Source organism: Panthera uncia, chromosome B4, assembly GCF_023721935.1.
Source record: "Panthera uncia isolate 11264 chromosome B4, Puncia_PCG_1.0, whole genome shotgun sequence".
NCBI classification, from domain to species: Eukaryota; Metazoa; Chordata; class Mammalia; order Carnivora; family Felidae; genus Panthera; species Panthera uncia.
In genome coordinates, this window is record NC_064809.1 from 102,360,606 (window position 1) to 102,432,694 (window position 72,089).

The following is a 72,089-nucleotide window of genomic DNA, read 5'->3' on the forward strand; positions in this document are numbered from 1 at the left end:
GAGGGGCAGAGCAAGAGGGGGACAGAGGATCTGAAGGGGGCACTGAACTGACAGCAGGGATCCCTGTGAGGGGCTCAAACTCACAAACCTTGAGATCATGACCTGAGCCAAAGTCAGACACTTAACCATCTGAGCCATCTAGGTGCCCTAAAAGCAACCTTAATTTAAAAATCCTTCCAAATTAAACTTCAGTGTATATTAAGCCTAAACTAGGTCACTACAGATGTACTTTGTCTATTTCAGTGATTAATGGCCCAAAATTATGGTGAAAATTTCCTAAAAATGATATGATGGTGAAATCTGTAAGTCATGTAGCATTCAAATATGTGTTTAGAACTTCCTTGTCATCTACTAATCTGTTTTAAATACTAATTTTTCTGCTGTTCATATAGGTTTTATTACTTTTTGTATATACCTATATATCTTTAACATAAGGTATGTCTAGATGTGAGTAATATACATTGGATTGAGTTGATAGAATTATTCCAGAATGGCATCAACAATACTTTTCTTTTCTGTTGGATCCCCCCCCCCCCGCCCCACACATACCTACTGTATTTAATCCAATATAACTCAACAAACAAGATCTGTTTGTGAGATCATTTTTCTTTGCATTCTTCATTAACAATGTATATTGCATGGTCACAACATCAAAATTGATCAAATGAGCACAAGCAAACTAAAAGTTCAATTAGTGATATTATAACCAGTTACAATTTCCAGAAATAATAAAAAAGCATACAGTGTGGAACAAGTGTCAGATGAAAACATTCTGAATGTGGAGGCTTTCAGTTTTCAGAACTCAATTGCAATTAGGAAAGCAGAAAGAGCTAAAGCACACCCTCCCTCACTCTTTGAACATACTCCCCTTTTACAGGTGCTTCACTGCATAGCCCATCAATGTTTTCACAGGTTTGATGGTGAGGCTCAACAGAAACAAATCTCCATTCCAGATAAATGAAACCTAAAAGCAATGATCATTACAATAATCGAAAGCATAGGGGCCACTGCCATTGTTTCAGGATTTCTATGTAAGGAAAGGAGTAAGGGATTTTTTTTAAAAGCTTTATTTTTCATGGGCGCCTGGGTGGCTCAGTCAGTTAAGCGGCGGACTTCGGCTCAGGTCATGATCTCGCAGTCCGTGAGTTCGAGCCCCGGGTCAGGCTCCGTGCTGACAGCTCAGAGCCTGGAGCCTGTTTCAGATTCTGTGTCTCCCTGTCTCTGACCCTCCCCCGTTCATGCTCTGTCTCTCTCTGTCTCAAAAATAAATAAACGTTAAAAAAAAAGCTTTATTTTTCTTTTTTTTTTAATTTTTTTTTCAACATTTTTTATTTATTTTTGGGACAGAGAGAGACAGAGCATGAACGGGGGAGGGGCAGAGAGAGAGGGAGACACAGAATCGGAAACAGGCTCCAGGCTCCGAGCCATCAGCCCAGAGCCTGACGCGGGGCTCGAACTCACGGACCGCGAGATCGTGACCTGGCTGAAGTCGGACGCTTAACCGACTGCGCCACCCAGGCGCCCCAAGCTTTATTTTTCAAAAGATGCTTTAAAAGTAGTAGACGGAGAAATGCTGCGCATATTAGTCATGAGCAAAGAATGTATAGCTGCTGTCCAGCCATGCATTCGTCAGATGCAACTTATCGGTTGTCCTGTTTTCCTTAAAGAAGGAAACAAAGTAGTCTCTATTATCAACAATAAAGTGTCCATTAGCATGATGTTATTTAGCATATTCATGTTGAATCTTTGTAATACTTTAAAGGAAATCATGACATCCTGTGATGAGGACAGTTTTCTACTTACTATTGAAGATGACACCATCTTCATGGGTAACTAAGGCAACAGTGGAAATTATCAGAGTCCTGATTTTATGTCAGAAGATCATACTGACAGCTGTCCTCCTAATGCAGTCATTTGTTAAGATGAGCAATATGGCTGACATTTTAAGATACCAGTTATGTGTCCTTACATACTAATGACTTTTTAAATACCAAAAAAAAAAAAGTACACATTTTCAGTATTTTAACCCCACATTCAAATAAGATTATTTAGACTTTCTTTTATTCTCCTTCAAAATATGCTAAACCTCTGCAGAGATCTTTCTAGCTTTTAGCTACCAAGGAATTAATACATTTTTCTTGAACAGTAGTTGTTATTTTCAGATAAAATGTGCCAGAGTCTGAGGGTTTTATGTATGTATAAAAGAGTAATCTTAGCCCTCAAAGATTTTCCAAGGAAAACTACAATGGGAATAAATCTCAACATATTTTTTATTAATATGAATTAGAGAGTCTTACAGATGAATTAAATATCCAACATATTTCTGCTTGTTATACAATGCATATAACTTAAGATTAAATGAAAAACAAGCATTTTTCTATAGGCTTCAAAATATTTGAGTTATGCTTTCTGTAATCTTTTAAGCCTCTGAGAGTGCTATTTTTAAATTTAAATAAATGAAAAACTAGAAATAACCATAAGGAAATTAACTCCTATAAATTCACTTTTTAGGCTTTCTAGTGGAAAGTTTCTAAAACTGATTTTTCTCAGAATCTTCAAGGCCTCTACACCCTTAGGGCAGATAAGAAAAACCTGGGACTCCTATAAAGATATTGGCAAGCTTTTAGACAAGAGCATCACCATTACAATCAATTAGTTTTTTTTAATAAAGTCAACTGAGCTCTACTAAAATTTACTAAGTACCTACTGTGTGTAGACACTAAGGTAAATACTGGTTTCCTTCAACCCAGAAGTTCCATTCTTTGAAAAGAGAGAGAGAAAGAAAGAAAGAAAGAAAGAAGAGAGGAGAGGAGAGGAGAGGAGAGGAGAGGAGAGGAAGGAAGGAAGGAAGGAAGGAAGGAAGGAAAGAGAGGGGGAAGGGAGGGATGGAGTGAAGGAAAGAGGGAGGGAAGGAGGGAGGGAGGGAAGAAGGAAGGAAGGAAGGAAGGAAGGAAGGAAGGAAGGAAGGAAGAAAAATGGTCAGGAGACAAAATCTCTATGTTCTCCTGATTATCAGCCAGGGTAAATCAGAGCCAGAACAACCATTTCTAAAATTAATTTTTTAAATCATGATAGAGTCAGAATCATGAAAAACTAAAAAAACTTTTCTTCTGTTCATAGGCTCATTAATTATTCATTTATCTCTTAACAAATATGTATTAAGTATATTTCTGTGCCAGATAATCTTCTAAGCACTTTATATAACTTACTACAGTAATGTTTTTAAAAGTCTTATGAGAAAGGCATTAAGCTATATACTTTACATTTAAGGAAATACAAACTTCAGTTAAAATCTTTCCATGATTAACTAATCTTTCATGTTTTTGGCAATCAAGTTCCAATTCACTCATCCTTCAAAAATGAATTAAGTGTTTGGTACAGGGAAACCATGAGCAAAACAGACCCATTCCTGCCCTCTTGGAACTCATAATAGAGACCAAGAACTCCCTCAGATCCAGGCTCTGCTCTTCAAGAGGCCCTACACATTCATGGGCTTTCCTCAAAATTGTTAAAATTCCCCCTCTGTGCCTGGGGCCAGTTGATGCCAGAAATTATGTCAGGGCAGAGTCTTAGGCTCAGAGGAGGAGCCAAGTGGGGTTTCCCTGGTCTCTGTGTTTCCCTTTCAGATACTTCCCACATTTCAATCCTGTGCACAAGATCAACCAGAAGCCCCAAGGTGCTCCATGACTCATGCCTGGGAGGTCATCCCAAGGCCCCTGGGCTAGGCCTTATTTCCTGGAGGGTGGCCTAGAGGGTGGCCTTGCTCTCTGCAAGCCAGTGTATTATTTCTTTCACAGGATTACATAAGATTGGCTTCCAGAATACCCCTGACAAGTGATTGTGTATGATGCTCACTAACATTGGGCATAGAATGAGTTCAGAACTTTGAGATACCAGCAGCGCACTGCTGACCCTTTGACTTGAACTCATGTGTTGGATCTTATGTTAAAATCATGTGTCAGATCTCATATATGTGCTTTCTGACCACTGTGCTGCAGTATCTGAAGATGGTGACAGGTATATTTTCTTTTTTATTGTTTTTGTGTGTGTCCTTTTTTCTTTCTTTCTTTCTTTCTTTTTTTTTTTTTTTTTTTTTTGAGAGGTATATTTTCCCCTGTGTATCCCCCGCTACTAGCACCCAGGGCATCACCACCCCTCCGTAGGCTCTATGCCTTATGTAAGGGAGTCCCCTGGGGCTGTTGCACCTAACCCATACAAAGGCTTCTGAGACTATTTTTCCACAAAACCTTCTGATCAATGCCCTCTTTTGCCTCCCATAGATGTAGTGATGGGTGTAATACTTTCCCAGGTCAGTCCCAACCATACAGGACAAAGACAAGAAACAGCCATTCTTTGCTCAAATAAGACCACTCTTCTCATTCCACCCATGGGGAAAATTTTGTAGTATTCCACTGTGATTCACTACAATCTATCGCCTTTGAAGGGGCCAGCTTAGTAAACTATATTGATATATAATGAGGGTCATTGATCTTTGTAGTCACTGATCTTTGAGGGTGGCACTAAACTCTGTCATTTATGCATCTCAGATGCACTATAGTTTCTGATTTATTAATCTGGCCAAGATAATATAGTTTTAGAGATCTGGCTTTTCCTTACATGGAAACAGTATGATGGTTCTTCCATATGCTAAATACATACATATCAGAAATTCGGGAAATTTTCAAATAACCACACAGGTTAGCCCTGGACTCCTCAAAATTACAGTAAGAGATGCTTGAGCCCCAATCTAATACAGGCTCCTTGATGGCATTTTAAAAATTTTTCAAAACATTTATTTATTTGTGAGAGAGAGAGACAGAAATGGAGATAGAGCACGAGTGGGGGAGGGGCAGAGAGAGAGGGAGACACAGAATCTGAAGCAGGCTCCAGGCTCTGAGCTGTCAGCATAGAGCCCTATGCGGGTTGCAAACTCACAAACCTTGAGATCATGACCTGAGCCAAAGTCGGATGCTTAACTGACTGAGCCACCCAGGTGTCCCTTTGATGGCATTTTTGAACTCCCAATATCAGTGTAAGCTTGAACCCTATATCCAACAGCTTTCAAAAGTTTTGGAAATTTCTCTTCCTCAGAATGCAGTTACTCTGAGAAATGACAGTAGTATTCGGGGGGTTAATGACTGAGGGAATCACTACTGTATATCTTTGGGTTGTTGTGGGATTCTTCTAGAGAACATGGCCTATTCATCAATTGATGGGCTCTAGGTCTGAGAAATGGATCGCATTTCAAACCTGAATAATGATGGTCATTTTCCATGGCAGTAGGTGGCATCAGCCACTTGCTTATCCAGTTCTAATCCACCTAGTTGCCCAAGAACACTGCCCAAGAACTGCTGATCCCTGCAGTTGATAACTCCTTGGAGCAATTTGGTCTGCTGCCCATTATGTTAATATCATCTACCTTGCCTCAAATGTTTAGGTGCTATCCCTAGCTCCTCTTCTGGGAAGCTATTATTTTAATGACACTCGAGAACCTGTTTTCACCAGAATTTCCTACAACCAACCCTGCTCAACACAGGATAGGCAACACTGAGCTTCTCAGTATTGCTGATAGCCCCCTTTATAGTACATTCCTTGATCTGTTGTTAAGAAGATACCCTATTAGCACCCTAGGGCACATGTTATCTGTTGGGTACTGAGATCTTGCAGTACCTACCTCTCTGAGCTTTCCTCGACACTCTAGTAACGCATACCTCGCATCTTCACCTCATTTCAAATGCACCATTATCTTTTCCAAGTTTCCAAGATCCCCTGAGCATGCTAATAAGACAGATTACAGGTTCTTTTCCTAAGAACTTGAATGTGAGGTAATAAAATAGTGCCCTTTCCCTCAACAAATCTTCTCTTATCCAGTCTTACAATATAATCTATAATATAATCTATGTAAAATAGTATAATCTAGCCTTATATGCACGTATATATACAAAAATAAATTATATAATCCACATTTCCAAGGGAGATGGTGACTTTTTAGAATAGTTTTAGATTTACAGAAAAATTGCCAAAATAGTACAGAGTTCCCACATACCTCCAACCTAGTTTCTCCAATTGTGAACATTAGTGCAGTTGGTTCATTTGTTACCATTAACAAATATTGAAACATTATTAATAACTAAAGTCAATACTTTATTTAGATTTCTTTAGCTATTACCTAATGCCCTCCTTCTGTTTCAAAGTCTTAACCAGTACACTACATTCCCTTTAGTCATAACGTCTCCTTATGTTCCTCTTGACTATGACAGTTTCTCAGACTCTCCTTGTTTTTCATGACCATGACAGGTTTGAAGATTGCTGGTCAGGTATTTTGTAAAATGGCCCTCCACCAGGATTTGTCTCTATATTTTTCTTAAAATTAGACTGTGGATTTGGTGTGATGGGAAGAAGACCACAGGGATAAAGTGTCATTTTCATCACATCATACCAAAGGTACAAACTATAAACATGACTTACCACTATTGGTATTGACCTTGGCCACTTGGCTAAGATAGTATTTGTCAGGTTTCTCCACTGTAAAGTTATTCTCCCTGCACCTCTTTCCATACTGTACTCTTTGGAATGAAGTCACTGTGTACAACCCATATATTTTCTTTAATATATGAAATTTATTGTCAAATTGGTTTCCATACAACACCCAGTGCTTATCCCAAAAGGTGCCCTCCTGTACAACCCATATTTAAGGAGAAAGTAGTTATGCTCCACCACCTAAGGTCAGAGTATTGACATATATTATTTTGAATTTTTTGCATAGGACATTTCTCTTATTCTTCATTTATGTGTTATTTAATCATCTATTTATATCAGTATAGACTCACATCGATTTATTTTATATTTTATGTTATAACCCATTACTACTTTATTTTGTTGCTTAAATTTTCCACTGGGAGAACTTTCAGTTGGTTCTTGTACCCTTTGACATACCTCCTTCAAAGCAATTTGCACTTTCCTCATTCTCACACAATATGATGCTACAGGCTCATCTCTTTCCTTTCCCAGTCCTAGAATCAGCCAAGTTTCCCAAGAAGCCCTGGTTGTTCCCTGGTTGATTCCCAGTCCTAGAATCAGCCAAGTTTCCCAAGAAGCCCTGGTTGTTGTTTTTTTGTTTGTTTGTTTGTTTGTTTGTTTGTTTTTTTTACTGGTAAATGTCATTAGAAAATAAGATCTGGGAGGCAACTGAGTGGCTCAGTCAGCTAAGCATCTGACTCTGGATTTCAGCTCAGGTCATGATCTCATGGTTTATGAGTTCAATCCCCGTGTTGGGCCATGAGCTGACAGTATGGAGTCTGCTTGGGATCCACTCCCTCCCTCTCTCTCTGCACCTCATGCTCTCTCTCTCAAAAATAAATAAACTTTTTAAAAAAGGGGGGGGCACCTGGGTGGTCGGTTAAGTGCCCAACTCTCAAAAAAAAAGATCTGGGTTTTGAGTATGATCATTGCTACTAAATGCCATTGCTTCTAGACTCTCTAGCTGAGAAAAGAAGGAAATATATGCATGTATATTAACCCACACACATGCATGTGTGTATATATACACACATATTGTATACACTCACGCATATACATATATACTTTTGTTTGTGACCATACTTTTGTATCTATATTAAGCTAAAATGAGTTCATATTGATAATCTCCACTCTAATCCATGCCACATGGAATATTCTGATCACTTTCCCATGCTTATCTGTAAACTTACCCTCCCAACAGTGAGAAACCTGGTTTCCAGAGATGGTGCTTTTTACTTAATCTCTGTGAGGGCAAATAACTAACACAGCTCCAAATTCTGCATTTTTAACTATATATACCTACATTGTACAAAATACCATGCAACACAGCTCTCAGCTCCAAGCTCTTCATTCCATACATTTTTCTGTGATGCTGGTGTGGAGTCTATGAAAATTACACTTTCCAGACTCCTTTGTCAGCTGTTAGGTTCTACCTTGGGGGGCAATAAAAAGAAATGGGAAAGTGTGTGAGGGAAGGGCCTTGAATCACATTTTATTCAGTTTCCATCAGCACTGATCCAACAGCAGCAAATTGTTGGCTGTAGCCTACGGTTTCTTCTTTCACATCAAACAGTAGCCTCACCACACCCACTCAGGTTTGGATATAAACCTGAACCTGGTCCTATGCCTCACTTACTTATCCTTTGAGCTAAATGCTCCTTTATGTTGGGGCAGCTGGGTAGCCTCAGTTAAGCGTCCAAGTCATGATCTCATGGTTCCTGTGTTTGAGCCCCACGTCGGGTTCTGTGCTGCCAGCAGAGAGTCTGCTCTCTCTCTCTCTCTCCCTCTCTCTGCCCCTCCTTTCCCCTGCCCTCTCTCTCAAAATAAACAAACAAACAAACAAATAAATAAATAAATAAATAAGCTTTTTTACATAATAAAGTTTAAATGATCCTTAGGCTATCCAAGTATCCAACAGTATCCTTGGTGGTCTGTGTACCTTGCAGATTATGACACTTTCACAGAGATCTGACACCAGTTGAGAAGAGCTTTCCCAAAGAATTCCAGGCCTGAGCCCTGGTGAGCAGAGCTTCCCCAAAGAAGTCCAAACTTGAACCCTGTAGGCTGTCTTCTCTAATCTCCTATGATCTGATAATATATCTCTTCTCTTTTGTTTCCTAGCTCCAGGAATGATGGCTGCTACCAACCATTTTTACCTTTAATGCGGGTTTGTTTTGTTTTTGTTTTTGTTTTTGTTTTTGAGAGAGAGAGATACAGAGACCAAGAGAGCAGGAGACGGACAGAGAGAGAGGGAGACACAAAATCTGAAATGGGCTTCAGGCTCTGAGCTGTCCGCACAGAACCTGAAAATGGGGCTTGAACTCACCAGCCATGAGATCGTGACTTGAGCTGAAGTCAAACTACTGAACCACCCAGTGGCCCCAACCATTATTACCTTTAGATGTTGTTGGCACCCCCTTTTTGCTCTCTTCCATCATTATTTTATTTGACTTTCATCATTATTTTATCCTCCATATTAAATGTACTCTGAAATACTTGGTATTTTGCTTTCCTCAATGAATTCTAACACTCTGTCTTCCTCATTTTTTCTGCAAGGTACATATTTTAATGGTGCTACCTCAATATGTTTTTGTGAAGATTAGCTTAGTTTTTGCATGAAAATTATTTAACACAATGCCTCACAATTAAGAAATGCTCAATCAATATTTATTATTATTTTTCTTACCAACTACACTAGTGGAATGGGATTTAAGGGCAATCTTCCCATCAGAAGAACAATGTTCCAATATAAAATCTTGAGCCTGGCTAGTTTTAGTTTTGTAGACACTAGTTTCTCTCATCACTGTCTTTTTTTTTTTTTCATATGCTCAGGACTATATCAAAGTAGTACATACTATGTGACTATACTATTTTTTTATGATAAGAATGCTCATACATTAACTGGCTAATAGCACCAGCACTTTGTCCTCTGAGTTCCTTCTCACTGCCCAAATAATTTCATCTTTTTCTAGGACCCATGGGACCTCCCCCTATTTGGCAATGAAAAGCTAAATGCTTCCAGGATCCTGTTCCAGTGCTAGGGTCAGTATCTGTTCTAATTGGTTTACATGTATGCCAAACATAAAGATTTTGTGTATCACCTACATATGTGTATTGTCCCTCTCTCCATCAAGAATATTTCTGAAGTTAACATTTTGGAAGTTCTTACTATGTGCCATATGGAGGTATTGACTATTATTATTTTCCCTTTTGCTTTTTAGCTAAAAAACTCAGACACAGAGAGATTTTATAGCTTGCCTGAGGTCACACAGCTGTTGAGTGGTGAAGCCAGGATTCATGTCAGGTTGTTTGACTCCAAAACCTGGGCTTTTGACTGAGGAACATGAGTTGAGTTTAGTTGGTGCAGAGCAGAGAGGGACATAAGAAATTAAAGTTTTACTTGGATGTGGATTCAGAAGAAGAGACTACATGAGGGATAAAAATTCATCACAGTAGATGAAGGATTGAAACCAAGGTTATAAAGTAGATTTTTTAAAATCAACTTGTTTCATTCATTGAAGATAGGTAAGTTCTTTATTTCATTCTGAAGCTATTCTGTGACTCCTTGTCAAAATTTACTAGAAGAACATGGTATCTTCAAGTCTATCTGAGTCACATGATTCTGTGCTCTCCTCATGGTGTAGTGTTACAAAACACTGTGCTCTTAGGATGACCTTTGGAGCCAGACCTGGATTCAAATGCCAGTTCTTTTTATTAATTGTATGATGTTGGGCCACCTAAACTTCACAGTCTCCATTCTCTAAATCAGTAAAACATTGACTCCATTTCCCCTACAACTACTTGTAGGATTTCATTTACAGTACCTGGTCTGTATAGTGGTCTTTGTGACTGTTAAATTCTTCATTCTCTACATTTCATGTTTCCTTCCATTCTTCTTTTAGGTTTCATAATTTAGATTTTTCATTATGTGTCTGCTCTCTAACTTTCATGTTCACTTGGGTAGTTCTCTTGATGTGCTGATACCATCAGTTACCATATGACTTTCTAAATAAGCCTAGTAATTGAGAATTGAGAGCTGTTAGCTTAAATTATACCAATAATAGTCCTAAGTGTCTCAAAATTATAGTTATCCCTTCTTTAATTTTCTACCTATCTAAAGAGCTAGTCATCTAGAATCCATTTTGCATGATATGAACAAGCTCCCAGATTGTATGAATTGATGCCATACGCCCTTTCCCAATAATTGTAAAGAGGGACAGAGGGAGGGAGAGAGATGGGCTGGGTATAATCTATCTGCCAGTATCTGATTGTATGACTGTCTATAACTCATCTGTCTGGTTCTCAATGAAGCTACACTGCATTCCATAATTAAGCCCCACTTTTCTGCATAAACTACCTTCTGTTTTATATTCACATTTAAAAAATTACTGAATTCCTAACAAATGAAAATTTGATTCCTGCCTAGAATCTTGATAGAAATAATAACAAAAAGTCTCCTCCTAAGAATTTGCAAAGTCCTGCCATCATATAAGGTTAGAGTGTGAATTTTGACTTTATAATTTTATATATAATAAATCCCATAGGTGCCTGACAGAAGAAAATATATTTAATTGAGGCCCCATAAGATTCCCACAGATAAATCTCTCATGAAAATAAGCATATTATACAAATTTCCATAATATGGGAGGGAAAAAAAAAACATTGTGAGAGTCAGTAAAAGCAACACATACAATAATTAGACCCCTGAGAATTACAGTTAAAAAATGATCAAATGGATATTTAAAATAATTATACAAATAAAAATTGAAGATATGAGAAAGAAATCTATAAAACAACAAGACCAGGAAAGTTGGAAAAGAAGCCAAAGAACTTATAGAAATTGAAAATGTCGTCATTGAAATAAAAATAAACCTCAATGGTTTGGTACAGACCAGACATCGTTCAAGAGATAATTAATAAAATGCTGGTTAGAGCTGAAGAAATTATCTGAAATGTAGCAGGCAGAGATAAAGAGAGAAAAGTTTTATAAATGGAGATTAAAGGACTCTCGAGAGTGTAAAGGTATAAATTTTACCAAGTGGAAAGCATAGGGGAGAGGCAAAATTTCAAAGAAAAAAATCACTAAAAAATTTATAGAATTAGTAAAGGAAAATCAAGTAACAGCAATCAAGAAGTATAAGAACAGGGGCACCTGGGTGGCTCAGTTGGTTAAAGGTCAGACTCTTGGTTTCGGCTTAGGTCATGTTCTTGCAGCTTTATGGGTTTGAGCCCCACATAGGGTTCTGTGCTGGCACTGTAGAGCCTGCTTGGGATTCTCTCTCTCTTTCCTTCTCTCTCTACCCCTCCCCTACTTTCTCTGTCTCTGTCTCTCTCAAAATAAACTTTTTTAAAAAGTATAAAAACAATCAGGGAAAATGAAACAAAACCAAATCTGTACTCTGACACATCAAAATGAAACTGTAGAATGCTAAAGACAAGGAAAAGCAACCAATGAGAAAAAAACAGATCACCAAGAAAATAATAACAATTAGTAGATAACAGAACTCAACAGCAACAGCAACAACAAAAAAACTGTAAAACAAAAGAAATATACTTTTCATATCTAAAATAAAGTAACAATTAACCTAGGATTTTATGCCTACCTAAACTATCATCTAACAGTGAGTGTGAAAGAGATATTTTCAGACACATAAGAATTAAGGCAGTTTACCATCAACATATCCTCAGTGGAGGAAACTATCTTCAGGAATACATTACAGAAAGAAAATTAATCTCATAAACAGGCAAAGATGCAAGAAAGAATGCAATTTTGTCTAGAGCCAGCTCTGACCTATTACAGGCATTCAAAAATCACTTGTTAGAAAAATGAATACATTATTTTTATTTACATTTTAAAATAAAAAGTGGTCATAAAACCCTTTTTGTTCAGGACAAGAGGAACATGGCCCAATTTTATTTATTTATTTATTTTTTTTTTTATTTTTTTTTATTTTTTTTTATTTTTTAATATATGAAATTTACTGTCAAATTGGTTTCCATACAACACCCAGTGCTCATCCCAAAAGGTGCCCTCCTCAATACCCATCACCCACCCTGCCCTCCCTCCCACCCCCCATCAACCCTCAATTTGTTCTCAGTTTTTAACAGTCTCTTATGCTTTGGCTCTCTCCCACTCTAACCTCTTTTTTTTTTTTTTTTTCCTTCCCCTCCCCCATGGGTTTCTGTTATGTTTCTCAGGATCCACATAAGAGTGAAACCATATGGTATCTGTCTTTCTCTGTATGGCTTATTTCACTTAGCATCACACTCTCCAGTTCCATCCATGTTGCTACAAAGGGCCATATTTCATTCTTTCTCATTGCCACGTAGTACTCCATTGTGTATATACACCACAATTTCTTTATCCATTCATCAGTTGATGGACATTTAGGCTCTTTCCATAATTTGGCTAACATGGCCCAATTTTAAAAGAATTACCAAATTCTGAAATAAAGACTATAAGTCAGACAACAGAAAATTTATTTTTTTCCATACTGGTTATGGGTTTTGAGTTTCTTAACATAGAAAAACTAGAGGTTGATATCAGAACTTATATGTCTTTGTATTTTTGTTTATCTCAAAACAAGAATAGTCTTCAGTCACTGTAAATTCTCTTTTATCTTTTGAAGAATATTATTTGGTCACTATTTGTGTCAACATCAATTAATGACATCTGAATAAGTATCCATGGTTAGTAGCCATTGATAAACATTGAAATCAGAACTTTGAAAAGTTTAAATGTGCCTTAACTCTCCTTTTCTTTTTAACTCTCCTTCTTGATTAAAGAGCAGGATACTTTTTTTATTTTTTTAAGAAGGCTTTGAGCCCAACAAGGAGCTTAATGCATGGATCCTGAACCCATCACCATGATATCAAGACCTGAGCTGAAATCAAGAATTGGAGGCTTAACTGACAGAGCCACCCAGGTGCCCCCAGAACAAGATATTTCTGAGCAACCCTTTCTATGTCTCCATGTAAGTCTGTGTCTAAACTACTAAATAGAACAAAACAATGTCAATGCCTTTACTTTGTGTTTCTTGAATCTCTCCCATTTAATAGGATTCCTTAAAAATCATGTTTGGTACTTTCTTCCTTAAATCCTCTCACTGCTCTAACATATAATTCAGCTAAAGTAGGCCAAGACACAGCTCATTTGAGCATCTAAAACAATTAGTTCTCACATTTCTTGAGTGAATTTTTTTCCACCAAGATTATTTATCTTAAGGGCAAAGTTCCATTATCTCCTGGATATTCATTAATACTCTTCTTTCAGCCAGCCCCAGGACTAAAACCTTATCTCTTTATAGAAAATATAAATGTAAAGGCTCTCTCAGTATTTTTTAAAACATTTTTAATGTATCAGTTCATTTAGGATATTAGTCTTCCTGACACTATTCTTAAAATTTAAGTATTTAAAAAACTTTTTATAAGTACTCTTTTAAAATGTGAGCTCAAGGTAATTTAATCTGCCTTTTTCATACCTTACTTTTATCCTTTGTATAGTTCAAATCTTAAGAAAATCCTTACTGTGGTATGCAAATGACCCTCCAAAGATACCTATGCACTAATCTCTGCCTTTTAACATGAAAAAAAAATACAGGGGGGCTTTGAAGACATAATTAAAGTTACAGGCCTTAGGAAAGGTCAAGGATTCTGGATGACCCATGTGTACCCAATCTAATTATAAGAATCCTTTTTTTTTTTAAACATTTACTTATTTATTTTTGAGAGAGAGAGAGAGAGCATACAAGCAGGGGAGAGGCAGAAAGAAAGAGAGGAAGACAAAGAATCTAAAGCAGCCTACAGGCTCTGAGCTGTCAACACAGAGCCTGATGCTGGGCTTGAACCCACAAACCTTGAGTTCATGACCTGAGTCAAAGTTGGATGCTTAACCAACTGAGCCACCCAGGTGCCCTTCACAAGAGTCTTAAAGGCAGAGAATTTTTTACATATGGAGTCAGATAGATGCAGGAGGAAGAGAAGTCAGAGATATTCAAAATGTGAGGAGGACTTGATGTGCTGTTACTGAAAATAGTGACATAAAAAGCATGAAAGAGGAACATAGGCAACCTAAGAATAAAGATTAGCCCCAGTTGACAGCCAGCAAGGAAATAGGGATGTTAGTACTACATTTCCTCAAGGAAATGAATTTGATGAACAACCTGAATGAACTTAGAAGTGAAATTTTCCCAGGGCACCTGATGTCTCAGTCCATTGAGCATCTGACTTTTGATTTCAGCTCAGGTCATGATCTCACAGTTCCTGAGATAGAGCCCCACACCACGGGCTCTGTGCTGACAGTGTGGAACCTACTTGGGATTCTCTCTCTCTCCCTCTCTCTCTGCCCCTGTCCTGCTTGCACACACACTCTCTCTCTCTAAATAAATAAATAAACATTAAAAAAAAGTGTAATTTTCCCCAGAGCCTCCAGTAGGACTCTAGTCCAAACAAGATATTAAGTTTGGGCACATGATGTCTTAAGCCAAGAATCTGGCTTAGCCTCACTGTGTCCAGACTTCTGAGCCACAAACCTGTGATAACAAATTGGTGCTGTTTTAAGTCATGAATTATGTAATAATTTGTTATAGCAGCAATAGAAAACTAATACACTCACAACTCTTCCCTTGTGGAGTTCTAGCTCATGGAAGTGAGCCTATAAATCCATGCATTTATAAAGCTGACCTTCACCATATGTAGACTATTTGTCAATACACACCCAGCCTTTCTTTCATGGCTTTACTAACTTCCAAAACAGCATTGTTTCTTTTCCTCAAGGCTTTCCATCTCTTTTAGTCTACCAATTATTTTGAGAAGAGGGTCAAAATTAGGAGAGCAATTTCTGTTCTTACTTTTTCTGCCTTTTGGGAGATGAAGTCATCAGCAAGGCAAATCAAGAACTTGTCGGATGCTGTGATTTTAGCCAACTGAGACTTCCAGCAGATGTCCAGAAAGTCCCTCACTTTGCCTCTGTGCCAGTTCTGTAATTTGTGTCAGAAACACATCATCCATTCCCTCCATCTGTTAGTCTGTCACCTTCAAATGTAAGAATTTTGAAGAAGTAGCATTTATGTATTTGGCTCTGAGATGATATTACTTGAGCACTTTTCTCCTTTACTTTTCACAAATGCTCTCCAGTTTGATGTCATTTTAACATTAAGTCACAGACTTAGACTTTGCTAGTTCATTAATTTCTCATGTCTGGCTGTAGGCTCTTAGTCCATCTTTAGTTCAAGTAATAGCTAGTGCCCTCCTCCAAAGGGCTCAGTTCTCAATCAGGATTACACAAAACATCTTACCCAGCACCAAGCCTTACTACTAACTCACAAAGGACACAATCATGAAAGGAGACATAATCAGTGCCAAATCAAAATCTGGGATGTCCTAACTCCACCAGATTCCCTTTCCTAGAATTACTTCCACTCTGAAGTGTGTTGTAAGTTAGAATGACCAGCACTAACAGTGTCTGCTGTAAACTTTACAGGGAAGCTGCTTAATTTGAGGTTCTCTTATATTTCACACCTTACAATTCAGGTAGCTACACAAATTATGTGACTAATTTCTATTTTTCAGTTTGGCTATATCTCATCAATCCATAAATTATAGGTTTATTTATAATAAACAGACCTCTCAAACCAGTTCTCTGCTAAAACAATAGGTGGTCAGTATACAGGAGCTCCTGGAAGATCTTTATCTGTCTTCCAGCCTGAAAATTTCACCAGAATATTCATTCATAAGGAGGTATAGTCCAGTCAAAATTGCCTGCCCAGAGGAAAAGGTGAGGAACTCAGTTATAAACTCACTTTTCTTCCAACTCCCCATTATAGTCAAGGCCATTGCACTCCTGTGATGCTCAAAATTTTTCTTTCCTTTAAAAGAATTATTTCTCAGGTGCCAAAGAGTCCACCCCAACCCTCAGCCCATTATAATTTGGCCTCTGATGCCTCCCATAGTCTCAATTTACCAGTAATGCCTATCTAGCCTAGATCTATACCCTAAGTACTGAACAAGTGAAAGTTTATTTTGTTTGATTTGTTTCATTTTTGTTTTGTTCACATTGTTTTCTCCAAGAGGTTCCTAACTCCATGAAGATGAGTGCACATAAAATATATGTATACTGGCATTAGGAGGAGAGTATATTCACATCTGTTATCAGTTACAGCTCCAGTGAATTTGGGAGTTCAGCATATATTATCATATTTCTTCCTGATGCTGGCTACTGCCAGTCCTCCTCTCCTGACTTTTATGTGTATTTTTACAAGTTCCAATTGCTTATTTCCTTTGTGAATCCATTCCAAGAACTCTTCAGGACATTAATGTGGTTAAACTTTACCACCTTATGTAATAATCTCACATTTAGTTTATTTAGTAGCCATACCCTGGAAATTGGTATATGATACATCTGAGACCATAAATTTATTTTATTTTATTTTATTTTATTTTATTTTATTTTAGAGAGAGAGACAGACAGAGTGTGAGTGGGGGAGGGGCAGAGAAAGAGGGAGACACAGAATCCAAAGCAGATTCCAGGCTCTGAGCTGTCAGCACAGAGCCTGATGTGGGGCTTGAACCCACGAGCTGTGAGATCATGACCTGAGCTGAAGTCAGATGCTTAACCAACTGAGCCATCCAGGTGCCCCATAAATTTTATTTTTTAATGTGTCTTAAATAAATTGTATTTATTAATAGTTAGTAATCCATGGAACGTGGATGGTTCAGTTGGTTAAGCATCTGACTCTTGATTTTGGCTCAGGTCATGGTCTCACAGTCATGAGATTGAGCCCTGTGTTGGGCTCTGTGCTGAGTGTGGAACCTGCTTGAGATTCTCTTTCTTTCTCTCTCTCTCTGTCCCTCTCCTACTCACACTCTCTCTCAAAAGTAAATAAATAAACATTTTAAAAAATATAATAATAATCTTAAAATTTGTATAGAACTACAAAAGACCCTGAATAGTCAAAGCAATCTTGAAAAAGAACTAAACTGGAGATATTGCAATTCCATATTTCAAGTTATATAACAAAATGGTAGTAAACAGTATGGTACTAGCATAAAAATAGACACATAAATAAAAAATAATAGAGAGCCCAGAAATAAAACCATGATTATATGTCAATTATTCTCTGACAAAGAAGATAAGAATATGCAATGGGAAAAAAACCATCTCTTCAAAGAATGGTTTTGGGAAAACTGAACAGCTACATGCAAAGGAATGAAACTGGACCACTTTCTCACACCATACACAAAAATAAACTCAAAATGTATTAAAGACCTAAATGAGAGACCTGAAACCACAAAAATCCTAGAAGTGAGCACAGACAGTAATTTCTCTGATCACAGAGAAAAGGTCACAGCATTGGTCACAGCAACATGTTTCTAGATATGTCTCCTGAGGCAAGGGAAACAAAAGGAAAAATAAACTATTGGCACTGCTACACAATAAAAACCATTTTGCACAGCTAAGGAAATCAACAAAACTAAAAGGCTACCTACTGAATGGGAGAAGATATTTGCAAATGACATATCTCATAAAGGGTTAGTATCTAAAATATACAAAGAATTTATAAAGCTCAACACCCAAAAAACAAATAATCCGATTAAAAAATGGGCAGAAGACATGAACAGACATGTCTCCGAAGAAGGCATAAGCATGGCCAACAAAACACATGAAATGATGCTCAACATCACTTCTTGCAGAGAAATGCAAATCATAACTACAATAAGATATCACCTCATATCTGTCAGAATGGCTAAAATCAAAAGCTCAAGAAACAAGAGTCAGCAAAAATGTGGATAAAAAGGATCCCTCATGCACTGTTGGTGGGAATGCAAACTGGTGTAGCCACTGTGGAAAACAATACAGAGTTTCCTCAAAAAGTTAAAAACAGAATTACCAAATGATCCAGTAATTCCACTACTGGGTATTTGGCCAAGGAATACAAAAACACTAATTCAAAAAGATATATGTACCTTTATGTTCATTGCAGCATTATTTATAATAGTCAAATTATGAAAACAACCCCAGTGTCCATCAAAAGATAAATAGAAAAGAAGTGGTATATATATGTGTGTATATGAAATATTACTCAGCCATAAAAAAAAAGAATGAAATCCTGCCATAACACAGATGGACCTAGAGGGTAAAATGCAAAGTGAAATAAGTCAGTCAGAAAAAGACAAAAACCATATGATCTCACTCATATACGGAATTTAAGAAACAAAACAAAGAAAGAAAAAAAAGAGACAAACCAAAAACAGACACTTAACTATAGAAAACAAACTGATGGTTACCAAAGAAGAGGTGGAAGGAGATGGGTGAAATAGGTAAAGGGGTTAAGAGTACACTTATCATGATGAGCACTGAGGAATGCATAGAATTGTTGAATGAGTATATTGTATACCTGAAACTAATATAACACTATATGTTTATTTTACTGGAATTAAAATAAAATAAAGTAAAATAAAATAAAATAAAATACAGTACATTTTTAAAAAACAAACATTCTTCTTGGTTTGTGTGACAACTAATTTCTTAGTCAAGGACTCAAGCTTCTGGTGTTAGGATTCAGATTTTAGATGCCTTTTTTTTTACCACTTGTAATGTCTGAATTCACTTGAAAACATCACTATTCCTTGAAGTACTTCCAGTTGCTGTTCAAAACCACATTACACAGTTCTCTAAGATTTTAGGGAGCTTTGTTCTGGAAATATCATTTACCTCCTTATTATAACTCAGCAGCAACAATTAGCATCCAGCAGATTAGACTGAGTAGAGGCAGGATGTCTGTTACAATTCCTTACTTAAAGAGCACATCTTCCAGTGGATCCCCTTCTTTCTACAACCCTCAGCAGGGAGTCAACAACAAATCATCAGTTCTTTCCAGGAACAAAACTGGATTATTGGAATCACTGAAACTCAGGGGATTTATTACACTGCTAAATTGTTTTTTTCCCAGAAATCTATGTTTCCTATAATAGAACATGCTTACTGATTTTGGAGCTCCAGTAGATCAGTTTATCCCTCTACTCTCCTAGTTATATCACTTTTCTAAACTCTGTGTGACTTTGTCTTGATTTCCAAATATTTTCTCATCTTTCTTTCACAGAACCCATGTTCCTCCCAAGTGTGACCCTTGATGCCACAAGTCTCATATGTATTAGTTAGAAAGCTACAGAATTGTTGTCTCCATTCATGAGACATCAGTCTCCATTTCTCTGACTGCTTGATACAGATTTTTTAGATGTTCAGTTTTCTTAAGACTCTTGCGCTATTTCTTCTTTCTCTAGTGGTTACTCCATCATAACAGAGGAGCCGTGTTTGGCAAAATAAACACTTACCATAGGATCAAAACTACATGGATATTTTTTACAACGTGACCCTGGGCAATTAAAAACTATTTCAAGCATCTATTTCTCCTCTAAAAATGGGAACAATGATTACTACCTCAGAGCTGTTGTGAGGTAAAATAAGACAATATATGTGATTGTCTACACTATAGAAATCCTTGGTATTTAGAAATTAGTGACCCTTCATTCATTTATTCATTTATCCATTCATGTTTTCAAAAATATATATTAAACTTTATGTGATTTTCTTTTCATTCCAGCCCAAACAGTTATTCAGGACCATGATGCTTCTTTATCTTAAAGATTTTTGCTCACCAAAACAGAAACTATTGGAGACAGTATTTTTTCCTATTTTAATTAGTAGCCTATTTCATTAAAATATGTTTTCAAAGATCATAAAAATGAAAGAAGATGTTTCCACAGACTAAAATAAATTTGGAGAATGGGGTGGGGGGGGATAGTTTCACCCCTATGTACTTTAGGACAGTAGCTGGGAGGCTGGTAAAACTCAGAAAGGCTTGTGTTACATACCTAAAAAATTGGCATCCAAACAGTACTCGCCAAGGAGTACTGCAATGGTTAATTTTATATGTCAACTTTACTAGTTAAGGGATGCCCAGAAAGATGGTAAGACATTATTTCCTGCTGTATTTGTGCAGACATTTCTGAAAGAGATTAGCATTTATTTCAGTAAAGGGAGATTTACTTTCACCAATATGAGTGACATCATCCAATCCATTGGAGGCCTGAATGGGGAAAAAAGGTAAAGGAAGGGCAAATTCTGTCTCTTCATGAGCCTGGGCATCCATCTTCTCTGCCCTCAGACATTGGAGCTCCTGGTTCCCGGGGCCTTTGGACTCAGACTGAATTATACCGCTGTTTTTCCTGGTTCTCCAGCTTGCAGACGGTGGATTGTGGGACTTAGCTTCCATAATCATGTGTGCCAATTCCTGTAATAATATCCTCTTATGTATATCTCTATAGATGCTCTTGGTTTTGCTTCTCCTGAAAACTCTAATACAAGTCCCAACCTTTAAGGTAATTTTTAAGCATTAGAACAGTACCTGTAGGCTAGGTCAGTGAGCATTATACCCCAATTAGCATTTACAGGTAGAAAATATCTTGATGCTGCACTGAACTATGGATACATCGCATACCTGGGAGAAGGAGGAGACCTATGACTGAATTTACCCATAAACCAGGGAGATAAATCTAGGTTAGACTCAGATTTAGTTATTAAGAAAGAAAGAAAGGTTTGCCTATTGAAAACAAATAGATATGAGAGAAATATCTCCCCCACACACACATCAGAAAAAAAAGAAGAAATACTCATTTCCTTATATCTAGGTTTTTACTCATTAATATAAGCAATAAAAACATAGCATAGTGTCCAACAACACTGGGCTTGTTTCTATGGCTGCCTAGGCCTTTATTAGGCTCTGGTTAGCAAGTGAAATTACATTATCTGACTGCTTTTGAGAATTACTCCTCCTGTATTCAACAATAAATTTCAGGATAAATTGCCAGTTTGATGGACTTTTTTGCTCCTGGTTATTTCTTAAACCAATATACTCCACAACCGTATGAAAGAATATTGTAGTGCCAAAAAAATAACCTTTCTGAAAACTAAAGAGGGGGAATGCTGAGGATATATCTTTAAGTAGAAAAAAGTACAATCCAGAGCTGAATAAATAGTATGATGCAACATTTTTGTTACTAGAAGTGGTGGTGGTTATTTGTATGTATTTATCAAGACATATAAAGATAGATGATAGGTGGAGCTGAAACTCACTAAATTATGCAAGTGATTTCCTCTGAGTAGAAGAGTCATGTTAAACTCTTACTGTTTTCTTTATATTTTCCATATTTTTTAAACTTTCAACAAGAAGAATGTACCATTTTTATAATCAAGCAAAAGCAATAAATGTTATTTTTGCAATTCCCTCTGACACTTCTGTTATCTCCTTCCAGTTGTCAAGGAACAATTGGTTGCCAAATACCAGGAAATTAACAGCAATTATCACCAGCTGGCTAGCTGCTAGGAGTAGTTGCTGGACTGTAATCCACTCAGCATGAGATAGAAAACCTTGAAGGAATAAAGTCAATGATAAATTAAACTTGAAAAATTAACTTCCCAGGATATCACACATCAAGATGGTTCATTTACTGAGCACTGGACATCATTCTTTTTTTTTAAATGTATATTTATTTTCAAAGAGAGAGAGAGAAAGAGTGCAAGCAGAGGAGGGGCAGAGAGAGAGAGAGAGAGAGAGAGAGAGAGAGAATCCCAAGCAGGCTCCATGCTCAGTGTGGAACCCAATGCAGGGCTTGATCTCACAAATTGTGAGGTGAAGACCTGAGCTGAAGTCAAGGGTTGGACACTTTACCCAGGTGCCCTGGACACTCTTGAAAGTCCCATTTAATGATTTCAGCAGCATCAGATCTTCAAAACAGATTGCTGAATTTCATGTGTTTCATATTTCATGTTTGAACTCATATGTTTGAGGTAACTTTTAAAATTCCAACTAACATTGAAATATCTCCTTGTCCAGGATGCAACAATAACATTTATATATAAGCTACATTTTATTTAATAAGCACTGAGTTCAAGTACACAGTGAACAGCAGTGGACTGCATCCTGGCTTTACAAGGTAGACAAGATATAGACCTCTAAATTCCCTTCAATCTAGGCAGGTCGACTGACTGCATGAAAACATGTGCTCATTTTGAGATTTTCAGAAGTCGCACGCAGTAAGAGCTCCCTTCTTCCCCACTCAACTTCTGATCATGTTAAAATACACATGAAATATTAAGACAGAGAATGAAAACTGGGTAAGGCATTTCTATTTATTGCAAAGTAGGCTTACTTATATTGAACCAGAATTGGACAGACTTACCAATCTTGTTAGACGTGACTGTAGTGCTGGCCTTACCAGGGAGGCACAAGCTGCCACTGAAGAACTGTTAACATGGCAGAGCAGAGCAGAATGCATGCTCTTTTTTGCCAGGGAGTTACTACAGAGTGGTGCTCCAAGTGCGGTTCCTGGATGAGCAGCCTCAACATCACTTGAGAAACTATTAAAAATGTAACGTCATGGGTCCACCCTAGACCTGCTAAATCAAATCTCTGGAGAGAGGGCTCAGAAAAATTCTTAAAGAGTATCTCTAGTATATTTAGTATCACACTAAAGTTTAAAAATCACCTGTGTTAGAGAAAGAGAGAAAGATTGAGAAAGTAAACTCTCCAATAACATAACTAACTCCTCATTTGTGGGGAGAAGTGGGGGTAGAGGGATAAGAGAGAGGCAAGGAGGGCTATACTATGGAAACTCCCTCCAGGGATAAGGAAATATCAAGAATAGGAAGAAGCATTCCCCTACTAACCTTCCTTAGCTATTGGTTCTCTTAACCCATTGACTTTAAACATTAAGTGTATGGTTACATGGGGGTTTGTTTGTCCCCATTGCTGGAGATTACAAGAGAATCATGACAGTTTGGTTTTTCTTTCATGAAGCCACTACTCCCCTTAACAATCTTTGCTTCTTATAGTACCTTCCTGGGACCAGTAGACAGTGAAGATTTTATTTCTCAAAGCTTCCAAAATAATTAAAAATTCCAATTAATTAAATGCTGAGGAAGATATTCTGACTAACCCCTCCAGAAGGAAAAGTTTAGGGCTACTGTTACGAAATGCATAGGGCTATTTATAGACTGTTTTTGATGACAAGGAAGAAAAATCTTTATTCTTAGCTCCAGAAATTTTTAAAAACTTAACTCAGAGGATTTATCTAAAAGTTTCACAGCCAAACTCTGCAAGTCAAGCTCAAAGAACCTACTTCCAGAGTTTCATCTAATTACCTACTTAACCAGGCAAATTTTCTTTCTCTTTATTTAATCAGAGAAATGAAAAAGTGCAAAATACTTTTAACAGTCTGATAATTCATGTGAAGAGTAAATTTGAAAATCCTAGAATTGTTTATATAACTGCATAAAATTACACACTGTTGAAATTAAAGGCACAGGGCCATCGCAAGTTGAACCTGATGATTTTTTTCCTTGTGTACAAACTAATTACCATGGAGGACTGATCATTTCCTGTTCCACTAGGAATTAACTCCAAGTCCATTCTGTACCTAAAGTCACGGCATACTCTCACTTCTATTTTCCATCTCAAATTATATCCACCCACACTATCCAATATAAGCAAAGATTTTGCACATAGGTTCAAATGTTAAATTAGGATAGTCCAATAATAATAGTAAAAGTTTACAAATCTAAAATAAATTTCTTGTCATTTTTTATATTCCAACGAAGAAATTAAAATGCAAAGACTAAATCCTGATATAAATTAAAAACATCAAGATTCAAATGAGCTAAAGCTTCAGTTGGACCATCTTGTTCTTTAAGTACAGCCTAAAGAAATAAAATTCTTCTCCAACTTCTTATCATGCTGGATCTCAGTCAATGTTCTTAATGCTCCTTATGAACTTGGGGTTTCTTCACAACCACAGATTGGAGGTCTTCCAAAGAATTTAGTATAGCTTCTTTAGGACCTCATAAATTGACCTTGTCTCTCCTAGAAACCATTTTAAAATTTCTGAAGAAATAACAGATGGAAATTGTGCAATAAGGCAGATAGATATCTAAGAGATTCTCTACTAAAAAAAAAGACACTTTTAGATAAAAGATACTTTTTAAGCCATTGTTAAATTTAAAGTAACCAAGAGAAATGTCCAAAACAACAATTTTATGTCCAGAATAAGAAAAAAACAATAGCCCATGAGCTGAAACTTAAATAGGAGTGATTAATGGTCAGTGAAGGTGAAAGGTAGGGCTGCCCATGTAATTGTTCAGATCAGAATACTAAACTTTGAGGTCTCTGGTGAGATACGGAGCTAAAATTAAGTCACTTGCATTAAATTTGGGACCTGGTTCCAGCAGAACAAAATAGAATTTCCCTTTCCTTCCAGGAGAATATCTTAAAAGCAATCAGATATGATTGCTAACTAAAACCAGAATAATTCATCAGGAATAGTAACAGCAAATGTAAATTGACAAAGACATGGTATTTGGGCTTGTTTTCTGTTTTCAAACAGTGATCGATTTTAATTCTGAATTGTTGTATAACAAACCATCCCAAAAATGTTTGGCTTAAAATTATTATTATTATTTTGTTCACAACTTTTGTGTGCCAGGACTTTGGGAAAGTCCAAGCTGGTCGGCTCATACCTGATCCACTTGGAATCAGTGGGAATCACTAGAGCTGGAGGAGCTATTTCCAAGATGTCTTCTTTAATCATATGGCTGGTGCCTTGATGCTCCTTGGCTTGTCTCTCTCTCCACATGGTGACTCACACTACAAGGCCTGGTCACTCAGCTTGAGCTTCTCAAGAATGGTTGTTTCAGGTTAATCACACTTCTGGTATGTTTGTTGGCTCTCAAGTAGGATTGTTGTGTTCAGCAAATACAAATTCAGGACATGGGGTGCTGGTGGCTCAGTTGGTTAAGCATCTGATTTCCACTTAGGTCATGATCTCACAGCTTGTGAGTTAGAGTACCACGTTAGGCTCTGTGCTGACAGCTCAGAGCCTGGAGCCTGCTTCAGATTCTGTGTCTCCCCCTCTCTCTGCCTCGCTTCTGCTCACTGTCTGTCTCTCTCTCCTTCAAAAATAAATAAACATTAAAAGAATTTTTTTAAAAATTCAGGACACCCACTTCAATCTGAATTTCAGATAAACAAACAAATTTTCTTAGTGTAAAATATCTTAAGTATTTCCTGGGACACATTTACACTAAAAAAATTATTAACAATCTTAATTCTTAGAAGCAACAAGCGGAAGTCTTCCAGGCCATGTAAGGACCTTGCTCAGAATTGCACCAGTGTCATTTCTACCATTTCTATTTGACTGTATTGGTCAAAAGAGTCACAGTGCCCACCCGGATCTCAAGGGTAGAGAGAGAGACTCATTTCTTGATGATGAAATGGCAAATTCAAGTTGCACAAGGGCATGTGAGATGGTATATATTGTGATGGCTGTTTTTGGAAAATATAGTCTGCTGAAAGAATAAAAATGAAAGAAAAATTTCAGAAAATAAATTATGGTAATACTGGTCTTATAAAATGAGTTTGGAAATGTTGCCTCCTCTTCAATTTTTTGGAAGAATTTGAGAAGGATTGGTATTAACTCTTCTTTAAATGTTTGGTTCATGGGTGAAGCCATCTGGTCCTGGATATTTCCTTATTGGAAGGTTTTTGATTATTTATTGAATCTCCTTATACTCATTATTAATCTGTTAAGATTCTTTTCTTCATGATTCAGTCTTGGTAGGTTGTATGTTTATAGGAATTTATCCATTTCTTCTAGTTTATCCAATTTGTTGACATATAATTTTTTTATACTAGTCTCTTATGATTCTTTGTATTTCTGTGTTATCAGTTGTAATGTCTTGTTTTTTATTTCTGATTTTATCTATTTGAGTCTTCTTTCTTAGTCTAGCTAAGGGTTTGTCAATTTTGTTTATATTTTCCAATAACCAACTCTCAATTTCATTGACTGTTTTTTTTCTATTTTCTACCTCATTTATTTCTGCTCTGATCTTCAGTACTTCCTTCCTTCCACTAACTTTAGGATTAGTTTGTTCTTCTTTCTCTAATTCCTCAAGGTGTGAAGTTAGATTATTTCCTTGAGATCTAACTTTTTTTAAATTTTTCACTATAAATTTCCCTTGTAGAACTACTTTTGTTGCATTCCATGGTATTGGTATGCTATCTTTTCATTTTCATTTGTTTCTAGATATCATTTTGTCTTTTGACTTCTTCTTTGACCCATTGGTTGTCCAAGGATATGTTGTTTAATTTCTAACAAACTCAAAACTGGATCAAGATATAATTTGATTTTTTTAAGTATTATTTAAAATTTTTTTTAATGTTTATTTATTTTTGAGAGAGACAGAGACAGAATGCAAGTGGGTTAGGGGCAGAGGACACAGTATCCAAAGCAGGCTCCAGGCTCCAAACTGTCAGCATAGCCCATTTCAGATTCTGTGTCTCCCTCTCTCTCTGCCTCTTCCCTGTTCATGCTCTGTCTCTCTCTGTCTCAAAAATAAATAAACGTCAAACTGTCAGTACAGAGCCTGATGCAGGGCTCGAACTCACAAGCTGTGAGATCATGACCTGAGCTGAAGTTGGACATTCAACTGACTGAGCCACCCAGGCGCCCCTAAGTATTACTTTAAAAACTATATCACAGTATCACTGAAAAAAGTAAGTGAGAAAAAATAAAGGTTTTAGAAAAGGCAAGTGATAAGAAAAAAAAGCACAAAAACATGACAAAATAGAAAAAAAAGTAAAATGATGAAGACAAGTCCAAAATTACCAACAATCACAATAAAATTAAATGGACTAAACTTGCCAAAGATTCTCAGATTTGAAGGGGGGAAATATCTAACTACATGGTCTTTATAAGAGACATACCCAAAATATGATAAAATGCAAAGTTTGATAGAAGAGGCTGGAAAAGGATATACCAACAAAATACTAAAAAAGAAACCTGAGTGATTCTTTTACTTTCAGACCAAGTCGATTTCAGCCAATGAACTTGGTTGGGGTACAGCCTGAGCCGCAGTAACAAATTAGACTCCAAACACACCTGTTCTATCATATGACAATCCAGAAGCAAGAGGTCAGCCAGTTGTGGGAAAGTAGCAGCAATGGACCAGAAGATCATTAAGAGACTCATAGTCCTTCAACCTTGATGGTCCACCACCACTTTGAGTATTGCTCTCTTTTTAGTTTGCTTTTTTTAATGCATAAATCTGGGTCAACAACATGTCTCAGCCAACAGAAAGAGGAAAAGGAGAGAGAGAGCAATTACCTTCCTTCTAATGCACATAATGAGAGGTTATTTCACTTTGCTCCCACTACATTAATTAGAATTTAGAACACCTCATTAGTTAGGTATATGGATACAGCTTGTTGCAAAAGAGACCAGAAAAGGAATTTTCTAGCTAGGAAGCTATGTGCCATCTAATCCAATTGAACAGAAAGATGTAACAATTACAAAATTGAAAGCCCTTAATAAATAGCTTTAACATACATATAAGGCAATTAGAGTTATAGAATGAATATGACAAATTGACTATTACAGTGAAATATTTCAATATGCCTTTCTCAATGATTGATGAGCCATGAAGGAAAAAAGTTAATAAAGATGTAGTAAGTTTATAAAGCATAACTAATAATCTTTATTTAATGGATACATATAAAGCTCTGTACCCACACATTAGAGGTGCACATTTCTCTCAAGCACACATAATTTCTTTACACAAGCCACCACACACCAAGCTATAAAACCACTCTCAACCAATTTCAAAATCCACAATCTGAATTATACATTTTGTGACTACAATGATATTAAATTACAAGTTAATATCAAAAAGGCACATTTAGAATATTAAAAATACACCTTCCAATACTACATGAGTCAAAGAATTTATAACAAAAATTCCTAGGGGACTAGTTTATTTGATACCTAAGCAAATCTAGACAAGAGAGATTGAAAATGTATGAAAATACTTTCTCACAGGAGATTTTTCATGCGATTACACTAGACTATTCTCAGTTTTTATTGAATACCAGGGAGCCTGATGTATGGCACTCAGAGAGGAGACAGAAATTAAGATATATTTAGTATAGGGGTGCCTGAGTGGCTCAGTTGGTTAAGCGTTGGACTCTTCATTGCAGCTCTGGTTATAATCTCATGGTTAGTGAGATTGAACCCCAGGTAGGGTTGGTGCTAACAGCGTGGATCCTGCCTGGGATTCTTTCTCTTAGTCCCTCCCCCACTCATGTGTGCTTGTGCTCTCTCAAAATAAATAAATAAACCTTTAAAAAAGAGATATATTTAATGAACGAGGCAATTGGATGACCCACTTTATAAAAATCTAAACTTAGCAAGAAGGAAATAGTAACTCCTAATAACTTGTATTGTTCTCACATATTTACTCCCATTTCCTGTAAGCAAATTCTGAGTGTCATTGCTGTCATAAGGCATGGGGTACCTCCAGTGGAGGAGTATACATATCTGTCACACTAATGTTGAGTTTGACCACATCCCTTGCTCTGACCAATTTTATATGAACAAATATGGCATTCACCATGTCCACAGAACAGCTTTAATAGCCACTGAATATTTTTTTGCCCTCTCTCTCTTTTCTCTCTGCTATGAGAACAGCATGCTCCAAATAAACAAAGATTCTTCAGCCTGAATCCTGGAATAAAATGAGATGTGGGACAGATCTTTTGGGTCACACAGGTGACCTAAAGTGACCAGAAGCTAGCATGTTAATTTTTTTAACCACTGACATCATATTATAGTTTGTTATAGCAGCAGATTAATCCAGACACTGTGCCTGACATCTCTCATCGTGCATGAACAGGAAGCATGAGAGTATTTCCCACAGGTATGATAGTGATATAATGCCAAATTCATCTTTTTTTTAAGTTTATTACTTATTTTAAGAAAGAGAGAAGGGGGAGAGAGTACACCTGCCTGTGCACAAATGGGAGAGGGGCAGACAGAAAGAGAGAGAGAGAGAGAGAGAGAGAGGATCCCAAGCAGGCTCCACATTGTCATTGTAGAGCCAGACACCGGGCTCAATCTCACAAACTGTGAGACCACAACCTGAGCCAAAATCATGACTCAGATGTTTGACTGAGCCACACTGGCACCCCTAAAATTCACCTTCTAATGTGGGAACTATACTTCCTGCATTTAGATTCGCAGACATGATGTATTTCAGACATTTGGTATAAACTCACTGCCATCCTAGAGACCAAACCTTGAGAGCAGGAGCTGTCCCTATTTTCCTCTCTCCTTCACTGAAATAACTCAGTCTTTCCTAATAGCTTTTGGCAATAAAATTTGGCCAGGAATAACTTCTGTTAAATGGGGAATGGTTAGTTTTCTAAATTTAATAGACTTGGGATTAGAGTTATACTTATCATGCATGCTCTACAAAGTATTTGGAGTCTTAAAAAGTGAGCCACTTAAAAGCTTGGCATTCAATTAATTAACTTCTGAGTTCCCGCAGGGTAAGACTGCTGAAGAAGTCCTAAATCACCCCAAACACAGGAAATCCCTCCAGGTGAGATGGAAAAAAAAAAAGAAAAGGATAAACTTTAATTTTTTTGAAATTTAATAGCCAGGGACAAGAGCATTTGATATTAACTTCATTTTTTTTTGCATTTTTTTTGATACCTTGACCTTCAAGAGGACTAAATTTCCTTGAATGTTGATTTCTCCCCAAAGATCAATAATAGGAAGGGGTTCATTGTGCAGATTTGGGGGATCCTGATATTGACACTTCATTATTTGCATCTTGATGTTGTCATATAATGTAATTATAAACTATTGATAGGCTACTTTGGAACGAAATGGCAAGAGAAATAGACATGTAAATAAATGTTTCAGTGTTTATACAAGTGAGACCTAAATGTTAATTTAATATTGAATTTTTTGGTCCAATTTCAGAGCCTTGTGGCAACAAAATTATATTGTCCATCACTGGTCCCAGAAAAATCCCAAAAGAACAGTTGTTTATATAAAGGATGTGGCCTCATGAACGTAGGAGGGAGATTGTCTTTATAAGCTGATGATGTCTTTCCCCCAAAAGAAAAGCCACAACACTGGAAATCCAGGGGTTATTAAAATTAAATCCAGTGGGCTAAGAGAACAGGAACAGCTAGAATGTTAGAGGAGTTGAACTTTTCTTCACACTCTTGATGTTTATTTGTATGTGGCAAGAACTCCACTATCATTGTATCTTTTTACTTGTTCCACCACCACACATGATCCATGAGTTGGTAAAAAGAAATTGGGTACATTTAGCCCAGCTACTTGCTGTCTTTTCTCTTTTGGGAGAGAGAATGTGCTCCCTACAGAGAGAATGTACTCCACTCTGCTGTCCCATTCTCTGCAGGAGGAAATTCTGCCACCACCAAAGGACTAGGTAAGAATGTGTTTTAGGTATGTTGAATTAGGCAATGCTGAGATATCAAAATTTCAGTGGCTTCACATACCGAAATCAGCTTAGATCAGTAGCTCTATAGGGCTACTCATTTCTGCACAATGACTCAGGGATCCAGTTGGCTTACACCTTGCCATGATACTATTTGAACATGTAAACTTCTGGCAGTGTTGCTAAGATGAAGAAAAATCGATTGTATAGTGAATTTAAACACTTTAACCTGGAATTAACATCTGGCATATGTCTAGAACTAGTGACATTATTCAGCTTAACTGCAAAGGGTTCAGGTAATATTGGAGAGAGGATGTGGAGATTTGGTAAGCAGTTGTTATTTCTACTACAGTAGAATTACAATATTCTGGTGAAAATTATTAGCAAACCTATTTGGCCATAAGATATGAACCACGTTTAGCTATATTAAGTTTATCACTAATGATATATTTTTTTATCTCCTGTCTGCTCATTTGTCTTATATTTTAATTGCTTCAGAATTTGGATAAGGTACTGGTATAATTTTTATTGCCACCCCCACTGGCTTCAACAATGAGTACTAAATGACTAGTAGATACAATATAGAATCTCAGAAAAAACAACGAATAATTTAGGTAAAGATTTGGGAAGTAGGTAGAACCTAAACTTGGATTTGAGAGATCAACGAGAATCAGAGTTTTAACGTAGAATTATCAACATTTTTTAGTATCTTTCTATTTCCCTAAGTATAATCAGAAAAAAAAATTCTGAAACTATATCTTTTTAATGAAATAAAAACAAAAGAGATATGGAAAAGCCAATGAATTAATCCAGAGGTTGTGACAGTCTTGAGAGGCAGGTCCTGAAATGTAAGGTTCCTTGCTTCCCTGTAATACAAAAACCATTATTTTTTCTCAGCGTCTTAACAAGGATGTATTGAATATGTCCCAGATACATGCAAATACAGACATATTCCATTGGACAATGTGACAGTGAAGAGGCCTTCAATGAGATCCAACATGTCATTATTTGCTAACATTTTAAGATACTCAGTCAGATTCACTCTGAAACTTCTTCCAAGTACTTTTTCTTGCAAGTACACCAAAAAACTGAACTTTGTCGGCTACTTTGTATGTCATGTTCTGCATTCATTGCCATGGTAGTAATCATCCTAGTAGATCTTCCATGAAACTTGGTAAATGCTAAGATTTCTTCTCTAAAAACTGTTATCATAATCTCCTCACTCTATTTGGCTGTTGTGAGTCTGTAAGTATGCCAAGTATTTTTAATCATAAGTCCAAGCCTATAAAATTCCAAATTTGGTATTCCTTATACTTGTAAACATTAGCTTGATGTTTATGGAGAAAAATCAATGACTCTTCTTCAGTGATTGAGTCTCACCTAAATAAGAGCTATAATTTACTGAAATTCAATTAATGACATTAAACTTTAGTACACGTATTACACAAAAGAGTGAGTTCCTTGATTAAATGTTTACCATCTAATGATGTCCTTCATAATAAGTAGAAGTTAGTTTAGGAGGCAAGATAAATTTTGTTGTATAAGCAGTAATGTTTTGGGTGATTTTATATAAATAATTTACACTAAGGTTAAATATATACAATATGTTTTACTGTTTCAAATGACTGACTCAGTATTACACAATGAAACAATTACCACAGATCCCAGTCCTGTGTCTGCTCTCCATTAGCCTATTCAGATCCTTTAAATCTATATTCAAATTATTATTATTCTAACTTCATTTGAGAAAACCTGTGCATTGGTCAAATGGCAAGTGACAGAAAATCAATTCAAACTAATGTAAAGAAAAGAAGAGAAGAGAGAAAAAAGAAAGGGAAAGAAAGAAGGGAGGGAAAGAGAGAGGATGGAAGACAAAAAAATTAATGGCCAACTAAATGGTCTTGGAGTAGATTATGCTTCCTTCGGGCATAAATGGATTCAGATGTTCAAATATTATCAGTCTCCATCTCTCTCTCCCTCTCTCTTTCTTGTTCTCTCTCTCCCCACTAGATTTTCTTGAAAGATAGATATTGTTAGTACAACTCCACTTTATTTTTTTAATATTTTTTTATTTTATTTTTTTATTTTGAGTGAGAGAGAGAGAGAGAGAGAGAGAGAGCGAGCAACCAGGGGAGGTGCAGAGTGAGGGAGAGAGAGAATCCCAAGCTCTCCACACTGTCAGCATAGAACCCGATATGGGGCTCAAACTCACAAACTGTGAGATCATGATCTGAGACGAAATCAAGCGTCAGACACTTAACCAACTGAACCATCCAGGCACCCCTACCCCAACCTTATTTTTAAAGCTTGAAGTAAATTAAGTCCACAAGAGACTCTGATTGGTCTAGTTTACATCGCATGTTCAAACAAACCTATTATTGTAAACTGAGCGATGGAATACTCTGTCCAGAGACAGCATCACAGACCCACTCTGTTACCAGATTTAACAAAGCAGTGGGATTAAATATGGCTAATAATGGGGCGCCTGGGTGGCGCAGTCGGTTAAGCGTCCGACTTCAGCCACGTCACGATCTCGCGGTCCGTGAGTTCGAGCCCCGCGTCAGGCTCTGGGCTGATGGCTCGGAGCCTGGAGCCTGTTTCCGATTCTGTGTCTCCCTCTCTCTCTGCCCCTCCCCCGTTCATGCTCTGTCTCTCTCTGTCCCAAAAATAAATAAAAAAATGTTGAAAAAAAATTAAAAAAAAAAATATGGCTAATAAACTAAAAGTAATATGTAACATTACGGTTTATTTAGTGCCAGGCATATTTCTGCATATGATCTCAAGAATTAAATAACACAATAAACTTGACATATCAGTGCTATTATTATTCTCTTTCACAGGTGAGGAAACTGTGGGATAGAAGGACTGAGAAAGTGACAGAGCAATGAGGAGCAAAACCGAGATACAATTCAGGTATTCTGACCTTATAATACTGTCATTTAATAAACATCATCAAACAATATTGCATGATTTTCAGAGCCTTCTATAAAATTCTTTGTCCAAAAATAATAAGACTCTTAAGGAATCTAAAACTCTGAACCTTAGAGCTCCTACTATTGTCACCTACATTTTTCTAATATATATATATATAATAATATATATATATATTATATATATATATATATATATATATATATATATATGGAAAACTTTATATTAATCTCCTGATTTTAACCATAAAAACCACATGGGAAAAAATCCAGTTCCCCAAAGAATAAGAAACATTATACAAATAATTTTCAAAAAGGAAAGTGATTCTCTGAGGCATTCACTGTTAGTTTAGCAGTGTCCATACCCAGCAACGCTCTAGCAGCTCAGCTAGACAACACTGGCACCCTTTGGGTTCTCATCACATGTGGAAGAGAATGTATCAGGAGAATTCTGAAAACCTTTTTGAAGAAACTCCCTTATTTGATCCCAAATCCACATTCTGGGTGGTTATTTGCTTTCATCCTCCAACACAATCTCTTTTATTTTCTTCTCCCTCAACCCTCACCAAGAAGAGAATGATATCTCTTTGAGATTACATTTGAAGCTGAAAGTATATGGTTGTGTATTTCCTTATGGAAAAATTAACAGCGTATAGAAGATGAATTCTTCATGAAGGTGCTGTCACTTATAGCAATCTAAGTTGATGAAAAAAGTAAGAAAAAAAGAGGAAAAAGATAAGAGGAAGAAACCTCTAAATTGTGTGTGTGTATGAGTTGCCTGGTCTTCCATATGCATTATAGCAATTCCAATAGCATCTTTTGTGCCATTCTTTAAAAAAATCAGTCTCTGTAGATAAATAGATACCAAAAAAACACCCTAGTTTTCTTCTGTTTTTAATTTAAATTCCAGTTAGTTAACATCCAGTGTACTATTGTTTTCAGGTGTACAACATAGTGATACAACACTTATATACATACTCTGTGCTCATCATAAGGGAACTCCTTAATCCCTCTCCTATTTCCCCCATCCCCCTACCCACCTCCCTCGGGTAACCATCAGTTTGTTCTCTGTAGTTGAGAGTCTGTTCCTTGGTATGCCTGTTCCTCTCTCTTTTGTTTCCCTTTGCTCATTTGTTTTGTTTCTGAAATTCCACATATGAGTGAAATCATATGGTATTTTTATCATGTAAATAATTATATTTATATAGGAAATATTTATGTATATTATATATGAAATATAAACAAGACTAAAAATGTATATTATATATTTTTGTATAAGAAATATTTATATATATTATATATGTACATATTTATAAATCTTTCCATACATACAAATCCTTTCATAAAATAAATAAAATTGACAGTTTATAAACACGGTGCTATGGACTGAATTGTATTATCCCAAAATTCACATGCTGTAGCCCTAACCCCCAAAGGGACTGAATCTGGAAGCAGGGTTTTTAGGATGAAATTAAGGTTAAATGAAGTCATAATTGTGGGGTTCTTATCAGATAAGACTGTGGCCTTAAAAGAAGACTGAGTTCCCTCCCTCCCTCTCTCTCTCTCTCTCTCTCTCTCTCTCTCTCTCTCTTTCTACCATGTGAGGGCAAAGGGAAGAGGTAGCCGTTTCAAGCCAGAAAGAATGATCTCCCTAGAAACCAAATCTGCTGGCAACTTGACCTTGGGCTTCCCAGTCTCCAGAACTGTGAAAAATAAATTTATACTTTTGAAACCACCAAGTCTATATAGTATTTTGTTATGGCGGCTCAAGTAGACTAAGAATATATGTATGCACATATAATACTAGTAAAAATGGTCAACATTTATTAAATGCCTACCAAATGCCCAACATGCTATTTTAAGCCAGTTATATGCATAATTGTATTTACTCTTCACAACAATTTTGTGCATTATGTATTATTATCATATCAAGGTCATATATTAAGTAATTTCTGGTATTCAGAGTAGAGCTATGATATATAGTATAGCCAAGATTTAAACTCACATTAGATAGATAAGTTCAAGATTAACTAACCATAGGTAGAAAAAAATGGGAGCAAACTATTCATCATAAAAAAAAAAATATTCCTTTAAACTATAAATGAAATGCATTGCAGAAACTGAGGCACAGAGAAAAGAAGTTTTAAGTATATTTTAAAAATCAGCCCTAGATGTCACCTTGCAAATTAATTGAAAACTATAAAATTGGTGGTTAGATATATTTTTAAATTTTTTTTTTTAATGTTTATTTATTTTTGAGACAGAGAGAGACAGAGCATGAATGGGGGAGGGTCAGAGAGAGAGGGAGACACAGAATCGGAAGCAGGCTCCAGGCTCTGAGCTGTCAGCACAGAGCCCGACGCGGGGCTCGAACCCACAGACTGCGAGATCATGACCTGAGCCGAACTCGGACGCTTAACTGACTGAGCCACCCAGGCGCCCCAAGATATATTTTTAAAGAACACAGTTATGTTTCCTTTTGAAATTTATTTTACTAACTAATTACCAACCTGCTTCAGTGCTTTACTTAGAAGCAGCTCAATGCTTTTACAAGAAAGTGCCTACCATTTCAGGAAAAATGTAAGTGTTGGGTATTAAATAAATGTTAAAAATTATCCTAAGTATCATGGCTTCTATTTTTAGCATGTAAACAGATTTCTTCTGCATAATGTTAAACTGAACACAACTTTCTTATCATCTGATTTTCTTATTTAAAGAATTTACTGAGTTCTTATACTTTTAGACTGAATTCTCTTTTGCACTGTATAAAAATATTATATTCATTATTCTAAAAGCTCCTTTTCGATGAATTTTTCTATTTCAAATACATACATACACACATGCAACCACACTTAACATTATCAAAAAAATTTTAATGTTGAAAATCTATTTAGCATTTATATTATAGGGAAAGATTAATAATGTGAGTATACCACACATAAAAAATTTCCAAATAATTAACTATATAGTCAGCTCTCAAATATTTACACTAATATTGGAATACATTGTTCAGCTAATTAAATATGCTGAACAAATTTTATGAGGTTTAAAAATATGTTTTTTTTTATGATATGAAATGTGCTTTAAATTTAAATTCATATTACCAGTTATCACTTGAGATCTAAAGAGGTTAATAAAATCAAAGAAACACACCTTTAAGGAACAGATATATTCATTTTCAACTGGAAGCTGACATATTTTTAATTGTATTTTCTTACCATGAAAAATCATATCAGCAGGATCGATTTTAGCTGTTTATGAAGAAAACTCAAAATAATATTGGCTTTTAAAAAGACATGGAAAGTACTAGCCATAAAAACTTATAAATTGGACACCAAAAAAATTTAATGACTTCTACTCATTGAAATCTATCACTAAGAAGATAAACAAGTGAACCACAGACTGGGGAAAATGTATTCACAATACATGCATCTGACAAATAATTGAGAGAGAGAGAGAGAGAGAATATATATATACACACACACATACAGACACATATACAGAGAGAGAGAAAGAGACAGAGAAACAGAGAATATATATATATATATATATATATATATATATATATATATATATATATTTGTCACTGCCCATGACTCTACACATATTCTTATCATGGGCCACACATGTGCACTGTGTAAAGATCTACCTAATGGAAGGATTTTCCCTTGCAATAGTCTTTCAAGGCCATCCCCTGAGTGAGACTATTGTCCAGCTCTCCATTTTTAACTTGCCCCCAGGTACCAAGCGAACCTGTATGTAAAGCTCAGGAATTTTTCTTCTCTATCAGCTGCTTGCAAGAATTCCTCCAATGACTGTGGGTGTGACCTGAGAAATGGGATCAGACAATGGTGGTAGATAATGTGGGTGTCTGGGCTACCTGTTTATGCAGTTGGAGTGTGTCACTGAGTCTTGCTCATGTTCAATCTTGCTCACGTTCAAGTGCTCAGTACTTTCATCTTCTGATAGATTGGCACTGGTTTTGCTTGACCTTACAACTTGGTAGGTTTCCCATGTCTCATGATGGACAATCCTAGAAGAACAGTCACTTGATGGCTCATGGTCTGGTACAGAGACTCTATATCAGTGTGCAGGTGCATTTCAAAAACTATCTTTCAAAAGGCATGTAATTATCCACTGTATTTAGCATGACCTTCTTCTAGAACTCTAGGAAGTTTTTGTGATTCTCCAGCTGGCTCTTCCCATAGACTCAACAGAACATGTTCTCCCACAACCATCCTCTCAATATCATAGGGCCTGTTACAGCGTTTTTACTGTTTTCTTTTCCACATTGGTTCCTCTTGTTTAGGTTTTTAGTGTCAGGCACTGTATTTGAAAAATTGTTGGTAGAAACAATTTGGATCCTAAAATTATGTTATCTTCCTCCAGAGAGGATTAAAGTGTACTTCTAGTCTCCTAGGGGCACGAGCCCACCAGGATCATCTTAACCCAATTTCAGAGATTAAGATCACTCAAAGCTAAGCTGAAATTCCCTACAAGGACCTCTCTGCTTCCACTTTATCTTTACATCCAGAGTGCAGCCCTTAGACCTTCTCATGTGTACATAGCTGGGTCCAGGACTCTAATATCTGTCTTCATATCTATGTATAGCTGTTGAAAGCTCCTCTGAGTACCTCTAGTGCCTGATACGTAGTATGCACTCAATATATGTTTGTTCAATGAGTGAATGTATGAATGATTGAATGATGAACACTTAAATATCAATAATGATGAGTGTGATTGATAAGCATGACCGACCAAAAAGACAATTGGTTCAAAATGTGTTTATGTGTGTGTGTGTGCATGTACATGCATGCATATTCAATCTTCACAATATATGACAATATGGTAGTTAACATTATTACATTTTATGATAAGGCAACCTCAACAAAGAAAGTATGTGAGTGAACTGTCATGAAAGTAGCAATTGCCTCTGGGGATGTTTATTTTCTGAATAACTCCTGCTTACCCCTTACTACATCCAAAGACTCAAGCCTCTCCTACCATAAAGCACGTACACATTTCACTAAGAGTTCTTAATAGTACAGGAATAAAAATAAGAGTCATTGGAATATTTATATAATTATCTATAAATATTGATTTTACCCATTGTATGCATTCACTACAAACACAATACCTCAAAAAACTAAATGCAACATCATATTTTTATCTTTTAATGAAATAAAAAAGAACAGGGAGAAAACTTAATGTGCTTCAATATGAATATTAACACTTTTTTTATTTAAAAAAATTTTTAGTGTTCATTTATTTTTGAAAGAGATCGTGCAAGACACAGCGCGAGCAAGGGAGGGGCATAGAGAGAGGGAGACACAGAATCTCAAGCAAGCTCCAGGCTCTGGATTGTCAGCACAGAACCCGATGAGGGGCTCAAACTCACAAACCAGGAGATCATGACCTCAGCTGAAGTTGGATGCTTAAATGACTGAGCCACCCAGGCTCCCCAGAATATTAACACTTTTTAGTCTCACTGTCCCTAAACTTAATGATGACACATGAGAATTGTAATATGAATATTCCATTTATCACATGCAGTAACTTCAAGTAGAAATCAATAATCAAAATAATAAAATTATCAATCTTTTAAAAGTCACTGTTTTAAGACAAATTCTGCTTTCCTATAAAATGACAACTTTTTGTCTATAAACTCTGCATATATCTGAAATTAATCAGTTCTATCTGATAAAATGAAAGTATAAATAACCTTTCTCTTAGCATGATTCTATCAAGCAGTGAGGTTAATGCTTTGAGATGTTTTCACATTCTTCTCATTAAAAAATAAAATTGCATAAATTGTCCCAACTTTTATTTAAGTTCTGTATAATTGACATGCAATTACTTGAGGAGGTCCATGGCAGCATATTTGACAAAATATTAGGCCACTTCTGTCTTCTGGAAATGCATGCTGAACCTAATAGAATCACTTCATCTATCAGGGCCTCCATTTTCCACCTTTAAATGTTGTTTTTGGACTAAATGGTTTCCCAAGGCCTGTGTACAAACCTGATACTTACTAGCTGGAAATTTTTATTAAAAATTCAGACTCAAAGACCTATCCTGGAATACTCAATCAGAATCTCAAAACCTGGAGTTTAGGAAATTCTCTGGTTGATTTCTGTTGTGCAGTCAAGTTTGAAAATCACTGGACTGAATGAGCTTTAAGGCATCTCTCACAGTTCTAACATTCAGTGATTCTGTTTTTTATGTTAGATAGAGAATATTATGTCAAAATCAATTTTCACATTTTCTGCAAGATATTTGTCTATCCCCACATATACAATATGGTGTGAGCAAGTTCAATTATGTTTGAAAAGATTGAATTCACACAAGCAATGAGTTTGGGGTTTCAAGGAAGGCAGTTTTTGTTATTGTTCCTCCCTCTCTCTCTCCTTTAGTTTATTGACTTCACATCAGCACAGTAATCTAGTAACTTAATCTCAGCTGCTCAATAAATATTTGCTGACTAGATGTAATTAACTTCCAGGTAAAGTCCATACAGAGTGCAAACACAGCTTTACATATGCACAACACAAATATCTCATAACTTATGAAAAACCCACAAAAATGAAACTTGGTGGAAGAACCAGCCTTTCTTTCACAGCCTCTTCTATGCATCCTTATCCTCCTAATATGCTTTCAACCATTTACTTTCATGGAAGTAAAACAAAATGGAAAGACTAGAAGGAAAGACACAGGGTTCCAATCCAAGATCTGTCACCTATTAGTCATGGGGCCTATGGTGAGCTATTTCCCTCTCTGAGACTCATTGCATTCATTTACAAAATAAAAAAAAAATAGTATTTCCTCACTTATTAAATAAGGAAAATAGTATTTATTTACTGAATTGTTATGATCACTAAATGAGACACTACATTAATAATGGTCAGAATAATACCTGGCACATATAAAATACTTAATACTAGCTGTCTTATTTTCCTCACTGATTTTTATGAAAATCATTGTACATTAAACTTAAACAGTGGACCATTATTTGAAAGATAAGTAATGTTTATAATTTCCAGCTATCATTTTCATTTGTTTTACTAAAACATATGACATTGTGTGATTGTTAGTCATTTTAGGCTCCATCAACACATTCTCCTATTTTGAAGAATCCTAAAATGAGAGAAAGACAGTGTGATTTTCCAGGGCCAAAGTGGCCAGTGGTGGGAATCAAGGATGTTTCTATTGTTGGAATCATTGCTATACCTTGAGTTCTGGCCATAAGTGTCAGTATATCCTAATGGTGAGACTCTGAATCCAGACTTCTTGATTTGGAATCTAGACTTTAGCATTTACTAGCTATACTAACTTGAGCAAGCTACCTAAATTGCTAGATTCAACATGGGAATACCAACATCTTTGCCAAGGGTACAACTGATGGTTTGAATTCTGTAATTTCTTGAAGAGTCAAGGTCACACTATATTCTATGTAGCATTGAGGGAAAGGGAAATGACACTCTCTTTAACTCACCGATATTTACTTTTTTCATGAGTTACGAAGCAGCACTGCTTGTGTCCAGAGTCCCATAAATTATGTCAAGGAATAAATTAACTAATTTTTCCCTCTAAAGAGTCTGAAAACCAATCTATTAGGCAACAAAAAATATGATACATGCTACAACATGAATAAACCTCAAAAACATTATACTCAGTGAAAAAAGTCAAATACCAAAGACCGCATATGATATAATTCACTTACATAAAATGTCCAAAAAAATTAGTGGTTGCCTAGGCCTGGGCCGAGGGGATCAGGGATGACTATAAATGGGCACAAGGTTTGTTTTTTGAGGTGAGGGATACATTCTAAAATTAGATTGTAATGATGGTTGTACAATTCTGAAAATAGAAATAGATCATTGAATGATACACTTAAAATGAATGAATTTTATGGGATATGAGTAATATCTCAAAAAAGCTGCTAAAAGAACAATAGAAAAAAATCCAAAGAGCTTATTTTGTCAAACACTCCTGGAAAAATACCACAACAGGGACAATGGTATGTAATGTTCAATTACATATAGAGTTCAAAGATAAGAGGCAGACTGAGTTGTAAAGCAAGAATGACTAACTATGAGCACATGAGAAAGTGACCCACTTGGAGCACCCAGAAATAACTTTAGGTGGGCATTGGTGGAATTGTATGTCCTGAGCAAGACTAAGGATGTGAAAATAGGAAATGTCAGTGACTCTAACTTTGTAAATCCAATGATTTTTTTAACATCACTTCTTTAATATAGACTTTTAAGGTTATAAAGTTCCCTCTAAGAGTTTCCACAAGTTTTGATATGTTGTACCTGTCTGCATTATCATTCAGTTCCAAGAATTTTTGCATTACCATTTTATTTTTCAACATCCCATTGGCCAAAGCAAGTCACATGGCTGTGCCTGAGATCAATAGGGTGGGGAAGTAAATTCTTCCCGTAAGGGTGGGCACGAATGAATATTTCCTGTATAAATTCTAATTGACTACATTTCTGAATGGCAAGTATAGATGGAATTCCAAGTGGAAAAAAAGGAGGGCACCAAACTGTGATATTTTGAAAACTTATAATCAGCTCAAAATGACTGAAAAGGACTGCAAGGATGGTGGTAGAGATAAGCAAGGCCATTGTGCTCTTTCAAATATGTTGAGTACATCAGTGACAATTGCTTTGCATCTATTTTCTCAGAATTGGAAGTAAGACTAGACTATTGAATGTCTTTGCAAAATCTAAACAATAAGCTGGCACATTTCCAAAGAATTTTAAAAATAATTCACAAGGGGCGCCTGGGTGGCTCAGTCGGTTAAGCGGCCGACTTCGGCTCAGGTCATGATCTCACGGTCCGTGGGTTGGAGCCCCGCGTGGGGCTCTGTGCTGACAGCTCAGAGCCTGGAGCCTGCTTCTGATTCTGTGTCTCCCTCTCTCTGACCCTCCCCCGTTCATGCTCTGTCTCTCTCTGTCTCAAAAGTAAATAAATGTTAAAAAAAAAAAATTTAAAATAATTCACAAAATCAAATAAAGTATAACAGCTAAAATAATTTTTTAAACATTTTCATTTGCATTGTGACTTTTATACAGTATCCAGTGTTTTTATAATGAGGCCTCACTGACAAAAATAATTAAAGTTCTTAAGAGCAGTGCTTTCTACATTGTAAGCATGCCAGACTTGTTCCAGATATCTGCAAGAGTAATCTAGAACATCGTTAGGGTTTGCAAAGGTAAGTACAAACTCACATTGTATTTCACTATAATATGCTATTCATATTGAAGTACTCAAAACAATTTTAAGCTTTTCATTGCTAATATTACAAAAAGGAAATTTGTCAGTGCAATAAATACATAAGATAAGCAAGAACTTTTTAGCAAAGTTTTTCTCTGAATTTCAGAAATTGAGTTTCAGGGAGAACTTTGTTTAGTTTCTTTTAAATTAAAAGAGAAGATACAAAATACCCTTTGTATTAGCAAAAGGGATGACCAATATCTTGTTAGGTTTCTCTTTCTTTAACATCAGTTCATTTAAATATCTCCAAATCTTAGGGAACATTTTGACTTCACTCTAACTCCTGAAGCTTGTGTCTTTTTGCTCATTTGTTAAATAAATTTTGAACAGTCTTTCTGAGCAAAGATTTCTGAAGGAATTCAGAAATATAATTCCAGATAGTTTTTATTTAACAATAGCACATATTTCTTTCCTAATCTTACAACATGTTTTAAAATTGACCTCCTGCTAACTTATTCACCTTCTTTATGCAAAATAGAAAAACATACTTCTTCCATCAGGAAGAATTTCAGCACTAACTTATCTGCTTATTGGGTGGGTTAACACCCTGAACAACTGTATGCTATGGTCCTTTGTGAAGGATTCATTTTTTAATTTGTTCAATTGTTTATATTTAATACTATTCTTAAGTAGGCCACCTTATTTGCATAATAAAAATATTTTAGTGCTAAATTAAAACTATTTTCTAAATTAATTATAATGAGTTACATTTTTAATTACTTCTTTTGAAGTAAAAACCCATTAAATCAATATTTAAAAAGTGTTTGATAGAATTTAGAACAGAAAAGAATATATATGTATATTGAGGAAGAAACTCTAAATTATGCTTGATAGGAGGATTTTAATATATTGAGCTTAAATTTGATGAGTTAATGGAAGTCTTTGGACTGTAAGCATGGGTGTGGTCAATATCTTCTTTGTTGCTAAAGAGTTCTAGAACTTTAGTCCAGTCACTTTATCTTCTAGACTTGTTTCTAAATCTATAAAATGAAAATGTTTTACTACATGATTTCTTATATATCTTCTAGTTCTCAGATTCTTTATTTTTATCAAATTGTATATTTAGACTCTGGAAATTTTTCATTGTAATAATAGAAAATCAACTAAGTATGAGTAACAACTAGCAAATTTTTTTTAATGTTTATTTATTTATTTATTTGAGAGAGAGAGTCAGAGTGTGAGCGGTGGAGGGGCAGAGAGAGAGGGAAACATAGAATCTGAAACAGGCTCCAGGATCTGAGCCATTAACACAGAGCCTGATGCAGGGCTCAAACTCATGAACCGTGAGATCATGACCTGAGCCGAAGTCGGACGTTCAACCGACTGACCCACCCAGGCGCCCCCTAGCAAATTTATTTGTAATCCTACTTATTTTGCAACTCCAGGACAAAATAATACTTACATAGATCAGGAGGTCAGAAAGTCAACTATTTTCTGAAATGATATAGTATCCCATGAAGGAAAGGCATACATATATAAGCCTTCCAAGGGAAAAAAAAAAAAAGGATTTTTTTTTTTAGTTATAAGAGCCTTCTATTTTCAATGACTTAAAAAGTGATTACATAGGCAATGACAATTTGTTACAGATGTATAAAAGAAGCTGTATTTTAACATACAATTTTTAATATAACAAAGATTAAACTTACAGTGAACTTTTAAAACGAAAAAGATTAAAGTATTCTAGTAATATGTTCAGAAGTTGATTTTAAAAATCGTATAACTCTTTAATGAAAGACTAATGACTTGTGAGCATTTCAATGACAAAATTATATTTACATTGATTGTCTTTTACCATTTTACTCATTCAGTTTTTTACCACAATTCAACTTTTTATTCTGGTTACAAGGAATTCTATACAATAAATAATCAAGCCAAGTTCAAATTTGTATATAAGGAAGAAAAATAACCCTAGCACTTTAATTTTGTATTGATTACATTATAGGTTGGAGAAAAAGGCAAATTAAAAGTGCTTAACATCACTTTTATCTGTTGTCAACAGGCAATCACACTTGAACTTACTCTGTTCTTTGTAATTTAAATATTTCAACTAACTCTCAAAATTCCATCAAACTAAACTCTAAGAAAATACCCTTGCAAGAAGGAAGAGGTTATATTCTTCCATTTGTCCTCCTCTTCTATGAAATTTAAAATCATCACTCATTCTTTCACTCATTTATTTATGAACAAAGTTTACTGAAAACTGACAAAAATCATTTCATGCTCACCTGTTTTCTCCTCCTCCTGGATATATAGCTAGGCCCCACTTCCCTGACTCTCTTGCATTTAGGTGTGACCATAGACTGAGTTCTGGTGAATGAAACATGGACAGAAGTGATAGCCACCACTCCCAGGAGTAGGATTTAAAACTTTCCGCATATGATTCCTGTTTCTGATCTCAACTCTAGGACCAATCAGAAAGGAATCTGCAAACCTAGAGGAAGTAGTAGCCTCAAGTTTTACATGGTCCAAAGGACCCTATGTTAAGTCAACCAGGTAGGAATGCTATCAAGGGTCTATGACCTGAATGAGAAATCAACTTCCAGTATATTAAAACACAAAGATGCTAACTAAGGTTTATTTGGTACATCACCTATCACCATACCTAATACAAGAACCTTTCTCCCAGATGTGGAGAAGTGTTGAAGTCTAGGGAAAGAGAAATAGGAGGATTATTTCTATTTATTCATTCAAAAACTAATGTAATAGTTACCACTCGAGAGACCTAAAAGACTGAAAATTTATCACCGTGGTCCTCTCATGTCCTTAGTCTCCAACTTTCCCTTGTCTTCCCTTTTGCTAAACTTAAGTTGCCCAACTTACATCTGCTAAACCATAAAAATAATTTTTTTTTCTCCAAAATCCATTTTTGATCTCATGTCACAGAAATTAGTAACACTCTGGCTGACTCCTTTTGCTAAAGTTCTCTAGAAATCTCTACCTTTCTTCCCTCAAACCAGAACACTGCTTTGGCGTTCTCATGTTCTAGCAGTCTGATTAAAGGCTTATGTTTACTAATGTTCGGGATGACCTTCTTCTACACTTTTGCATCTCTGAGCTGTATTGAAAGTAAAATAAAAAGTAAGAAGATGTAACTGCCCTCAAGAAGCTTCTCATCTATTGGGGAAAGAGAGAGGGCACAGACAAGGCTGTTTAATATAATTATGCCTCTAGTCAGGTTCTGTTTAAATTGTTACAGAATTATAAATGAGTGAGCAATTAATATGCCTAGAGCTTCCTGTTAAAGCTACATTGAGAATCTGAGTCTTGGTTAGGGATTCTTTTTCACAGAGGAGAACCTGCATGCAAAATAGCAAACAGCCACCAAAAATGGAAGTGTCTTGGAGGCAACTCAAAATTAGTGGGTCAAAACCAAATTTCATCTCCCAACTTCCATCTCATTAAATATCACCCAGAACTGTGCAAGCCAGAAGTCAGTCATTTTCACCCTATTATATCCCTCACTGCCCTCTATAATAAGCTATTCACTAGTTTTAATTATTTTTTAAGTTTATTTATTTATTTTGAGAGAGACAGAGAGAAACAGAGAGGGAGAGCACAAGGTAGAAGAGGCAGACAGAGAGGGAGAAAGGGAATCCCAAGAAAGCTCCACACTGTCAGCACAGAGCCCAACTTGGAGTTTGAACTCAACAAACTGTGAGATCGCCTCAATCAAGAATCAGATGCTTAACTGACTGAGCCACCCAGGCATCCCAACAAGCTATTCACTATTAACACACTTCAAATGTATCACTTATCTCCATATCCCCTGACACCATCATAGTCCAAGTTATCATCTTCTCTTGCTCAGATTATTTTAATAACCTTACATCTGATCTAACTTAATGACATTTTTCTTCTGATGTCCCCTTAAAAGTTAAAATTCTTAAAATGAGTTACAATACTCTACACAATCTGAACTTTTTATGACTGCCAAGCATCATCACAAACCTTTCTTGCTCTCTGATGCTCTCTGATGCACATCTTTCTTGCTCTCTGATGCTATAACAATATTAGATTCATTTTGGGTCTTTGAAAAGGCTGGGTATCTCCTATACCAAGGCCTTTGTACATGCTGTTCCCGCTCCTTTGAGCAATATCTCTCCACCCCACCATTATCCCCACACTCTTTATTTAACTGTTTACTGTATATCTTCTAGACAGAATGCACCAAAAGAGAGAGAAGTTACTATGGAAACAATCTGACTCAGGTGAAGGCAATAAGAAATGCATTGTAGATAGAGAACTTTAAAATAACAAAAAACTCTCTAATAATTGGTCTACTTTTTATCAAAACCATATTCTGACAATTATAAAAACATAAGTAATAAAGTACTTCCCTCGATTGGGAAAGACCATTCCCACCAACCCACACCACTCTTGGTATGGAACTGCTTTTAGGTCTTAGCACTCAGAAACGTTCTCAAGAAAGCCATCCATGATCCTTTAGACCATCTCCTCTGTCATGATCCTTTGTCCATCAGAACCTACTATAATGATGGAAATGTTCTACATGTGTATTGTCTAATGAAAGTAGCCATTGGCTACATGTGGCTCTTGAACACTGGCCAATATAACTGACCAAAATGTCTGTGGAACTATATTTTTTATTTTATTTAATTGTAATTAATTTAAAGAGCCAGCTGTGGTATGGGGCAGTACAGCTTCAAATCAAACTAAATATTATTGCTAAATGCTCTGTTACTCCTTTTTAATCCCCAATGAAAAGACTCACTAACTTTTGTTCAACATTCAACAAATATTTCTTCAGCATCTATTGTATTCCTGTTACTGTTCTAGGTGCTCACTCAGAGTTTACATTCTCAGGACTTGTTTGTCTAACAAATCTTTCCTTTAAAACCCTAAGTTCCATGAGGGCAGATACTGTCTTTCTTGTTCACAGTTTTATTTTGGAACCTCACCTATACCAGTAGATGGTAGATGACACGTAATAACTGATTCATCATTTATTGTTTGAATTACTTCCATGTGTCCATGCTACAGCATGAGGAAATGTCAGAAAACCAGGCCAGTTAGGTCTACTGACAACGTTAAAGAATCTTTATCCATGGGGAACTATCAAAGGTTTATAAGCAAAGGAATAATGGATCAGATTTGTGACTTTAAAACTGTCTCTGGCAATAATAAAATAATGTCTAGTCAGGAGCAGGACTTTAGCTTTTTTTCTTTTTAAGTACTATGAGACTAAAAGATGTGCTTATTTTCTTTGAATCAGAAATTTCGATATTATTACGCCTGTTGAAATTGCAGATGGAACTCTACACTTCGTGTATTCTCTAAAGCATAAATCAGCTCATATCACTCTCTTGTTCTCAACCTTTCAGTGGCTTCTCAGGACCCCCAGAATGAAATCCAATAAAATCTATGATCTAGAAGGTTTCACACACCCAATTCCTGTCACCTCTCTGACCTTACTTCCTCCTTTTCAACCCCTTACACAATGTGCTCCAGCCAAGCAGAATTCATAGCTCATCCTCGAAATGTTGGGCATATTTCTGTCCCAGGGCCATTGTACTTCTGTTTCTTTGTCTGAGAATGCTTCTTTCCATTGACAATTACTTAGGATACAGTTTCAACTACTATAACTAAAACCCAGAATTAACCATGTCTTAAGCAGAGTAGGTATTAAATTCCCTCTCATTTAAATGTCCATGTTGAGAGTTTAAGATGGGTATACAAACTACAATCAATAGGGACCCATGTTCCTTCTGTTATGTTGCCCATTCTTAAATAGTTCCCACCTACCTGTTCAAAATGATGTTCCACTTTATACCATCATATCTTCTTCCAGCAGCAGAACTTGAAGAAGAGCACAGGGAAGACACACACTTCCGTTTTAGCCCCTGACATAATAATTGGACAAATTATTTTCATTCACAACCCATTGATCAGTCCTTTGTCACACACGACCGTTAGAGACAAAGAGGCTAATAAATAAAATCCTCATCTGGAGTAATGAAGCTAAAAATTCTACTACTGAGCAGTTAGGCGGGAAAAAATATTAGGGGCTAATTAGTATCTTTCATAGTCCGTTCCTTTCGAATATGCATCCTATTTTCAGTAGATAAAACACACTTGCCCTATTCCAAGGGAAATAACTCCAAATTCAATACATTCAGTGTGTCCATTACAAAGTCCATGCTCTCTGCTTTATGATCAGTTTTCTCTACCATATCTGAAAGTGGCTGCTCATAGTCCAATAAAGAATTTTTTAAAGGCTACATACCTAAATTTCTTACCCAGATAATTAATATACAAAGGTAGAATTGGAACTAGATAACATTAATGAAAGCTTCCATTTGGAAACAGGAGGAAAATACCAGTAATCACTTGTCCATAGTAGTTATTGATTCCTGCTCTTCAAAAATCAAACTCCACACCTAGCTATGGGGATATTTATTGAATAGTTCATTTGGCTCCCCCTGGTTCTCCTATTCTTTGAGAAAATTTCTTTGTCACTGTCCTCCATGGCCCCTGGCTTCACTTCCAGGAGGTTCTTCATCTTCCACGGTCACCCTTATAATGGGATGGGAGAGTATGTCCATCATGTTATTCAAAGAAAAATGTATAGACATCAATGAATTAATTAGTAAGAATAAAGTTTAGAGTAGTGAAATTCAATATCCATTTTGAAAAATTAGGAGGAATTTAAAGAAAGTATACAGAGATAATAGAGATGGAGGCTGGAATTAGGAAAATAAAAACAAAACAATGTAGAAAGTATAAATTAAAATCAAAGATTTCTTTTTTTTCTAATGTTTATTTATTTTGGAGAGAAAGAGAGTGAGCACGAGTAGGGGAGGGGCAGAGAGAGGGGGAGACACAGAATCTGAAACAGACTCCAGGCTCTGAGCTGTCAGCACAGAGCCCAATACAGGGCTCAAACTCACGAACCACGAGGTCATGACCTGAGCCAAAATATGTCACTTAACTGACTGAGTCACCCAGGTGCACCCCCCCTTTTTTGAGACCAATAAAATAAATCAATCATATTAAAATGAGAAAGAGCAAAAGATAGACAAATATAGGAATTAGAAAGGCACACACAATCACAGATAAAAAAGCAATAAAATTATAAGTAAATCATACCTATAAATAAATGGCAACAAATTCTGAATTCAGGTGGATCATTTCCTTATAATAAATTACACATGCATACATATATGTATCTGTATATGTATATATACATACACCAGCTGATACTCAAGATGCAAGTGTCCTAAAATAGCACTTAACTCTATGCTCTTTCCTTGCTTTAGTTTCCTTCATCATACTTGTCATTACCAAATATCATGTTATATACTTGTTCATCTATTTTTTTTGTCTTCCAATACACACAAATTTAAGCTTCCTGAAGGCTGGTGCATCATCTGTTGTGTTCACCAGTTTTTCTAGTGATTGGGCTAGTGCCTACACAGAGTAAGCATACAAGGAAATACTTATTAAATCAGTAAAAAAAAAAAAAACATATCCTTTGTGTTTTCTCATGCATTTTTTAAAAACCTATGTTTTTTCTCACCAATGCACACATCATGTAAAATACTTAATGCATAATTTAAAAGCCTAGATTTTGCAAAGGCAACCTCCAGAATGAGACATGAAGGAAAATTGGGAATTGATTTCTTCAGTTTCCAAAAGAGGTTAAAATCCTATTTTACTTGAATTGTTTTTCCCTTATATAATGTAAGTGTACTTTTCTATACAGGCTAAAAGCAAGCTGCTCCTCACCCCAGATTAGAGGATTGGGCTTATTTAAAAAAGGAAAATCCATTAAGTTAGAAAATTAGTATTATAAGGTTCATTTCTTTCCAGATAAAAATAGAACTACTATTAAAGTCTTATAGAAAGCATATTCCTAATAAGAATCTTACCAACATTGCCTTCCAAGAGAATTTAAGGAATCTACTAGACATGGCCTTCACTATAAATAACCATTAATGTCCACCATTCAGCATTCAAATGAGTTGTTTGCAATATCTTCTTTTAAAGAATTGTAGCACTTAACTTTCTGAAAAGAACATTACTTGAAAATAGGTTTTTTTTCCTCCCCTATTACAATGTGTAAAATTTACTTTCTTTTAGAACAGCTGAAAATAGAATAAAGCAGATAGACAACCTGACAGAATATTCACTATCTATTTATACAAAGAAACTGAAAACAGTTACTATTCTTTCTAAATCAAAGATAAAGAAGATCGCTATTTCAGGCCTCATCCACCAACCATATTCTTTCTTTCTATCTCTCTCAAGTCAAGCAGGTTCCAGTGTCCAGGAGAAGTGAATAAGACCTTGTGTACTGGGGATTCTGAAGGAGAGAGATGATATGGACAAAAGTCAAGGTAAGAGCAGTAGAAAATTGAACTGAGAGTTAAAACTAATTTCTGAATCCAAAGAGAGCCTGGCTTGCACCTAGTCACAGTAATGTTTGTTTCTTAGAGGATTTTCCCCAAAGAATGAAGGAGAAGCCAGATGGACAGGTTGAGTTCTCTTTGTTATTTTGACTGAGATAGTGCCAGTTTGGGGAAAGATGAGGGATCAGAGAGTAAAGAAACAAATCACTTGCCAACGAATCACTAACCCATAAAAATAGCAACCTCTCTGCCTCTCACAATTAACTATCAGTGAAGTTAAGGCACTCCGGCCGTCAAACTAAAGACTGAGATGGAAAGTAACCCCATATCTAGAGAGAGACAAAACAGATTCTCAAATAAATCAAATTTCTAGAGTACAGATGCATTATCTTAATGCCCTCTCTCCTCACCACCTCCCCCCAAAATTTGGAAACTTGAGTTCAGCTTACATAAAATATTTAAAAAGATAAATATTTAAAACAATTTCTATTCAGCATTGTACTAGCAGACATAGCCAGTGCACTAAGGCAAGAAAAGTAAATTCATGGTACAAAGAATATAAAAAATCAGAAAAAAAGACGCTGAAAAATGAAAAAAAAAAAAAAGGAACCTAACATTATTTGCAGATAACATGACAGTGTTTTAGTAAATCAATAAAGAATCTATAGAAAAACATTTTTAATTCACAAATAAATCTGGCAAGGTTGATGGACATAAGATCACTTAAAAAGTAATTGCATTTCGGGGCACCTGGGTGGCTCAGTCGGTTAAGCATCTGACTTCGGCTCAGGTCATGATCTCGAGGTTCGTGAGATCGAGCCCCGCATCGGGCTCTGTGCTGACAGCTCAGAGCCTGGAGCCTGCTTCAGATTCTGTGTCTCCCTCTCTCTCTGCCCCTCCCCTGCTCATGTTCTGTCTCTCTCTCTCTGTCAAAAATAAACATTAAAAAAAAAGTAATTGCATTTCTATGTACCATCAGCAAACATTACAAAATAAATTTTTAAATGATACCACTTATATCAGCATCAAAAATAAAATATGTCCATAGATTATACAACACCAAGAGTGAATCCTAAAGTAAATTATGGACTTTAGATATACCATTTTGAAGAAGAAATGCACCACTCTAATGCAGCATGTTGATAGTGGGGGAGGCTGTGCATGGGAATGGGAAGGCAAGGACTACATGAGAATCTTGTGTGCTTTCTGCACAACTCTTCCATAAACCTAAAACTTCCCTAAAAAATATTGTTTTAAAAATTAAATACATAGAACAATGTTTGTTCAATTTAATATCCATATAAAAGATAATACTTGATCCTTTACCTATTCTCACATATACAAAAATTAGTTCCAAGTGGAGCGTACTTGTAAAGAGTCAATAGGAGGAAATAATAACTCCTCTATATTAAAATGTAAGAGGATACCTTTTTAAATAGAAGTAGAAAAGGGCTTTTTAAATAGGGGGGAAAAGCATTAATTATGAAGGAAAAGATAAGTGTGCTATAAGTGACAAAGGACTAGCATCTAAAATATATAATAACTTTACAAAAAAATAAAAAGAAAAGCCAGGGGTACTGGGTGGCTCAATTGGTTAAGCGTCTGACTCTTGATCTTGGCTCAGGTCATGATCTTACATTTCCTGAGATCGAGCCCCACCTCAGGCTCTTCAACAGCATGGAGCCTGCTTGAGATTCTTTCTCCCTCTCTCTCTCTGCCCCGCCCCTGCTGGTGTGCTCTCTCTGTCTCTCTCTCTCTCAAAATAAATAAACATTTAAAATTTAAAGAAAACCCAAAAAGGAAAATGAGCAAGAAACTTGAAACGCAGTATATGATAGGCAGTAAGTACATGAGATTAGACATCAGGGAAATTCAAATTAAAATCTAAACGAGATACAAGTCCTCAAAGGCTAGTAGGAGTAAATTTAAAAAGTTTGATAATACCAAGTATGGACAAGGTTGTAAAGCAATAGAAACCTTCATACTCTACTGGTAGGAATATAAATTGGTACAAGCTGATGAGAGACCATAAGGCCAGCTGAGGGCAAAGCACAAGCTAGTACAACTACCCACCCCCATCCCCCAGGTGGGATATGTGTGATACTCCTCATGCATTCCTGACTGCCCAAGAAAAAAAAAAAGGAAAGAAAACAAATGATCAACTGATAGAGCTCACAGTCATAAAGGACAGGAGTCTCCCTCAGTTTACAAATGTCTTAGTAAATTATAAGAAAAAGGCAATCATATCAATAGCCTAATCTCCAGAAACCTATGGACTCAGTTTCCTAGAGCCCTTATATCACTCTCTCCTCCATAGTGATGCGGAAAACAAAGGCAAGAAGGAAATGGCAGATAAAATGGAATTGTTTTATAACCTGCAGCCCATTGATAAACACTTGAGGCAAATACAGAGTATAACACTTTACCAACAACTCCCTACTGTCATAATGTTAATGCCTTACTAGAGGGAAAATAACCTTAGCTTGGTAATAGCAAAGCCACGGGTATCTTATGAGTCCTCTTTAGCATATTAACGTCCGTCTGGAGGCCTCCCTTTTGCCTTCCCTCCCCCAACTCCATAGTATATAACCAATCACTCTTTACAACCCCAGTGCAGCTCTTTCTGCCCATGGGTCCTGTCCCCGTGCTTTAATAGAATCACCTTTTTGCACCAAAGATGTCTTTAAGAATTCTTTCTTGGCTGTCAGCTTTAAACACCACCATCACTCCAAAACCTCATCACAAACCACATTAGAAAACTGGTAGTATGTACTAAAGTTGAACATAGGCATCCCCTATAACACTGGTATTCCACTACTAAGAGTAAAGTGAGATTAGCCTGACCATAAATCAAAATGCTCATCATGCCTTAACAGATGTTAAAATTAATATAATCAAATTATGTACTACCGGCATGAGGATATGCCAATAAATCAGTGAAACAAAATAAAAATCCCGAAATACTACCCCAGAAATAGTATTTTAATTCAGTAAGAAAGAAGAAAGGTTATTTAATCAGTGGTGTTGGCAAATTGGCTTTTCCCCCTAGAACTCCAATTCACAGCATTTGAAAACAAAATTAAAAATTTAAGTGTAAAATGAATAAAAGTATTAGAAGGAAACTTAAAAGGCTGTACAGTATTTAAAATCTAGTGTTTGAGAAGACTTTTATAAAACCAATATAGGAAATAGATTTTTTGCAACTTGATACTAAAATATCAAAAATGAAAAACAAAGAGGTGAGAAAGAGGTATATGATTAAAAAGGCAGACCTAGGCCAGCCGACTCCATTTTGTTCTGTGTCCTCCATCTTGAGTGACTATGTTCCCGACTGGCCCCCTTTCTGGGAAAACCGCAGAAAGCAATTCCCGCTCAAACCTCAGACCATGCCTCCTCGCCTTGAGTAACTTCCTGCTCACCCGTTCAAACTTCCCATTCAAACCATGCCCGGCAACCTGTGCATCAGGACTCTGACCCTTCCCCAGCCAATTGGCTAAGGCCACGACCATCACCTCACCAACTGCCCCTAGATCCCTATAAAACCTTTGTGCTTTTGAAACTCGCTCTCTCTCAGGCATCTCACCGCTGCGTTGGTGCAGGTAGGGGATTGAGCTTGAGCTAGCTTGAATAAAGGCTCTTTGCTTTTGCATCGGACTTGGCTCCCTGGTGGTCTTTGGGGATCATGAATTTTGAGCATAACATGATTAGTCAGGGTTCCTCCAGGGCAGCACTGTTTGAAACAGAACTAACATTGAGTTCTCTCCTTGGTGAGCAGAGACTGCACGAGGTGGTGTTATGGAAACTGGTCTGGATCACCTGGCAGAAGAACCAAGCGGCACTCAGAGATCTTGGAAGGCAAGAGGTTTATTTTACACTGGTGGGCTCAAGAGGAGGTCATTCTCCAGAGGTCGGAACCCAGAGCATCAACAGAGGGGACAATTTATAGGCTGTTACTTCCTCATTCCTCATTAGTAGTAATTTGGCACCTGAGGCAAGCAGGGTGGGAACAAAAACCCGGAAGGGAAGTCTTCAGGCAGGGACTGAATTCCCTTATCAGTCCTGTTGGCCATCATATAACAGATTTTTCCCTGACAGTGGAGTGGTTACAGAAAGACAACTTTATTTGCAAAAAATAAGGAGATCACAGGGGATAACTTCCAAAACGGTAACTCTTCGAGCAGAGGTAAGCAGGGCTATTATTTTTAATGTAGGGTTTAGGATAAATATTCAGAAAGGGGAACTTTGTCATCACATGTAAAGGCTGGCGTAAGGTTTCGCAGGAGTACTTAAAACACAAGCCTATACTTGCATCCTATGTTATGTTTATGAGGTTTGCACTCCTCCTAGGATGGAGATTTTAACATTATAATGTAACTGTCTTAACTGTGGGACAAGGGGACAGGGCTATGTACATGCTCAGAGAGTTCATACAAACTGGATGAGGTCTTGGATTCCTTCATCCCCACTAAGGGATACAAGGTCTTGCTTACTTTTGAAAGAGCACTGGGGACGTTTACCACTGATTTATTGTCGGTGGTTAGGCTATTTCCAGGCCTGGTAGAGACTATTACATTTTGCGTCCCTTTTTATTCCCTTAAAATCCTTAACTACTGAGATTTTTGTATTTCTTTGTAATTGTGACACCCACCTAGGAAGTTCTGCCAGAAGTGTGCTTGGGCCAGTAGAGCAGAGTAAGGCACAGACCATAGAAAATAGCTGGGGGGCTAAAATGACTTCCCTTGTGTCAGAAATGCTATGTCTGGGGGCACCTTGGTGGCTCAGTCAGTTAAGGGTCTAACTTTGGCTCAGGTCATGATCTCATGGTTTATTTAGTTGAAGCCTTAAATCCATTTATCTGCTGGAAGCATGGAGCCTGCTTCAGATTATCCATCTCCCCCCTTCTCTCTCTGCCCCTCTCCGTCCCTCCATTCCTCCCTCCCTCCCTCTCTCTCTCTTCCTCTCTCTCTCTCAAAAATAAATATTTAAACGTTTCTTTAAAAAAGAAAAGAAAAGCTATATCTGTCTCTTTTTTTCTTTGGATCCCTAGAAAAAGGGGTTTTTCAGCTTACATATTGACATTGCAGACTAAGTATATCTTTGTTGTGGGAGCCTATCTTGTGCAGGGTTTTCAGAAGCATCCCTGGTCTCTACCCACTATATGCCAGTAGTACTTTCCACTCCTGTGAGCCGTAACAATAAAAATGTCTGTGATCACTGCCAAATGTGTGTCACTGTGGTAAATTCATGTCATGGGATATTATCTAAACCCCAAAAGAATGCATTAGTTTACCTGATCATTTTCAGCTGGTTCAGATGGATTATCACAGTATAGAAGTAATGTAATATGAGATAAAATGCAGAAAAATGTATATAATATAATCTTACTTTTGTACCCAAAAGGAAAATATATATATATATATATATATATATATATATATATATATATATAGGCTCTGTATGTGTGTTGTTTTTCATCCTTTATGTTTATATTTTTTAAAAATACATACGGTAACTACTGAATTCTTAGTTTTTAAAACCTAAAGTATAAGATATCACCTTGAAGTTTGGGTTGTTTTTTTTTTTAAGTCCAATTTTGAATAAGTAAATTCAACAGAAAGTTGATGATGAAATACTAGAAAGGTTCTTTACTCAGTTTTTGCCACTGAACTACCACCTGTATTCTGCAAAAGTATGTTATATCATAAAGTGTCCGCAGTGGTCCCAATTTCATGAAATTGTGTTCCTTTAAAACAAAACATATTTAGCTACTAGGTGTTTTAATATTCTAAAACTAATTTTATAAATAAATTCACTATTTAGGGAACGCATCTCTTTTGTCAACTCATAATCCCCATTTTGAACCAGAAATAATGATTACCTGTGATCATTTTAAGTATTTGTCAAATTTCTGTAGGAATATATCAAAGACACCAAATATTACCTGTGAACAATTTCTTAAGAAAAAAAGAAAGAAAGAAAAAGAAGAGAAGAGAGAAGAAAAGGAAAATAACAGAGGAAATTTTTTAACCAGTAGAGGATTAAATAAGCAAAGGTAAAAATTAATTCATTCAACAACTTGAATGTAGATTATGCCAGGTAGAAAGTTGGCAGATTTGAGTCCAGAGGCAATTGCTTTGAAATCAGATTGTTCCAATGAGGCCACCCTCAAATTCATGAAACTACAAAGTCAGCCAGTAACACACTCCTTACACTCCTTCAACATTTCTAATCCAAGTTCTTTCCTCCATACTGTAAGATTCAGAACTCTTGAGATTCAAAGAGAATATACAAAGTTCTTTTGTAGAAGAAAATAAGGGCTTTATAGATGCTGCCTGCCATATCCACGACAAAGTGAGTTGTCCCTTTGTTCAGGTAGTGACATTAATTTGGGCTTTAGAATCATAAAAGAGTGACAACTTTGCCCCTTCCCATCTGATGGCTAAAGTTGCTAAGGCACTAATTAAAGACTACAACAAAATATGAATATATGAGAGCGAGAGTCTCACGAGATGGTAAGTATCACTCATCTGGATTTGGTAAATTCTATCTCTGTAATAAATGACACATGGGTCACATGGACCTGAACCATAATAGCTGAACCATAATAGCTCAGAGTCCCACAGAAATGCCTTGACTGAATTCCCTCTTGCTCCCTCCTCTGATTTAATGTTCTGTCCTCAACCTTTATTAATAGGTAAAATAAAAACTATTTCAACAGTGGTTTTATTTCTTTGGTAAAAACAAAAATGAAGACATCAAATGTAGAGGTTGCCCCTTATACATAGACCTCCATGATGTATGTCTCACTAAATATATTTACAAGAAATAATTTGCCCCTGTAGAGAAATTTTTATGTCTTTTGTATCAGACATGAATATTACTTAGCTCAGTATGTTTCTTTTTTTGCCTTAGCTGCCAGGAAACTAAGCCAAATTGTGTGCCCGGCAGTAGTAATGAGGTCATCTGAGAAATCTGGTGACATAAACTCCTTCTGCTTCTCTAAGCTGGTGTCTCTTCCTTTTTATTCTGTTATTGAATTTAAAATAATTTAAAACTCTGTATTTCATGTCTAAATCATTTGAAAATAGGTGAAATCGGGGTGCCCAGCTAGCTCAGTCGGTTAAGTGTCTGACTTCGGCTCAGGTAATGATCTCTCTTTTCATGAGTGGGGGTCCTGTGTCTGGCTCTGTGCTGACAGCTCAGAGCCTGGAGCCCTCTTTGGATTCTGTGTCTCCCTCTCTCTCTGCTCCTCCCCCTGACTCTCTCTCTCTCTCTAAATAAATAAACATCAAAAAAATGTTTGAAATAGGTGGGATTGAAATAAGAAAATAAAAACACAATTTTAAAGAACTATAATCAGACATTATATCTTTCCATAAACATAAACTGCAGATGGAATGTGATCTATCATTTAAAATTTTCCTGATGTACTTCAGCTATACATCTCAGATCTTTTTATTCATATTGGTCATATATCCATTCTTTCAGAAATATTTAATGAGTACCAACAATAGGCCAATTTTAAAAAGACTGTGCTAGGTAAGGTTGCCTACGTGGCTTAGTCAGTTAAGCATCTGACTTCAGCTCAGGTCATGATCTCACATCTCATGAGTTCAAGCCCTGCATCGGGCTCAGTGCTGACATGACAGCTTAAGCCTGGAGCCTGCTCAGATTCTGTGTCTCGATCTCTCTCTGCCCCTCCCCTGCTTGTGTTCTGTCTGTCTCTCTCTCAAAAATAAACAAACATTTGGGATACCTGGGTGGCTCAGTTGGTTAAGCGTCCAACTTTAGCTCAGGTCATGATCTCATGGTTTGTGAGTTCGAGCCCCACATGGGGTTCTATGCTGACAGCTTGGGGCCTGGAGCCTGCTTTGGATTCTGTGTCTCATTCTCTCTCTGCCCCTCCCCTACTTGTGCTCTGTCTCTCAAAAATAAATAAATGTAATAAATAAATAAATAAATAAACATTAAAAAATAATAAAATAAAAAGACTGTGCTAGATACTGTGGTAAGAAAATAAAATATAAAGATACCATTTTAATCCCTTAAACTAAAAATCTAGTTGGAGAAATGGCAACCTAAAATTTAAATAATATCAAAGTCTACAACTATCAGACAATCCAAGGCATTCCAGGAAATGAGAGCATTAATTCAATTTCTCTGCATTGGGGTCATTAATGCCTAGTCCCCATGAAAATATATACCTGACACTGTAATTTATCCTGTAATCAACAAATTATGGTATGACTGACTTGTGGCTTTATCTTTTCTGTATATTTTAGAACTGTTCTCATGATAGAGCCATTTAGGCTTAGATTACTAGCCTTATTAACCTGGCTTGAATTAAAAGCTTTTCTGATAAAAAATAAGTTACTAATTGTAAAAAGAAAAACCAGAGCAGAATAAACAAACCAAATGGATTGGTAAGTGGCCACTCAAAGTGAGGAAAGAATAATATGAGTCACTGACTCTCAGTGAGGGAGAATACAGATTTAATAGTGTTTACTCTACCATACAGTGATTTGTTGAGGGTTATAGCAAATCACGTCAATACCAGCGAGCATATAACAGAATATACCTATGTATGATGATATATGATGATATGTCATCATAGTTTATTAGTTTGAATCCCTTTCTTCTGCCACTAGAAAGCATGAGGGTAGAATTTTTCCCCACCTCACTCATCCTTTGATAGTTATAATAAATGTTGTTCATGGAAAGAATTGCATGCTAAATGATTGATACAAACCGTGAATCAGTGGGGAAGAAAAAAGGGTCCTCTGACTCTGGAGTATTGTCTTAGGACTAACTGCCTCCATCTAAACAAGGATTTGAGAGCAAGTAGTGTCTTTAGGAAGTAATCACAAGAAGCACTAGATAGGAGGTAGAGAAATGAGATGAAGAAAAGAGGGAAGTCAATACAGGTATGTTATCCAGGAGGTTCCTATAGCAGATTACCACCACAAGCAACTGGGGAACTCTGAGGACACTAGACTATAACCCAGAATTATTCCTCCTGAGAGATGAGAAAGATGAAGTGTTTATCCTCCAACAGCTATCCCACAATGGTTGAAGGTAGGTTCTTTGAATATTAGTCACCACCTGTTCCAGGACTTCATTCCCGCCTAGTTTGCACTGAGAGAGAGGCCTCTGTCAGGGAGTTGAATGTACTTGAACTAAGATGCAGTTAGGCATGTACTGAAATGATGACTACAAGGAAGGTATGGGTGAGGCATCAACATTGTCAACCAAAACTGTTAATGAAACAGAGGAGCTAAAAATTGCAGTGTAACTAACTATTTAATTTGAATCTAGCTGAAACATGGGTAGGATTCAAATAGACAAAAAAAAGGAAAGCAAGAGTCATAATACAAGTAGGACATATTTAGGAGATCAGAGAGAAAACCAAACCTAATGGAAAACTGGTTAGAATGAGATATGGGGGAAAAAAAAAAGAAAGAAAGAAAGAAAGAAAAGAATGAGATTTAAAGATCCAGTAGTTTCAAATTGCAGGGGTCTAAAAGGTCACCAAAGACTTTGGACTTTATCCTGTAAACAACAGGAACTCTGGAAGATTTTGAGTACTAGAATAATATGAACAAAGTTTAACAAAAATTAATTTGTGAGCTATAGGTAGGAAGAAATGAGATATTTTAATCTGGAAGTGTTGATGTAGTGATATTATAAGTCAGGTTTGAGGAACCTGGCTAGAATGGTAGAATTAGGGCAGGAAACAACAAAATGGTAACTAGGAAATAATGGATTATATGAACACAATAAAGGAGGAGCCTAAGACTGCCAGAGTTCAAATCAGTAGGCCATGATGTATGTGCTTTCTTAAACTAGTCCTAAATTTTAGAAGTAATTAAACAGCTTTCACTTTGGATATAGTTTTTTAGAAATTTATTAAAAATATGCAAATTCCTGGTTCTGATATCATTTCAAAAGTTAAAATGTGATTTTCACAAATCTAACATTATGATTCTGGTCATTCACAATAATGACATAATGATTAAGAAAGTTGGTTATGAAATATTTTTATACATTTATTTATTCTTCTGTACTTTTAGTCTATATATTCCTAGTAAGGATTCTTATGATGTATCTTATTTTTGATATTTTTATTATGTTAATTTATTTTGAGAGAGAGAGTGCGAGAGTAGGGGAGGAGCAGAGAGAGTGTCAGAGAGAGAGAATTCTAAGCAGGCTCCACACTGTCAGTGCAGAGCCTAATGTGGAACTCAAACTCACAAACCGTGAGATCATGACCTGAGCTGAAGTCCAGTCGTATGCTTAACTAACTAAGCCACCCAGATGCCCCAAGGTGTGTCCTATTTTTAGTCAAATTATCTTGGAATTCTTAAAGATTATAAAACTCCTTATATTTACCTTTTTTTTAAATTGAGAGAACTTTGTCTCCCCCAGCTATTACAGCAAGAAATATTAAATACCTACACTGTGGCAGCTCTATGCTAAGCTATAGGGTCATAAAAAGGAGTGGCAGGTGGCCCCATGATGACCATTTTAAATAATGGAGGGATAGCAAGTGTTCTGGTTACCTAGTGCTAAAAAAAAAAAAAAAAAAAAAAAAAAAAAAAAAAAACCCACTCTCAAACTTATTGGCTCAAAATGTTTATTTGGCTCATGAACCTGCAATTGGGGCAAGATTAGCAAAATCTGGCTCCATAGCTGGCCAACTCAAAGATTAGAAGCTAACACGTATCAAGGCCCCATCACTCAATGACAGTGGTTAATGTTCAGTGTCACACCATCACCTTGGTCATTGAATTGGCCATAGCGGGAGCATGGAAATCAGCAAATTCTACCAATCAGGGTTAGTTATTTGTTGCTTGATTGGTTGATTGACTGACAGATTGGAGAGCTTTTTGTTAAACATTCAAACACCCCCACTGAATAGCTGGAACCAACTATTTAAAAATAGCAACTAAAAATTCCAGGATGCAAAATTGTGAATAGCAAATGCACTATTGAATTTTTCAAATGTTTAGAATTGAGCAAAACAAGTTGTTCTGGCTTTCCAAAATGCTCTTTAAAAACCATCTCTTATACGCAAGTGTTATTGTATGTGTATATTTTTACATTTTATGTGTAAATACGAAATATGCATTTACACAAAGTACGTATTGTCCACTTTCCCCTTTTTCCTAGGCATGCCAAGAAGTGAAACCAATAGTTTTTGGTAAACTCACCTCATCTGTCTCTAGATATCTAGCAATCATCATTTGGCTCTGGTTTTTGTTTTCAATATTGTAAATTTTCATTTTTATGTCTATATAGGTTTTTGTTGAGAAGTGGGGGAAAGTTGCACTGGAGACTTCTAGCTGAATCACATTTCAAATGTCATATAACAAGCAAGGCCTTTTGCATCTCTTTTAAATCTAAGGAAAACTTTTGAATAAAGCAAGTATGCTAAATTTTAATTTAGGTTTATATTTGCATTCGTGAGTTTTGTCTGTGTGCGCACAGAATTTTTTGGTGCCAATCGACTGTATCACAAAAATGAATATTTTAGGGCAAATACAGGATCATGCTGCTAAACTCCTTTCCGTGGTGAAGGTAAGAGATTGAGCCTGCTCTGCTGTATTATTACATCATGGACTGTTAGCCAGCAGTTCACACTACAGCATTGAGGTGTGGTAATATTTTGTGTGCATGCAGGGTACAGAGCTGACACATTCACACCTCTCCCTTGAATGTACTAGTGAGTCTTTCAGGTAGTAACAGATAGCATGTCTCTTCTATGCTTTACATGTATTAGCACATTTAATCCTCACAATGACTCTCTCAGGAAGGTGCTGTTATCCTCATTGATAAGAAAATTGAAACAAAGAAATGAAAATAGGTTTGCCCAAGGTCACACAAAGAGAAAATAGCAGAATCAAACGTAGATCGCAGGCAGTCTCTCTCCAGAGCCGCTTTCTCAACCCATCTTTCCCTCTGCCTGAGCAAATGAGGTCTAACCCAGAGGATGGTATTTGATGAAACTCATTTTGGATGTTCTGATATGGCTGACTCCTCCATTTACAATGGGGAAAAATGTTGAAATTTGTGCATTCCATGTGACTATTATTGAGAGAGAAGCAAACTCGGAAATTATAATCCCTCCTTTCTTGTATAAATAATTTTGAGCTTTGCCAAGTTTACATTGTTTAGTCCCAGAGTTTGTTTCTTTTTCATCATTCCCCTTTGAATTTTCCAAAGGATAGTCACATGTTTGACAAGTTCAAGATTTTTTTATCTGAGACCTAGTCACCATTGTAATTTCCTCCAGTCATAGATTCTGAAATCTCCTATAAACATGCAGAAATCTTTTCTCATTCATTCCCTGAGATCTACAGGGGTAAGAATGTTGAACCTGGCAGAACGACAAAGGAGAAGATCCTTAAAGGCCACAGCAAGTAACTTTTAAATATAAAATCTATTTCCTTAATCACTTTTTCTCCTCTTTAAAGGTTAGGAAATTGCTTCTGTTGGATTACCTATTTAGTAGTTATAATATCCTAAGCATATATTGATTTTGTTTCTAAAATGATATATTATGGAATACTTCCCAGAGTTTGTAACATTAAATTTATACTCATCTATTTTCTAAATCTTTTTTTTTAAAGGAGCTGAAATGAAATTAGGGTATAGTCACATTGTTACAAGATTGCATATACCTAGCACCTCAATTGGTAAGTCTTGCGCTTCCTTTTACTTATTTATATCTTTTTTCCTTACGAGGTAACATTTCATGTTACTCAACAACCATTCACTGGCAAATACCATGGGCCAGGTACTGTGCTTAGAATTGAGATAAGAGGATGAATAGAACCCATGCCCTACTCCAAAGACTTCATATTTTCATGGAAGCTACAGATAAGTAAGTATATATAAGTATAATATCCTATTGTGGGTACTGTAATCATACCCAGAATAATGCTTCCCCAAGGACATCCATGTCCTAATGCCAGAAACTGTAACTATGTTTGGTCACCTGGCAAAGACAGATCAAGGATGCAAATGGATGAAGCTTGCAAATAAACTGATCTTAAAGCAGGGAGAGGACCCTGGAATATCCAGGTGGGACCAATGTAATCACAAGAGCCCTTAAAAGTGAAAGAAGAAAGTGAAAGAGGAGAGTCGCTCAGAAGTAGTCATTCTGACTAAGGAACAAAACTATGGAGAGATTCAAAGGTGGAGGAAAGCCCTCAATCCAAGGAATTTGGGCAGCTTCTAGAAGCTGCAAAGATCCAGGAAACATATTTTCCCCTAGAGCTTCTGGAAAGGAACATAGCCCTGATGACATCTTGATTTTAGCCCATTGAGATCAGTGTTGATCTTCTATCCTACAGAACCATAAAATAATAAATTTGTGTTGTTTAAACTACTAAATTTGTGATAATTTGTTGTAGCAGCAACAGAAAATTAATACGCCAATAAAAATTATAGAAGGGCACCTGAGTGGCTCAGTCGGTTAAGCGTCTGACTTCAGCTCTCAGGTCATGATCTCACGGTTTGTGAGTTTGAGCCCCACATCGGGCTCTGTGCTGACAGCTCAGAGCCTGGAGCTTGCTTTGGATTCTGTGTCTCCCTGAATCTCTGCCCCTCCCCTGTTCTCTCTCTCTCTCTTTCTCTCTCAAAAATAAATAAAACATTTTTTTAAAAAAAGTATAGAAAACAGGGATAGCTCATATAATGCTAACAGAACCCAGATGGGAGATCTTAGCCTGGAATGAAAAAATAAATGCCCTCCTCCCCTCAAAAGAAATGTGATAAAGATCAGTTTTCACATTGTTCCTCTCCCTGGTCTTCAAAATATCTAAATGGTTAAGGACACAGAAAGAAACACTTGATACTTCCCTGAAGGTCCTTGTTGGATTGTTACACATTTAAGAACAAACAGAAGAGCCAAAGCCAGATACTCTTTTCTTTTCAAATCCTCCTTTTGAGATATAATGGTAATGTATATCAGGAAATAGAGTCCAATGGTGGAAAGCAGTTTCAGCCATAAAAGAATGGAAAAGGTGTTTTTCTTTCCATTCAATTAAATATGAAAATCTAGCATCTAGTTTGACATTTTAATGTTCTATATAGTATAGATATATGACTTTGTGTAATTTTTGAATATACATTCTTTGAACTTTGGAAAAACACTAAATTTCAGAGTTGCCAATTCAAGGCACATAGACAGAAGTATACATGGCACAAATCTAATCAAAGTCCTCAAAAAATTAAAGATAGCAAAAGTAGCATTGTGACAGCTAGCCTATAGGGATACATGCACTCAGTGAGTTAAAGATTATGTGTGAATATTACTGAGAACGTAAAATGCAATCATGTCTACTGTTGGTGCACACCACAGTGATGCAGTAACTTTTTTTTATATTTAAAAAAATCACATCTATGGGAGATCAAGTATAGTAAAGTTTTTTATAACTACATGAAAAATAATGGTAAAGCAGGTATCTCTCTGTCTCTGTCTCTGTCTCTCTCTCTCTCTGTTTCTGTCTGTCTCTCTCTCTCTCTCTCAAGCACTTAAATAAAAGACACTATTTGAAGAAACAAAAGGAGTAATTTTTCTGCATGACCCTCTCAGCAACTCAGAGAAAACACCCCAGAATGACTTCCAGATATTAGTCTATAAAATTCAGACAGGCTTGATCTAGGTGTCTACTATAGGAAAACTATGGGAATCTTAGTGTGAATAAAAAGAAAAGAGGAAGCTAAGAGATTGCTAGAGAATTAATGGTGACAGCTACATTTTTATAAGCAGGTGTGGTCACCTCTCAAGAAGAGCTATTTAGGGGGTCCTGTGACTAAGATCTAAAGATTTCTCCACTAATTGGCAGTGGAATTACCATCTCTTCTACTAGAGGATTATGCCTTTGAAGACCATGACCTCAGGGACTCTTCACCAATAAATCTTCAGCATCAAGCAAATAATGCCTGGCACATAAGAGATATTTAATCAATGTTTGTTGAATAAGTCAAATGATTATTTTTGAAATTTTGAAAAAATATTTTAAGACATAGTACATTTCCTTAAAATAATAGGTGAAAATAACAGGATTCAGACACTCTGTGTTCCCAAATTAGCACAAATACATGGCAAAGAAATTAGAAGGAAAGCTCAAGATATTAACAGCAAATATTTCTGAGTGGTGGGCTAATGAGTCCTTTGTAGTATTCCTTTCATACTTTTTCTTTCTTTTCCAAAATCTTGAAAATAAGTATGCATTACTTTTATAACCTGGAAATTCTAAGCCATGTGGCTTTACCTCAAAGGAAACATATACCTTAGTCTTAGAACTTCATATTTTCACTTTGGATTTTCCACCTTTACCTGGTTTGGAGCACATTTTCTGTATAGGGAACTGGAAACTACTAGATTTTATAAGATGATATAAATAATCTCTTTCCTAGCCTATTTTTTTCCTATCCAGTTCTGAACTAATACCAAAACACAGATTCCTACAGACTCAAGTCACTGTTTATAATGGCTCTACAATCAAGCAAAAAACTCCCCTGTGGTTTGAAGTAATTTAAAGAGCAATTGTCCTGATAAGGCATTCATTCCACCATTCACTCACTCATTCAATCATGGATTTATTGACATAAAATAATACATCTTCAGTCCTCAGTGTGACGATTCTATGGCTGAAAGACTATTCCATTTCATCACTAGTCTGGGTTCCCATGTATATCTGGTCCTGGATCTTAACACTTCTGGTCTAAATAATTCACTTTGTTTCCCAACTGGTCTCCCTGTATCCTGACTCTCATTCTAATCTATCCTACATTATGCTTCCTGAAGCTTTTTAACAAAACAAATGCATTACATGGCATGTTATAGGGAAATTGTGACTTTGGGTATCAGAAAAACCTGGAATGGAGGCTAATACTTCTACTTACTATATTGGTCATGAGTATTATCTTTGGAGTTACACCATCTCTGTTTTTCAATTCCTGTCTCTGATTCTTACTAGCTCTGTGCCTTTGGGAAAATTATTCAGTCCTGCTAAACCTCACTTCCCTTCTCTGTAAAACAGAGCTAATCACACCTACCTGATAGCATTCAGTGACATAATTCATGAAAAGTTCTTAGCTCACTGCTTAGTACCTGTATTTCCCATTGCTGCTATAACAAACTTCCACAAATTTGGTAACTTAAAACACTGAAAGTTATTTTCTCATAAATCTGGAGGTCAGAAATTCAAAAGCCAGTTTCAGTGGGCCAAAATTCAGGTGTCAGCAGGACTCTGTTCCCTCTGGAGGCTCTAGGGGAGAATATGTTCCTTTCTTCTACCTTTTGTCTTTCTTCTTCTTCCATTCCTTGCCTTGTGGCTGCATCATTCCAATCTCTACCTCTTTAATCACATTCCTTCACCTCTTCTGTCTGAAATATCCCTCTGCCTCTCCATTATAAAGACACTTGGGATTGACTGCAGTTACTATCCCTATATAGTGCAAAATAATCTCCCCATCTCAAAATCCTTAATTTAATTGTACCTGCAAAGTTTTTTGCCATATAAGGTAACATTTGCACATTCCAGGGATTAGGACAGGTACATCTTAGGGAGCCATTACTTGAGCCAACTATAGGACCCTAGTTCATAATTAGGTTCAATAAATGTTAATTATCTACATTATGGGATTTTGGATTACCTTCTTGCTTTTCATGAGTTTCCTTATTGGTCATATGAGAATAACTATGTAATAGCACCTACACCACTCCCCCAATTATGATATAAAAGATAATAATAATTTCTTAACAGATGTATTTTTCCTTTCCCTTCCTTAAACAGGGACTTGTTGAGGGTATGGAACAGCAGTGAAGTCTAAATTGGTACAACCACTTTGAAAACCTGTGGGCAGGATTTACAAACACCAACCATTCCACTATACACCCATTAGAAATGTGTACACATATTCACCAAAAGACAGGTACTAGAATGCTCAAAGCAATACTTCAAAACAGCCCCAAACTGAAAATGAGCTAAATGTCCACCATGTGTTTACCAATTGAGTTGATAAAGTAAGGTGTATTCATAAAATAGAATACGGAGGTAGAAATAAACATTCTACAACCATATACAGCAATATGAATGAGTGTTTCAAACATTAACAAAAGAAAACAGACACACAAAAAGTACATACAATAATTCCATATCTAAAATACATAATCAAGTGAAACTAATCAATACTGTTAAAAGTCATGATAATGGTTACTTTTGGAGTACTGACTGGAAGGGAGCAAATAGGGGCTTTCCAAGATGCTTCAATGTTCTGTATTTTCATCTGAACAGTTGTGTTTAGCTTGCAAAAATTAATCAATCCATGTAGTTATATATGCCCTTTACTGTGGCATACAGTACTTTAATTAAAAGTTAAAATTGAAAACAAATTCTTCAGGAGTTCCCTGCTTTCCATACTTTAAGTCTAAATTGTTTAGGTTGGCACAGAAGACCAACTCAATCTCACCCCACCCCATTCTGTTTCCCCAGCCTCATTGCCTGTCATTTCCCCCACCCTATCACAGACGTGTAGGTACCAGTCCCTAAAACAAGTCACAATGCTCCATGCCCCCATTGCACTTGTACTTCCTGTTCCCTTTTCTTAGATGCCATTTTTCCCTTCTCTTGCTTAATACTACTCATTTTTAGGTCCCAGCTCAAATTCTACTTTGTCTTTTTAAAAACCTTGTCTGACTCTATGCACATTGTACATAAATCTACCATATAACACTTTATCTCATGATATTTAAATTATTTATGAGTTTACACCTCTATATAGGAACTGTCATTAACACTCCAAGGTGGGTTAGGCAATCAATGCTCTTTTGTCTTTCAAAGCCCCCTCGTGGATCTTTCTATTATAACACATACTTTACTAGAGTCATTTCTTTATGCACCTGTCTTGCCCTTATAGGATATAGGTTTCTTGACAGCAAAGACCTCCTTATCTTCATGTCACCTGAAACTAGGTGTTAAACACTATTTTTTAGACTAAACTCAACTACTTTTTCTACTATATTGTGAGCTATGGAGCAAAGGAATTGGATTAGTCATTATTGAAACAGTTACTCTCCTAATACTTGATAGTAGTAGGTTCTCAATACATGTGTGTTGAATAATTAAGTCTATTCTGTTTCATGTTTTGGATTATGAAATTTCTGAATCACTCCTCTTGAGTGGTCATCCTCTGTCCTTAGTGTTGTACCTTGTTTTGCAGTGCTTTATTTGTGGAAATTGAGATGAGAAATGTCTTTACACATAGCATCACTCATGAACTTTAAAATATGACCATGTCTTTTGGGAAACCTAAAATGGAAAAGTAAATCAAATCAGTACATTTAATTTAACTCAATAAGTATCTACTAAGAAACTAAAATATTCTGCTAGACATAGTGGGGTATACAAGATATAAGAAATACTGTCCCTGCCCTCAAGGGATTCACTGTCTAATGAGACAGCTAGAAGAATCAGCCTGCACAGCTCGAACCTGTAGCATCTAAAACATGGCATCCTGTGGCATAAAAGAAGATAAATAATAGCTATAGGAGAGAGCAATTCTTATGAGGCAGATCATTTCAGTTCATTTTTAAAAGATATATAGATTATTAATATAAATATATAATAATATATATTATATATAATATATAACTATATATGTTATATATATTATACTTATATATTAATATATATATTAATATCAAGGTCATGTATTTTAAGGGAGCAGATTATTTTCAATGTGTTTTGGAAAGGTAACCAGAAAAGTTATTAGTCACTGGGAGGAAAAGAAAGAAAGAAAGAGAAAAGGGTAAGAAAAGTTCAACTGAGCTCAATTTGTTAAGGGTTTTAAAGGTTTTTTTAATGTTTATTTATTTATTTTTGAGAGAGATAGACTGCAAAAAGGGGAGGGGCACAGAGAGAGGGAAACACAGGATCCAAAGCAGGCTCCAAGCTCTAAGCTGTCAGCACAGAGCCCAACACGGGGCTTGAACCCACCAACCGCAAGATCATGACCTGAGCTGAAGTCAGTGGCTTAACCAACTGAGCCACCAAGGTGCCTCTCAAATTGTTAAGGGTTTTAAATGACACACCGAGGTTTTTGGACTCTCTTCTGTATGAAATTACAACTATTAAATATTGATTATTTTCAGTAGGAATACCATTTGATGATTGACTGAAGGTCGACACTGGGAGCAGGGAGCAGGTTGCAATAATACACACAAGAAGTAAACAAAGTCTAAAATAAAATAAAGACTATAGTAACAGGAAAAATTTGAAGTCCATTGCAAAATTAGAATGAGTATCAATAGACAACGAATTTATATGAGTGGTAGTAATTTGTGAGGAAGGAAATATAAAGATGAAAATTGAAGATAACATCTATGTTTTTCTGATATTGTGATATTATCAAAATTCTCTTATGAAATAGTTATTTTCAAAATCACCAAAGAAGAAAAGGAAATGGTTGCTGAACATGCAATCATTTCTCAGTCAATAAGAATCTACAAGTTGAGCAAAATTATAGGAAGGCAGGATATCCCTAAATTCAGGCTTAGAATATCAAACAAGTGGACCAGAAATCAAGGTCCTTGACCCACTAGTCAAAATAGCACAAGTTATGCCTTCCTGCACCCTTATCCCGTAAAGTTACCATCAAATCATAATCAAGCACAAGGTGCAAAGAAATCCTACTTGAGGAGTCTTCAGACATTAGCAATGCCTTAAACAAATTATGTAAGTGAAAAGCCAGGTATAATGCTTTTTCTTCTATTTGTTAGGCTATAAAAGTCAATATAACTCAGGACATTGTTGAACACCAAAACGAAAAATAGTTTTCAGATCCTGGTTAAATACATGTAATATTTGACATTTAGAGCTCCATACAGACCTCATAACAAATTCCAAAGAAGTATGGAAATAAGGCATGAAGATGTGAGGATATGAGGTCCTTGAAAATGAGGCAATTCACACCAGAGACGAGGAGGACTTCAGAGATGTTTGCAGAGACTGTGGAGTTCTTGATAGCAAGAAAGAAAATTGAGTTTTTCCAAATTGACTTCAGGTAGGGACAACAATCTATTTCAATTATAATCCTTATAAATCAAACCACCTCATTTGGGGAGTAAAAACAAAAACAAAAACAGGATCACGATGATACTACTTACAAAGAAAGTGCTTCCCTGCATGCACCCAAACCTATCCTTCCAGAATGTTTACTCTTCCACCATCATTATCACCAATACCAGCAATCTCATACCTCCCAAAGAGATCTTTGAATCCCCACAGGATAGCTCTTGTACCCTCCATGGATTAGTCCTCTTAGCATGCCTAAGGCATTTTATATTTTTCTCCCTTTCTTCTCTGACACACTGTGGTGATGTCTCCTGTCACTGTTAAAACTGCAGAAATCCCCACTGCAGATGCCTATAGAGTGGCTATCAATGCTCATATCTAGAGAACTCATAACTCCAAATAATTCTAATCCAAAGCATTGCTAATCACCTTCCATAGTTTCATAATTTCCAAACATGACTTCCTTGACCGAGAGCCACCTTTATAATAGCTTGAGTTTTTTGAGACTGAACCAAAATACAAGCTAAGTGACAGATTTTCT